Here is a 72089-nt window from a genome sequence, read left to right on the forward strand (position 1 = left end):
TGTATGCAAGTGAAATGGGATTTTTAGATGAAGCGGTATGAAGACATTCCTTTATATTTATAATATAAAAAGTTTATAGGCTAATTATGTTTCAATTAAATTTAAATGCAACTTGTTGACCTATGGGGAAGGCTTTTGAATGAGCGGAGACCGAAGGATGCTCGATGGACAATCATGACATCGTCATTTTTTGGTGGATTTGAGATGTTCCAGTGGGCAGGAAGTGCAACGGGAAATCCGTTTGACCCATTGGATGGATGTAAATCTTGGCTGGAAGTTGACCATGTAAGTAAAGAAATAATATATATTATCAGTGAATTTAATTGTAATTAATTGCAACGGTTGTGTGTTAAAACAGGTTTACATTCCAATACGCATCAACCCACATCATTAGGTACTTGGCGCGTTATGGATGGACATGCTGACATTGAATTTGTACGACAGCTTCCGATTATTTGGCGTCGTGAAGATCATTGATTTTGCTCGGTTTGAAAAGCTTATGAACCGCATTATGGTGGAAATTGAGTATTGGAACCACATGGGTTTGCCTGTTCAGAAAGCATCCATCACTGTTACGGATGTTACGGACGTACCCCAACAAGAAGGGATGTATGGAGAGTGCGGTGTGTTTATGCTGATGTTCATGGAGCAGCTTGTTTCAGGTCGACCGATTGGTATATCGATGGCACCTGGTGTTGCTGCTACTCAGTTTCGTTATAGGATGGCCATGATATATTATGGATCTTCTATACAGTCGATTTTGAGTTAGTCCGAGTTGTATGTTTTTAGTGACATTCAATGTGTACTGTTTGATGACGATTAGGTAACAAAATTTCCCCTAATTATTAAAATTAAACAAACTATAAAGAGAATACTACATATTATATATATATATATATATATATATATATATATATATATATTAATAATAATAATAAACAAGCAAATATAAAACTTATTACATAGATAAACTCATAAAAAATGCATAAACTTACTACTTGATTAATCAAGAATTATTAAATTCAAACATGTGGAAAATCATTTGGAAATTTTGTTTTTTCTTGAATCACTCAGTCGTATTTTTTTTGTATGTTTTTGTGAATATTTTTCATTTTAACCTCTTCTTTGTTGGCGTAATCAATTGCATCTCGTACCCAACCCCTTGCAGTTTTTATGTCGCGTTCTTTGTCTTGAACCGACCTCATTTTAGACCAAATATCGGCTTGTAATTTATCCAACCGTTTCCTTTCTTCTTCAATGCCTTTAATCTCGTTCTTGATCTCTTCTTCTTTTGTTAACATTTGCAAGCGCTTCTCTTGTGGCATCAACCACCATTTTTCTTGAGAGGTCGACATGATTGTATGTGTATGAGGGTTACAGATTAACCACTAATATATTATTTGTAAATCTCAGACACATACATTTAAGTGTCTATATATAATTGACAATTTAACTACTTTTTTATAGGCTTAGACTACTGTCAAATAGGTTTTGACTACTATATTAGGTGTTGTCATATCGTACCAAGACATTATTGTAATTTGACTAATTTTTTATTGGTTTTGACTACTTTATATTAGTCTTTGACTACTATTTTATTAGAGTGACTATTTTTCTATAGGTTTTGACTACTATCTTCTAGCCGTTGACTACTATTTAATGTAATATTTAATGTACATTTCTTATCAATTTAGAAATCAAAGAAATAATACAAAAAAATTGTAGTGTGAAAATGACAGAAAGATCAGAGGAGATGAAAATGATCCAGACAAAATTTAATTGGCCATCTACGTCCAACAATAAGCCTCATTTGGAGTCAAATTCCCATAACGTTTCAACAAATCCCCTTCCCCACGTCGATCATCCTATATTAGGGGAGAAGATGGATGAGGAAGTGAAAAAAGTGTTGTTAAAAAGAGAAGCTGATGTGGATAAGGCTTTTGAAGATTATCGTTTCCAACGAAACCTTCTAGACAACTATTGGGATGACATTGATCGTAAAAGGAATTGAATTATAAGAACTAGGAAAGAAATCCAATCTGCCGAGAGTTCGATCCGCTCTAGTGAAGAAATTTTTCGAAAGCGAAAGACTGAAATAGAACTTCGTGAGTACTATTTGGAGAAAAAAAACGGAAGTCATTGCTATGAAAAAAGAGTATCCTTACGAGTTTCCGATGTGGGAAGAAGATGATTAATATTTTAATAGTTTGCTTGTTTGTTGAAGTAATTTTAAGGTAGAATATATGTCTATGTATGTCTTTTAATTTTTATTTTTAGGTAATATATCTGTATCTTTGCTTTTTATTAGTGGTTGTTCAGCAAAATAAAAATCTGTAAGAGTATTTGGTTTACTTATGTTTAGTAATCTAATTATGTTACTGTCAAATAATTTTAATTGATTGAGTGTTGTATCGTAAACTAGATACCTATGATGTGTTTTAATGTCAAACAATGTATTTAACATAATAGGTCGTATTGGTTCTTTTGGGAGTCGCGTGTTTCACTTGTTTCATTATGAAATGGGTTGAGGTTATTACTAGACCAAAAAAGATGTAAATTTAAAAATGTTACAAGTGAAACGATATGTGACAAAATTGTATTTGATATTCCATAAATCATGTTTGTTTTATTTTGATATTCCATGTTAGAACTACCCTTCCTTAAGTCTAAATTGTATATGAAGAAATAAATATTTGATATTCCATAAATCATGTTTGTTTTATTTTTAAACAACATGTAGATTACAACTAGTAGAAAACAATATTAAAAGGATAGCATAACAAGTTATCATAGATGGAAACACAAACCATTATAAATAATAACATACATTACATTTTACATTTTACAACTTGTAGGCAACTACACCAAAAAAGAAAATCCAACTAAATAGTAATGATATCTTCAAATGCAGTATTTTGCTTTGAAGCTTCTTCTTCGATCGAGCTAAGTTAGAAATTATCATCGAATTACTGTCTTTTGCCTCATCCACCCAAAAAATAAACCCAGTCTGTGGTGGCTGATAAATAAATATAAAAAAAAATATGTATATTGTTTAAATATTCGGTAAAAAATTATAATATAAATAATTACAGTACAGTCCAAATACCTCTTTAGGACAAGCGTAAAACAACCGTCCAGGATTGTTGGTAGTTCTTGAGGTCCTTATAATACCTTGAGCTCCACAATTGCAAATTGTCATTTCTTTGGTTTGTGAGAAGTAAATTTTTGTTAGTTTTGATAGGTAAATATATATCATCAAGGGATTATATACTGCCATTCGACTACTATTGTATAGGTGTTGACTACTATCTAATAGCGTTTGACTACTACTACTTTATGTGTTGTCTTATCGTACAGTGAAATTCAGACATATGATTGTAATTTGACTACCGTGTTACAGGTGTTGACTACTATCCGCTAGCGTTTGACTACTATTACTTTATGTGTTGTCTTATCGTACAGTAAAATTCAGACATATGATTGTAATTTGAATATCGTGTTACAGGTGTTGACTACTATCCACTAGCGTTTGACTACTACTACTTTATGTGTTGTCTTATCGTACAGTGAAATTCAGACATATGATTGTAATTTGACTACCGTGTTACAGGTGTTGACTACTATCCACTAGCGTTTGACTACTACTTTATGTGTTGTCTTATCGTACAGTGAAATTCAGACATATTATTGTAATTTGACTACCGTGTTACAGGTGTTGACTACTATCCACTAGCGTTTGACTACTACTTTATGTGTTGTCTTATCGTATAATGAAATTCAGACATATGATTGTAATTTGACTACCGTGTTACAGGTGTTGACTACTATCCACTAACGTTTGACTACTACTTTATGTGTTGTCTTATCGTATAGTGAAATACGGACATATGATTGTAATTTGATTACCGTGTTATAGGTGTTGACTACTATCCACTAGCGTTTGACTACTATTTTATGTGTTGTCTTGTCGTACAGTGAAATTCAGACATATGATTGTAATTTGACTACTGTGTTATATGTGTTGACAACTATCCTTTAGCGTTTGATTACTACTTACTAGCGTTTGACTACTACTTTCTAGGTGTTGACTACCCCATTATTTTATAGGTATTGATTTAAATCATCCTTATCGTTAAATTTGTGTTTAACTCGTCAACACTAAACATGAGTTTCTCATACAATGACTATGAAGAAAGCTTTACCAACTTGCCTGTTTACCTACATAACATTCAACGTATAAATCCCGATGGTTACACGTACATCAAAATCGATATTTTGGATCGGTTCCAACTATGTTTTGTCGTTATTCGATGTGTGGTAATGTACTTGCGATTTGTTTATTTTTTGTGATACAAAGATTTATATTACTTAAAAAACTATTAATTGTGTTGTAAAAAATATGAAATAGATCAACGCATTCTTAGGATGCATGCTTCCAGTCATTTTTATAGGAAATGTTCGAATTCGAGGGGAGTATCTTAATTCAATGTTCGTAGCAGTTGCTATGGATGGCAACAACAACACTACGCCAACAACATTTGGTATTGGGGTGGCAAATAATGTTAACTCTTGTACTTGGTTCCTTATGAGGCTGAAGGATGCTATCGGGGAGGGTAGGGAAGTTGCGTTCATAACAGATAGAGTTGTTCTGGATGTTGATAAGCCAGACTGACTTTTGATTCTTCGGGAAGACTCATCTTGCACTTCACCAAATGAACAAATTTGGTGTATATGGTGGTTTCATAAAATTCAACACCGAAACAAAACATTCTCGGATTGTATCCCGGTGGCCAAACATATGATAATTGGGAATTAACAAACTCCCATCTTCCATCCGTAATGAGCAATACAAAATACTCTTTACAACTCATTATCTTAATTTTGAGAATAAAAAAGCTAGAGTGAAGAAACTCTACAAAACATGAAATATTTCAAAATAATATAAAATACTTAATATATATAGTAGGTTGAAAACGGTAATCAACTTTGACGAAAATGTAGTCAACTCTGACGAAAAAGTAGTCAAATTTAACAAAACAGTAGTCAAATTTAAAAAAAAATAGTCAAATTAACAACAAAGTAGTCAAGTTTACCGAAAAAGTAGTCAAATTCAAACCAAATAATTGTTAGAATTTAAACACAATAGTTGTCAAAGTTATATATAGACACTCTTTTTTATTCTTTGTATTTAAAAAAAATAAAATAAAAAAAATTCAAAAAAAAGAAAAACCAAAACGTAGTTTTTGGACAAAATAGTAGATAAAACCCCAAAAATAGTAGATAAAAAAACAGTAGTTTTTTGGATAAAATAGTAGATAAACCCCCCAAAATAGTAGATAAAAAAAACCGTAACTTTTTTTTTTCCCAAAACCGTAGCCAACGGTTTGGGAAACCGTACTTATTAGAGAGAAAACCGTAGATTATATAATACCTACGGTTTTGTATGTGAAAAATGATTTTTTTATACAAAACACGAAACAGTAGACGAAATAACGAAACAGTAGGCGAATCTCGAAACCTACGGTTTGGTGGACTATTTTTGGCCATCTATTAATTTTTGGCTAAAAATTGCTAATTACCCCCTTAATTTGGCTAGATTAGTAATTAGTCCCTATGTTAATCATTACCATAATATATATATACAAAATCATAGTTTTTTCGGTTTTTTTTTTTTAATTTTTAAGGAGCTGTTTTTATCGAAAAATGGTTTTAAATATATCAAAATTCATAATTTTTTATTTTCTATAAATAGACATCCATATTGATATAGTTTTAAGATAAATTAAAATTTTTATTTTTTTATCGTTTCAGATGTTGTTATTCATTATTGAATAAAAATCCATTTGATTTTTACTACAGTACATTCGTTATTCACTTATAAATAAAAAAACATGATTAATTTTTTTATAGTTTAAGTATCATTTATACTACTTATTCATATATGAATATCAAATTAACTGTAACAAAAATCTGATAAATGTTTTATTCATATATGAGTATAAAATATAACGATAACTAATACACGTTTTATTCATATATAAATACAATATATGACGAAAGATGATGTAAAAATATATTTAAGTAAGAAAACTTTATTACGTGTTATATTCATATATGAACGATACTCAAACTATAAAAAAAGTTAAGCATACGTTTTATTCATGAGTGAATAACGAATGTATTTTAATCAGATTTTTATTCACTTATGAATAACGATAGCTGAAACTCTAAAAAAAATTATTTTATCTTAAAACTATATCAATATGGATGCCTATTTATAGAGAATAAAAAATTATGAATTTTGATATATTTAAAATAATTTTTCGACAAAAATAGCTTTCTAAAAATTAAAAAAACAAACAAAAAAAATATGTTTTTGTGTATATTAAGGTAATGATTAGCATAGTTTAAGAAAACTTGTTTGGTTGAAAAACACATGTTTATCCGTTATCCATTTCCGTTGGCACGCCTAAGTGTATTGTGGCAAAATAAATGTGTGACTGAATATTCTCCACCAATCATTTCGTCAAGAGCACAAACATCAAACTCATTACTTGGTCGTGACGCGTTCGCATTCAGCGCACGTGCATGGAACGTAATACAGATTCGAGAGAATAATCATGCGTGACGAACGTCCATGAAACGTCATTTAAATGAGTTTTCCTTTTCTTTTTCATTTATTAAGTTTTTCTTTTTCGTTTTTTTATTAATTTTTATTTTTCGTTATAAAATATTAATTTTTTTTCTTAAATAAATATATGTTCGGTTTTTATGTTTTTATATTTTTTCATTTTTTTATATTTTTTTGTTTTTTATTTTTAATTTTTTTGATATCTTTACTATATACTTGAAGACAATAGAGTTTTTTATTTTATTTTATTTATTTTCAAACAAAATTTCGGTTTGAATTTTTAATGTTTAATAATTATAAATTTTTAAATAAGAAGAATATTAAAGATCATAATATTTTTCAATCATATTTTTTTTGAATCATATTATTTTTTTATCATAAAATTTTGAATCATAACAATATTATGCATCATATATTTTTTGATCATATTAATCTGGATCATTTTAGTTTGGATCATAATATATTGAATGAAATAAAGTTTTTGTTCAATACAACATTTGGATTGTTATAATTTTTGAAGTATTTAATTTTGAATCATAAAAAATAAAATAATTAAAGATCATTAAATATTTGAATCAAAATATTTTTAGATCATAACAAGTTAAGAATCATAAACATATTGAATCAAAATATTTTTGAATCATAAATATTTTGAATCATCTCTATTTGCATCATATTATGTTCAAATTTTTTTTGAAAACTTTTAATATTTTAAAATCAAGTTTGGTATCTAAAACACCTTATTTTAAAAATATATATATATATATATATATATATATATATATATATATATATATATATATATATATATATATATATATATATATATATATATATTTACAAAGTTATTAGAATAGTGAGTAGAAGTATTCCTTAAATTTTTATAATTATTGGAGAATTTTTTTTTTGGGTTTTTTTATAAATATAAAAAATAAAAAAATATATATTTTTTCAAATTTTCATGATTGTGTTCATTTTGTAGAAAATTAAATTTTAAAAACTCTGATTTTCAGATTTTGTTTTCAAAGAAAAAAAAGCTATGACCGAAAAACTAAACAGGTGACAAAAAAACTCATCAACTAATAAGGGCTGAACACTTGTCATGCTGGGGGTGGGGGTACGTGTCAGCTGCTGGAGAGGCCACATAGCCGAATTTTCCTTTTCTTTTTTCTTCTTTTTTTTTGTCATTTGTACCTTTAAAACAATCAACCTTCACCGGAAATTATCAAAATCTCGCAGTTAATTACGAAAATGTCATATCATCTTGCGAGATTTTGACGATAAATAAAATTAAATCCTAGTAATTTAGTTTTTCAATCTTAAGACCAAAAATTGTTCTCGCGGTTCTTACAATTATTTGACTTCTTACCCGATCGTGTGTATATATATATATATATATATATATATATATATATATATATATATATATATATATATATATATATATATATATATATATATATATATATATATATATATAATTCTTGACCTTCAAAGATTAATTATCATAAGTTGTCAACATGAGTTTTTCAATTAAAAATATACTTTAACTTTAATTAGAAAAATTAATATAAAAATTGATTGAAAGTATATTCATTGTGTAATTTATCCATAATTTTCTTGACGATTAACATTTATAAAAAAATTGATTGATTTTTTCAAATCTAAATATCTAATCTCAGATCAAAATTAATAACAAACTTTTACCTTTTTATGAACTAGCAAATAACATACTTTTAAATTAACGGTTAGTAGCATCTATATTCATCACGAAACTTGAACCATCGATTTCAAAAAGAGATTACAACGTATGATGCTGATGGGCTACAAACTTTTTGATACAAACTTTTACTAACATCCATAAATTAATTATTGTTATTTTTAGTGTTTTGAGAATTTATACACGCTTCCAGATAGTTAATGCATCTATACGTATTAGTTTTTATGAACGGTGAAAAGATTTTATTAAATTAATAAGCTGTACAAAATACAAAATATTTTATTAATACAAAAGAAAACACCAAAAAAAAAACAATGTAAAGCTACATAGATGTATTAGTTTGACTACTTGTTTGATAAATCTGATCAGTTTTCTTGAAGTCAAAATAATATGATTAGATAAGCATAAAACCGTTTTATTACAACTAATCATTTAATTTTGATTTTAATTATAATCGTTGAATATCAAAATAGCCTACTCTACGTGTAAACAGAAATAGGATTTTTATGGTTTATGTATTGAACTTAAGACCCTAATTTGAAAAATAATTTGAATAAGTCAAATATTAGTGATTGCTAGGGTACCACAATCCATAGCATGTGGTACAAGATTCCACAATGGTTGTCCTAATAACTTTGCTATTAATAATGGGTAAAAATGGTCAAAAAAAATTGTTGAGCTTATTAAACAACAAGGGCAAAAACGTAAATTAAAAAATAAATCCAAGGGTGAAAATGTAAATAAAAATGAAGCGTGAGGGCAATTGTGGAATATGGCAAATGGATTCTTTATAAACCTTGGGTTTGCTACTCTCTCTCTTTCTCACTTGTGTGGAGGAAAACAGAACTGAAAAACTGTGCGACTGCGAGAGCACACAGGAACACCAAAAAGGAGGAAGACGAAGGAAGAAGAAGAAAAAGAAGATCATCAAGATGGCTCTTCGGATCACTCCGGTGAACTTGCAATCTGAAGGATATCGTTCTTTTGGCTTTCCTCAAACGGCTAATCTCAGATCTCCCAAATTCGCCATGGCTTCCACCCTCGGATCCTCCACCCCGAAGTGAGTATCATTTCCTTCCGTTTTAATCCAATCGGTTTGTTTATTTCACGTTTCGATGGATTCGATTGCGTGAAATGAGTTATTTGTATATTAATTCGTTTTGAATACGGAACTAATGGCGTTGCTTTCGTGATAATACGATTTGAAATGCAATTTGCGAGTAGTAGATTTAAAGTGGCAAATACGACAATAACGTTCCGTGATTTCGATGTTATCTATGCACATTTTTTATTGATGACGCTGCGGAGTTGTTATGTTTTTTTCCAGTCATTTTCGTCAGTGGATTTCTCGCATTGGATTATTTGTTTGTATATATTCATCTATCACCATTTCCATCTCTCGATTTCTTGCATTTGCATGTGGATTATATGTCTGTAGCTTACAGTTATTCATACGTCTGAGATTTTTCTCAATTTTATACTCCCTCACTCCCAAAAATCGCAAATTGATTTCCAAATTCCAATTCGCTCAGATGTTTCCAATTTTCCATTTCCCAAAACTCTTATATTTCAGTATAATCTTATGAATTAAAGATTTATCCCTGAAAGATGACAAATTTGTAGGGTTCTTGATTTACTTTACTTGTGCTACACAGGATTGAGACGAAAAAGCCCTTTACCCCACCAAGAGAGGTTCATGTCCAAGTGACACACTCAATGCCACCACAAAAGATAGAAATTTTCAAATCCATTGAAGGATGGGCTGAGCAAAACATACTAACTCACCTAAAACCAGTTGAAAAATGCTGGCAAGCACAGGATTTCCTACCAGATCCTGCATCTGAAGGATTTGAAGAACAAGTGAAGGAACTTAGAGCAAGGGCAAGAGAAATCCCTGATGAATACTTTGTTGTTCTTGTTGGAGATATGATTACAGAAGAAGCTCTTCCTACTTACCAAACAATGCTTAATACTTTAGATGGTGTTAGGGATGAAACAGGGGCAAGTCTTACTCCTTGGGCTGTTTGGACTAGAGCTTGGACTGCTGAAGAGAATAGACATGGTGATCTTCTTCATACGTATCTTTACCTTTCTGGAAGGGTCGATATGAGGCAGATACAGAAAACTATTCAATATCTTATTGGCTCAGGAATGGTAAGTTATATTATATTATAACACATTTTTTTTATATAATCATTTAGTAAAAATATGTAAGAGGATAAAAATTTTAATTCAATTAACTTTTTATATAACTTATAGTTACAAACCACAAACAGAATTTAGAAAGTGTTTGTAGTTTGTAATTATAACTCTATAAGTTAATAATATTTTAGGCTTGTGAAAATTTGTCATGCTATTTATTAAATGATTACACAAAACATTCTTATAAAAATGAAAAAAAAAATTTGACCCGACTTGAAACTCATTTCAAAATGGGTTGGGCCCACGGTCATAAAAAGACTCGAGAAAACAAAATAAAACAAAACAATTGGACTGGGACTGAGACCGGAGACTGATCTGGTCTTAAAAGGACCGGTTTTCTTAGAAAACCGGACCACCTTTGGACAAGACTCTCTGTTTGTAATTAATATTCATATATATAAAATTTGTTACTACGAATATGTTTACCAAAAATCTATTATAAATAGATTTGGTCTAATTAATTAGACCGAAACCGGTTTCATGACTGAAACCGGTTTCAACTAGTCCTTGATTAGGTGAAGGACTATTCAAGGACTAGTAGGGCCATTAACAGTTTCATTTTTGAACTGTTCTGTAAATTCTCAAAAAAATTCGTACACAGGATCCTCGTACCGAAAACAGTCCCTACCTCGGGTTCATCTACACCTCTTTCCAAGAACGCGCGACCTTCGTCTCTCACGGCAACACTGCGCGCCACGCGAAAGAGCACGGCGACGTAAAACTCGCGCAAATCTGCGGCACAATCGCGTCCGACGAAAAACGACACGAGACCGCGTACACAAAAATCGTGGAAAAGCTCTTCGAAATCGACCCGGACGGCACTGTCCTCGCGTTCGCGGACATGATGCGCAAAAAAATCTCAATGCCGGCTCACCTAATGTACGACGGTCAAGACGACAATCTGTTTGACCATTTCTCAGCTGTTGCACAAAGACTTGGGGTTTATACTGCGAAAGATTACGCGGATATTTTGGAGTTTTTAGTCGGGCGGTGGAAGGTGGCGGATCTGATGGGATTATCCGGCGAAGGGCGGAAGGCTCAGGATTATGTTTGTGGATTGCCGCCAAGGATCAGGCGGTTGGAGGAGAGAGCTCAGGGGAGGGCGAAGGAGGGGCCGAAGATGAAGTTCAGTTGGATTTTTGATAGGGAAGTGAAGCTTTGAAAAAGATGTGGTATTTTTTTTTTTTTTTTTTTTTTTTTTGGGTTATGTTTGGTTGTTGGAATTTGTTATGGGTAGAGGTGGTGGTTGTTAAGTTAAGTTAAGTTAAGTTAAAAGAACTTGTTAGTGTTTTGTTTGATTTTGTGTTTTGTTGGAATCTGATATGTGTTTTGTTCGTGAGTTTGAGTTTGCGTGTTTGTAAACTTATGTGGTGGCTGTGGACATATTATAGAACCTTTTATGCCAATTTTGATGATGATGATGATGATGATGATGATGATGATGGTTGTCATCTGTTCCTAGCGGTTTTAATCGGATAAAGAATTTAAAAGTTTAAAATCAAATGTTTGAGAAAGTAATTTTGATTTGCTTGTCTTATGGTTTGAGATCATTTGTATCATGGCATGTTTATTCAAAGTGCTCGACTGTTAGATCACTTAAATATAAGGTAATGTCCATTTCCCTTTTATAATTGTAGTTTTTGTCGAGGTTGAATAATCATTGGAAGGAGGATGTTTGGGTTTTGATGTAACTAAGGTTGTAAGGAAGGAAGAGATTAATGATTATGAATGAATATGCTATCTATTAAAATGTGGATTGAGTAAACGGGTAAAAGATCCGTGGGATGTTGATAGAAGGGCAATTGCTCTTTATGCATGGATTTGGGGGAGTTTATAAGTTTATTTACTTAGGTGACTTCAATTCATCGAGGACTTGGATTTGGTTGATCTAATGCATGAAGGACAACGATTTACCTGGACTAATACGTGTGGTTCAAAAATGAGTAATTTGGATAGATTCCTTATTTCTTAATTCTTGGTTTAAGTTGTATTCTTGACTTGGATATTCAAAGACTTTAGATGTTGCGTGTGGTTTCCTATATTGTTTTTGTTAACAAGCCTTCCAAACCAATGTTCATGTATTTACTATAGATGAATTTAAAAATGGAATGAAGTTGGTGCGGAAAATGTGCTTTGTTTGATCATATGGGGCTAATTAATTGTATCTCTTCACAATGTGCATGAAAAGAATTTGACCATTTTGTTAAATGAGGCCTAAGAAAAGTACCACCACACAACATATAATCCAACAGATAATGGGTCCACAACCTCCTGGTTGGATTACCCCCGGCCCATAACCTTTTGGTAGGAATGTCCCGGCCCACAACCTTTTTGGCTTGCCCGATACATAACGGGTCCACAACCTCCTGGTTAGATTACCCCCAGCCCACAACCTCCTGGTTGGAAGCCCCTGACCCACAACCTTTCAGTTGGAATGCCCTCGTCTATTGACTGATAGCACAAAGCAATACAGTCATAACCCCACCATACCATGTCGACATATACATAACAAATAACATATATCCAGTAACAGATAATCATATAACCAATTAAAAGACTAGTAGACGAATCTACAAATCACTGTTGTATAACAACATTCTATATACCAGGATACATAACTAAAGGGGCCGACATTGGTACCTTCAACCTATAGGCACAGTAAGGAAAACTCTCCTTATAGTCTGACGAATAGTTGAACAATACACTGCTCCGAATATCGGATCTATAGGTCACCTATTCAACAAATAGATGTTGGATTAGTGTCTAAGTCCATAACTATTTTGGTATGTACTTGACCCGATGGTGCATGGTCCTTTTTGGTTGCCTTCACCAAAGCAACTTGATAGGATGAATTATGGAGAGAAAGGATTAAATATGATTTATTAATATATTATGAGAATAATATATTAAAGGAGAAATCATATTGTTTAATTAATATTAGTCAATAATTAATTGGTAATTAGTTTTGTGACTAAAAGAGATTAATTAAACTTAAGGGACTGGAATTGTAATTATAAGATAATTACAATTGGGCCATGGATTGCCTTATATTATAAGGTGGACGAATTCTATGGGGAAACCCATTAAGAAATCGTCCAAGGCCTTAAGGAATGGAGTCCATTGGTTGCTTAGGGCTTAAGCAACTAGTTTAGGGTTTCCTTGTTAGATAACCCTAATAGCTCCTATATATAGAGATCCCTTATGACTCAAAAACGTGGCTAAGACTTATTCTAGGGTTTCACACGTTTTGGGGTAGCCTCCATCCTCTCTCCTCCTCATCCTCTTGCTCTTGGTGTTTGTGAGCCATTAGAGGAGTGACACTTGTGACTCTCAGCTTTCTAAAGTCAATACAATAAGGAATTGGATTGTTATTGCTACATAACAATCAAGGTAATATCTTAAACCTAATTATATGTTAATATCGATTTCCATATGCTAGAATTAGGGTTTATAGTCTTGGATTCAAAGCATGTACAATAGAGAAACCTAGATCCAAGCTTTAGGGTTTTGCATGAGCACATAAGATGTTATTATGACCAAAACCCATCAGTGGTATCAGAGCCATGATTGGTTTCTATTGTATTGATGCCTTGTATGTTTGAAAAATTAATTTTTTGTGGTTCTGTCTCCTGAACTCGGCAAGTACCACAGTGTACTCGGCGAGTAGGCCTCAACTCGGCGAGTACAGTGTGGTACTCAGCGAGTTCGAGCGTCAGATGGAGCTATATCCGGAATTTTTTTTGCTGTTTTTGCTTAAGGATAGTTGCCATATCATAATAGATCAATATAAATCCGATTTTATGATATATTTGACTATATTCTTGATCTAATTAGATATTCATCAATTAATAAAATATTTATTTCCTTATGTGATAATTGATTAATTATTTTGATTAAATTGGTAAATTGTTTTGCAAGAAATCATTAAATAAATCAAATATGGATAATTATGTGATTAAATGTTAACTAAGATTATTTGTTATTTGATCCTTGTAGTTATGAAAAGTTTCATATTTTCCCCTTTAGGTTTCATAGTTTAAATTTGAACCCAAAAGTTTTGTTGTTTGGAAATTTAAATAGTTGAAACCCTAATGTTTTGAAAAAAGTTTCAAAACTTGCCCTTAAGTTTTGGAATTTAAATTTTGATTAATAGTTTAATTTTGATGTATACTTAAATTCTAAACCCTAATGTTTTGAAATGTTTCAAAACTTGCCCTCAAGTTTTGGAATTTAAAAGTTGATTAAAAGTTTAATTTAGGAATGTTAAATTCTAAAAACTTAGTATTGTTTTGAAAAGTTCAAATCACACCCTTATGTTTTATTAATTAATTACGGAGTATAATTAAAAAGAGGTTTAATAAATCCATAATAGTTTTGGTTTACAATTTAATTGAATTAAAGGTATAATTATTAAATTTGACCACCTAGTATTTTCAAAGTGTAAAATACACCCTATACTATATATAACATTAAAAGTCTAACATTATATATGTATGAGTAAAAGTCAATCTTACCGTTAGTAGGCCTCATTCACGAAGCTAGTCTATAAGGGGTGTTTAAGGAAATTGCCTATAAAATTAGGGATGTCAAAAAGTCCCGTGGGACCCCGATCCCGTGGGGGCCCCGTCCCATATGGGGGCATTTGTTGAAAAAAATCGGGGACGGGGACGGGGGCGGGGGCAAGGTTAACCCCCGTTTTAATTTCGGGGGCGGGGGCGGGGGTTGGTAGTCCCGTCCTGAAACCCCCGTGGGGGTCCCGTTAACAAATTATATAAATTGACATATATTAATTATATAAGTATAATAAATAATAAAATGATTTTTACGTATAAAAATTCAACAAAAACATGTTTTTAAGTTGTTTGTAACATGTAAAATTATGTTATAAATATCTATTTGTTACCCAAAAAATAGTTCCTTTTAGCCCAAACAAGAACTTATTTTAGCCCAAATAAGTTAGCCCAAAATCAATCGGGGGCGGGGGCGGGGGTCAGAAGAGGAATTCGGGGGCGGGGGCGGGGGAGGAAAGGATGGAGATTTCGGGGGCGGGGGAACGGGAAAATTTTGGGGGCAGGGGCGGGGGATGCAATCCCCATCCCGTTTGCCCCCGTTGACATCCCTATATAAAATGGCGATTGAATGGGTATCCACTCTTACCCACCGCACTCTTGACTAGTGGAGGGTCGTTAGCCGAACGGGTAGGATAGGACAAAACCTTCCATTATAAGTATAATGAAATATAAAAGTAACTAAATGTTTTCATAAAATTCCCAACCTTAGTTACTTAGGCAAAAGTGAATTGATGCAATTCCATGAAATTACACTTTGTGCCCTTGCGAAGACGTTAGTGGAGCGTGTGTGGTTTACCGGCACACTAATTGGTTCTAAGCAAAGGTAGCAAAGGGTGACTCAATGTTTGTCATAGTTCGGTGGAGCGTGTGTGGTTTACCGGCACATCGAATAGGTGACTGTAACATGTGAGGGCACCATGTAAGTTTACATGGTTATTCACATCCGCTTTGTGATCCTCGGCATCCCAGTCACAAAATAGAGGGGCATATCGAGATTTAAACATGTCGTTGAAAGTTCAATGAATCTCAAAGGATCTAGGAGTTTTCATAGATTTAAAACTTAAAATTTCTTTTTCGTTTTTGATGGTGGAAAATTAGTGAATCGTCATTCACTTACCTTCAAATGTTCTGCAATTAGGGTTACAGCATCCCTCTCCCGTTTTGTAGAATATTGTGTTGGGTCCTAGCCTTAGTATCTCATTTGGGTGATTTAGTAAGGACTCAATCTATCAACTAACTTGAATTTGTTTTCTCCCGTTTTGTAGATGTCAAAGTTCGACAACTATGGTCTTCCCAAATCCCGTGGAACAAGCATTCCACATGAAGATGGTATTCTACGATTCGATCGAGGAACGAGAAATCATGCTTCACTTCCTCCTCCTCCTCCTATTGTTCTCCCTAACCCACAAGATCGAAGAATTGAAAGGTTCGATATCACTAAAGCCCTATTAGAAATGAAACATGAAGATGGTAAACCCGTGTGTGCCCACGTTCTAGGAATGAAATCACACATTGGTAGGTTGATAATGTTGGGTGTGTCATTCCCAGATGAGTTGGCTGTGAATTGGGTTTTGCATTCACTTCCTGAATCATATAATGAGTTCAAAAGGAAGTATTATATGATGGATCGTGATGACAACCTCATTAACCTAACTTACATGCTCATTGCTGCTGAATCAGAAATGATTTGGCGAAGCAATGGAGCGTATTTGTTGGGAAAGTCAACCGACCATGCTTCTGAGGACGTTCTAGTAGAACCGACCTGCGTTTGCTGCCAAAAGAAAGGGCGTTGGATACAAGTCTGCCCAAAGAGCCTGAAGAGTCCAGAAGATGGGAGAGTCAAAGAGTATGGCTGCGCTTCAGGTAAAATCCACTATCTAACTCCGTTAAGTTCCTATTCATTGATTCTTAATACATAATGTGATAAGATTGCATTTGAATGTTTTGCAGGATCGGTGAAAAGAAAGGAAGCTTGGTGAAAGAGCAAGATGAATCTAATCACAAGGAATGGATCTTGATCGCATGGACTTGAAGATTAGATTTTGAGCTTAGATAGTTATGATAGAGTTGTTAGAAATTTTCCTTTTGAAATACATAGTTTTCAATGGATTTTGCATTGTAAGGACAAATGTTTTCCGTTGCTTTTATAAATAAAGTAAATTTTTGTTTGACTTATTTATTTGTTTATATCCTTGCAATGAAATCGTTATGAAAATTGGTGTTTGCATATTTCTACAACAAATGGATATGATTCTTATTTATGGTGTTTATGGAAAAGTCGAGAATTTACCAAATAGGGAAAATTTCTCATCACCCAAGTTTCAATTGGACAGAAACTTGGAATCATGCAACGTGGCTGCACGATAAATGAGAAATTTCATATTTGGAAATTAGACTAATTTGTTGACAAAGTATCAAGTGAAGGACTAGGAGATCGAGTACACAAAGTTGTGTGTTGATCAAGTCCACCACAAGGGTAACAAAGATATTCGTCATGATTTACTAAAGGATTAGTAAATATGATTATACTTATAAGATTAAGTGTAATTCTTAGTTGACTGAAAAAAAAAAGTTTAAGTCAATAGCAGAACGAATAAGAAGAATCAAGCAGACAGAAAGATAAAAGTTTCTCCATTCTAAGAAGAAGGGAGAGTACATTTTATGCTTTATGATAGGTCTTAATGATTAAGAACCATATCTCATTTGATCCTCTAAGTGAGTCTTAGTACAATTGTATGTCTAAGAAGAGGAATCAAGAATTGAAGAAATGGTTAAATCAAAAAGTCAATCATACTTCGTTCCAATAACAAGTCTTAAAGTTAAGATTGTGGCAATAAGTGACAAGTATTAAGAAGGTTTTTAACATTCATCAAATGTGGAAAGTTGTGATGTCTTGGATAAGACAAAAACCAACTAGGACCATTTTATGAAGTGTTATGTTTTGATAAAAACTACACTAACTCTTGAATATTTGGTTGTCAAGAAATGTTTATTGACAAGAGAATCTTATATGTCAAGGAGTCAGTGGGAGTCTTAATGGTCTTGAAAGGTTTCAAGAACAAATCAAATAAACCTTATCGATCATCACTAGCACACGAGTTGAGGTTTACAACCTATCGTGTTGACATTATTTTGGTTCTGTGCCATTCCAATTGAGTTAATTGTATATGAGTCCTATGAGTTCTCATTTTGAACGCATAAAAGGGAGGCACCTTGATCAATGAAAAGTACATTGATAGGAAAAGGTAAGCTGCTTAACTACTTGGAAGACATGGTGGGCAGCTGTACTACCATAAGGCAAGAAATCAACATTAAGAAAGTTCGGTCCATATGAGTTTGAATTCGTCGTTAACTTTGGTTTTGACAAATTCACATGGATAGGAACACATACACCATTAAAATCTAAGTGTCATAATTTTTTTTCCTTCATGAAAATGACTGTGAGAAAATGCTTTCACTAAGAAAGATTTTAAGAAGATAGCAGTTGTAAAATTGCATTCTCAAAATTTGATTATGGTTACGGCATCCCTCTCCATGATTCGAATTGTGAGATTTGGCAATTGTTTAAGACACATATGAGCTATCTTGGATAAAGGTGTATGAGACTAAGAAGCCTTGATAAAGGATTATCAAAGCACTAAGTATTAGAAACATGGACTTAAGAAATTCAATAAGTATTGTTTTTCTGAAAGGTAAGATGTTTATGAATACATGTCAAAGCTAGTAGGAGCATAAGTGTTATGTTTTATAATAATCATCATGATAGTGGGAGCATAAATGTTATGATTGTATGATTATTAAGGAAAGTATTGCAAGTTGGCAATATTAATTATAGAAAACAAGAGTCATTCTTTGCAAAGTTGTAAGGATGGAATAGTTGTTTTGCTATAATTAAGGGAGAGAATATTATGCTTCATTTCAAATCTAAAGGCTTAGGTTGTGGAATGTTAATAAATTTAGTCAAAAGTACATAGTGTGTTCTTAAAATTTTGATTATGATTACAACATTCCTCTACATATTTCGAATTATGAGAACGTAACACGTAAAATATTATGGCAGAAGATTGATAAAGTATTAAATCTTCATGTAAGACATTGTGCATCGTGTCCATACGCTTCAGGTATAGGATCAATTGCAAATGCTATAATATTTGACCATTCTAAAATTTTCCAAATGTCTAGCGCATTTAGAGGGAAAAAGGACAAGAATCGGTTTTGACTAAGATAATTAAACAACTATCAAAGGACAATCCAAGGTTCGCCGAGGATTGGTCGCTTGTGAGTAGTTGGATATTGGATGGAGCATATCGACATTATTATGAATAGATAAGATTCTATTAAGAATGAGTTGTCATATGGAAAATATGGAAACGTGTCCATATTGGGAATTGAATATTGAAAATCTTTGTCTAGATTAGAAACTTTTATGCAAAGGATGTTCAAAGGAATGTACCTTGAGTAATAGACATCATATCTAAGGAATTGTATTGTAACAATCTCCAATAGAGGACTTTGTGATTTAATTGGCAATAGTCTTGACATTACGAAAGGATCATTGCATAAAATGTTAGAATCTAGCATATTCTATAAGTAGCAAGAATTTGAAATTCTTTCACTTGTATAAAAGGATTTGGAGTTGTGAAATGAGAATGATTGGAAATGTGCTCAATTTGATCTATTTCACAAAGTAAGAACCATAAGTAAACATTGTGTGCATGATAAGAGCATGGGACAAGTGTAATAGTTCAAGTAAGAACTTGATTACCCGAAACAACAAATAATGAGTAATCGATATGGTGATAAATAAAAAGGTGTTTTATTTATACTCAAAGGTTTGAGGCCATATGGGATTAGTATTATTCTTGTGTTTCACTTTGCATGTTTTGACTTCCTGAATAATTTAATTGGTTAAGAACAGGCCACAGTCGTTCATATGTTGTAAGTAGATATGAATGAAGACTGTCGTGAATTGGTGTGTGGATTGTCTAAAGAGCATTAGACATAAGCAAATGTTTGTTGCAACGTTCATGAGTGCTTATGAATATGATTTGAGCATTGAATTAAACCCACGCTCACTTGGAACACTTCATCACGAGTGATTGGTGAGACGATAACATCTTATATTCTTGAAACTGAGATGTGTGAGTTGTATCTTACAAATCGGTTGCACATTGATAATATGTAAACGCACCAGTAACTTGGTGTCATAAAACATATTGTTGTGTGTGATTCGGTGAGTGAGTGCAAGCAAGCATTGAATCAAAGTTTATCCGTTCCTTTTATTCAAAGTAGGATAAAAACGATATCTTTGGGCCCCTCGATGATTTAGTGATGATAAACGTAAATGCTCGGCCAGGCTAGGGCTAATTTGATTTGTTCAATTGGTCAGTCGTCATAAATCGGAAGTCGAGATATAGTACAAAAGGAATGATTTGAAATCATGTCTTATACGATATCTAGAATGGAGGAATATATGATCCCTTATCTAAAGGACACGCGTATATGATAGGATTAGAGTTAACAACGGCTTTGGAAAGCTACGATTGCAGATCAGGATCTGAAGTCATACGCAGAATAGTTATTAGACTTATCCAAGTGGGAGACTGTTGGATTAGTGTCTAAGTCCATAACTATTTTGGTATGTACTTGACCCGATGGTGCATGGTCCTTTTGGGTTGCCTTCACCAAAGCAACTTGATAGGATGAATTATGGAGAGAAAGGATTAAATATGATTTATTAATATATTATGAGAATAATATATTAAAGGAGAAATCATATTGTTTAATTAATATTAGTCAATAATTAATTGGTAATTAGTTTTGTGACTAAAAGAGATTAATTAAACTTAAAGGACTGGAATTGTAATTATAAGATAATTACAATTGGGCCATGGATTGCCTTATATTATAAGGTGGACGAATTCTATGGGGAAACCCATTAAGAAATCGTCCAAGGCCTTAAGGAATGGAGTCCATGGGTTGCTTAGGGCTTAAGCAACAAGTTTAGGGTTTCCTTGTTAGATAACCCTAATAGCTCCTATATATAGAGATCCCTTATGACTCAAAAACGTGTCTAAGACTTATTCTAGGGTTTCACACATTTTGGGGTAGCCTGCATCCTCTCTCCTCCTCATCCTCTTGCTCTTGGTGTTTGTGAGCCATTAGAGGAGTGACACTTGTGACTCTCAGCTTTCTAAAGTCAATACAAGAAGGAATTGGATTGTTATTGCTACATAACAATCAAGGTAATATCTTAAACCTAATTATATGTTAATATCGATTTCCATATGCTAGAATTAGGGTTTATAGTCTTGGATTCAAAGCATGTACAATAGAGAAACCTAGATCCAAGCTTTAGGGTTTGCATGAGCACATAAGATGTTATTATGACCAAAACCCATCAATAGAGATCATGGCTTAATGTAACACCCGGATCCTAGTACGTATTTAAATTCAAGTAATGTTGTGATTTACTCTGGGACTCGGCGAGTTGGAGGCCCAACTCGTTGAGTAGACTCGACATTATGCAGGGATTTTTAGTGATCTACTCGACGAGTCGGGGGACCGACTTGGCGAGTAGGAGCTGTCTGGACAAAACCCTAATGGTTAGGGTTTGCACCCTATTTAAACACTTTATCTCGTCCCAAACCAGCCTCCATTACCCTCTCAACTCAGAGAAGCCCTAGATTGAAACCCTAAGCCCTCATTGTGTGTTCTTGAGCCTTTTGGTTCCTTTTGTGTGTGTTTGAAGTTGGAGAAGAAGAAGGAAGATTGGAAGTTCAAGTATAAGCAAGGAGATCCAGAAGTTTTACTCCATTCTCAACTCATTCAAGGTAAAAAGTTGTAACCTTGACCATCTATCTCTTAGATTTTGATTTGGGGCTATTTCTACCCTTTTTATGAGTATAGAGAAGCTAAAATCGGATTTTGTGGGTATGCTTGAAGTTGCACTTCGAATTTGGAGCTATTGTGGGTCTTTATGGCATAAAGGTGCCAACTTTGTTGCCATAAACATCTCATGCATCTTGTAGACCTCCTTTTATGGCTTTTTAAGCCTAAGGCCCCATGCATGTACATCAAGTTTGTAGCTTTACGTATAAAATGGACCCTAGGAGGCCAGATCTATGGTTTTGATGCGTTAAGACTCATTATAATCGACTGAATAGTTTTGGACAAAGATGGACTCGGCGAGTCGTTCTTGGGACTCGGCGAGTCGGGGTGTATTTTCCACCAAATCCTTTCTGTTTATGGACCAGATGTTAAGATCGAAGGTTCTCCAGTTGTTTAGGTTCACTAGGGACCTGGAAATCATAGGACTCAGCGAGTGGATTAACAAACTCGGCGAGTTCAAGGCAATGTCCCAACCACATGAAGACGGACTCGGCGAGTTCAAGGGGAACTCGACGAGTCATAGACTGAACACCTTCTTATGGATGATGATGGACTCGGCGGGTTCAAGGACGAACTCGGCGAGTCGATTGAAGATAGTCCGATGTGTTGTTGAAGGCGAACTTGTCAAGCTCTTGCTAGACTCGACGATTAGGGACGAGCTTATGGCATTATATGGATATGGGGACTCGGTGAGTTGGTGGACCAACTTGGTGAGTCGAGTCAACCAGATGTTGACTTTGATCGGATGATTGACCATTGACCAAGGTGTTAACCTTGACCTTGACCTTGTCTTGGACTTGAGTTGACCCTTGTAAGGGTTACGAGTACGAATTGATAAGTTAGAAAAGTTGTTGCATAGGGATTGAGGATTCGAGGAGAGTTGGTTTTCATACAGAGATCAGTGCAGACGCTACATGACTTGGAGGTGAGTTTCCTCCCAGTAGGAGTGGATCTAAGTCCACAATGCCGACCCACAAGTAAGAGTGTTGGATAGATGATTATCTTTGTGATAATTATATAGTGTTGATATGAGATATGATTATTATGCCTGATATGATTATTGTGCTTGATATGTTTATTGTGCTTGATATGTGTTAGCAGTATTAGGGGGTGAAATAGTCCCTGGTTACCGGTTGAAAGATACCGAAGGGGAGGGTAGCTCCCAGTTATCGGTTGAAAGATACCGAAGGAGAGGTTAGTTCCCGGTTACCGGTTGAAAGATACCGATGATGAGCCCAGCTCCTGACTATGCCGACGGATACCGGTTGAAAGATACCGAAGATTATGCATTATTTGGTATGAGTATGATGGGGGAACTCACTAAGCTTTTTGCTTACAGTTTTTAGTTTTGGTTTCAGGTACCTCTTCATCTAAGGGGAAGGAGTCGGTGGGGTAGCAGCGCATCACATATTCACACACGATATTCCGCATTTGAGAAACTTAGGATTGTACTCTGATATTATACTACTTACGAATATGGTTTTGAGACTTGTTATTTGTGACTTTATGTTTGAAAGGATTTTAAATGTTGTTTTTTGTTAATTATTTTACAAGTAATATACTTTAAAACAAAAATTTTTGGGTCTCGATTTGGGAGTTACACTTAACTATAACTCAAAATACCCAAAACACACTTAACTCAAACTTGGTCGACCCTTGTCAAAGTCAAAGTCAAAGTTAACGGTCATGGAGTCAACTTGGTCCACTCAACCGAGTACGTGGGGTGTACTCAGCTCCTACGCTGGGCATACTCAGTTCCTTTACTAGAGTCGAGCTGTTGACCCCGTACGAGCGGTGTATGCTAGGTTACACACAATATACGCTCAGAACCTTCTTTCCTCCATAAAAGCTTAATGCATTAAGCTCTCACATCCCGATTTCAGATCCAAGGACAAAATACCACTAAGAGTCATAAAGTTTCCAACTTTATGACTTTGCATGCCTATTAAGTGCTTAATACACAAAATCCCAACTTCTTAACACCTTAAGACCCTTTGGAGCATGCATGGGGAAAAAATAAGCATCAAGACCACATTTTTAGGACTCAAGGCCCCTCATTAGGTCTCAAAGGACGACTTATTTGGTTAAGAGCATGCCATGCTCAATAATCACCATATTTGGGACCAAAAATACCTTAAATGAAGAAATGTCTAGATCTACAAGATAGGGTGGTCACATTATGGGCTTTTTACCTCCTGGAGGTTGCTAGTAAGGAGAGAATCCCATATTTAAGTTGCTTAAAAGCTTCAAGGTCTTCCTACCACCTTCTTCTTCTTCAAGAGTACCATAAAACACAAAGATAAGCTCAAGATGCACTCTTCTCAATTAGTGTTAACTATGGGGAAATTTTCTCAGATGGAGGCTGATGAGGGAATGATAAATGAGATGATAATACACAACGTACTAGATCTTGGCCAAAATCACTAAAATGCCACTATTGGCCATTCTTGCAATCTTTCTCAAGCACAAGGGTCAAAATATAATATTTCTTCATACATAGGGTTAAAATTAAAATAGCTTAACATCGAGATGTTACATTCTCCCTTACTTGAGCTAGACTTTGTCCTCGAAGTCTGATGCTGCAAATAGCTCAGGATAATGCTCCCACATCTTTTCCTTGGGCTCACAGGTCCAGTCGAAGCCTTTCCGATGTTGCCATTGAACCTTTACCAAAGGTATCTCCTTGTTATGCAAAACCTTCATCTTTCTCTCCATTATTGCTACCGGCCTCTCAATATAATTCAGGCACTCATCGACCTAAATATCATCCAAATGGACTATTACCTCATTATCTAACACATACTTCTGCAACTATGATCCCCGACCTTGACCAATTGATACACGATGACCCAAATAGCATCAAAACCCTTGGTGGTCTTTGGTAGCTTGGTGATAAAATCCATGGTGATATGTTCCCACTTACACATGGGAACCTCCAAAGGTTGCAGCTTGCCATGGGGCCTAAGATGCTCGACCTTGACCATCCTAGAAGTCAAGCACCTCTCAACGTAGCAAGTTATCTCCCTCTTCATACACGACCACCAGTAACTTAGTCTCAAAGCTCGATTAATCTTGGTGGCTCCTGGGTGTATCGAAAAGCAAGACTTATGTGGCTCCTCTAAAACTATCTACTTGATCTCACCAGAAACTGGAACCCATACCCAACCATACTGGGTCAACAATCCCTGACTATTGGTGACAAATCTGTCGGTCTCGCATTTGATCCTCTCCTACTTCCAGTTCTCCTTCTTGATTCCTTCTACCCATGTCCCTCTGATCAAATCCAAAATTGGAAAATCAATGGATATCCTCATATACATATCCCATGCTGAGAATCCAGCCGACTTGCAGCTCAAAGCATCTACGACCACATTCGCTTTACCCGGATGGTAAAGGATCTCGCAGTCATAATCATTGACCACGTCAAACCACCTGCGCTGCCTCATCTTCAGTTTCATCTGGTCCATAAGATATCACAAACTCTTTTGATCTGTGTAAATGTGACATCCCCAATTTCTTCGGCCAGAAAAGACCGATTTGTTTATGCTTTGTTTTATAAAATCAGAGTAATCTTTTGATTAAAAGAGTTGCGGAATTTGTTCCAAAACAAAATATGATAAAATTTATCAAAACGTTTCTCAAGAGAATGTATTTTCATTAAATAATAAAACCTCGGGATGTCATGTTCCGATATAGACCAAAAGCATAAACAATATAAAATAGACCTTACAACAGTTATTTATAACTACTGATCTATAATCCAAAATCTCTCGTCAAGTCCACCAATACCCTTGTGTCATTACCTGTAATGCAAAGAAAACTGAGTGGGTCAGGCTTGGGAGCCTACTGAGCATATAGGGTTTTCAACCCACAATAATATAATTATTATATTTAATTATCAAACAATTAACCTAACTACCCATCCCCATTATCTTCTTTACTCTTAAGGTTTTACCCTAAGAATCAACTATCCTTCATTCACTCGTTCCTAAGGATTGACCTAAGGAATTGGCACGAAGTCCATTGCTGCCAAAGTTTATCTATCAGGTACTAAATCCATAGCTATCAGGCGCTAACGCCATAATCACCAAGGTTCACTTAACAAGCGCTAACTCCATAGTCGCTAAGGTTTACTCAACATGTGCTAACTCCATAGTCGCCAAGGTTTACTTTAACATGTGCTAACTCCATAGTCACCAAGGTTCACTTAACAAGCGCTAACTCCATAGTCGCCAAGGTTTACTCAACATGCGCTAACTCCATAGTCGCCAAGGTTTACTTTAACAGGCACTAACTCCATAGTCACCAGGGTTCACTCATACCATCTCTCATCACACACCAACTATTCCATCTACCCATGTTCTACCCAACATATTTGTAGATATAAATTACATATATAGTTTAAATTATATACAAACCTATATAAAACATTCATCCAACATCCATCTCAAATAAACAAACAATATATAAACACATAACACGTATTTCATATCAAATACTTCATATCTATGTGTTAGAAGAAAGTAACTACACACTCACACCAAACATATACTTAATACATTCAAACAATACTTGTATTAAAATCGTGTTTATGAAAGGGAATATACACTCACTTGATTAAAAGATGACCGGACAGCACTATGACTTGTAAAAGTAGTATTCTTCGGTAGATCTGGAAGATCTTCACAAAAACCGGCTTCTCGCAGGCAGAGCTTCGGCTCGGGAATTTCACTTCTCGGGATCTTTGGGATTTGGGACTCACTTCGGGTCTCGGGATGATATCGGGGCTTCGGGGGGTTAAAATAGGGCTTAGAGAGAGTATTGGGAGTGGGAGAGTAAGAGATGAGCAACCAAACTCAGCTAACCCTCAATTTCTATTCATATGGTTAATTTTCTGATTTCACCTCGTGAGCTCGATACATCATTCCGTTCGTCATGGCTACTTTCCCTGGAAGACGTCCATCATCTGTTCACCTCGTGAGTTCTGACAGTTTTGGGGTTTCGCGCCCCGAACTTCAGAAATTCATAACTTTCGCGTACGAACTCCGTTTTCGACGTTCCTTCATCTAAACTCCGTTTTCGTCTGTCTTTTTATCGTTGGACTACTATTGATGAGATCTTCAATTCTAATTTAGAAAGTTTTGGCTAAATATCACTCGACCTCAATCTTGAGTTTCAGGCTGCATATTGTTAATGCTGAAACTTCAAAAAATCATAACTTCCTCATACGAAGTCAGATTTAGACGTGCTTTTTATGCACGCTCTCGGTTTAACGTATTCTACGACTTTCATTTAGATCGATAAGGCCAAATATCTCTCTAACGTAAATTCACTATTTACATCACGCCGTGTCGTGTCGGTTCTGTTGCGAAACTTCGACAGGTCATAACTTCTTCGTTATAACTCGGATTTCAGCATTCTTTATATGTACGGAATCCTTGTAACATATACTATAACTTAGTTAAGATTAATCCTTCTAAATAATCTTCCATCAAAAAGTCATTTTTGATGCTTATCGTCTCTAAATTGACTAGCCCGGATCTATGGGCGTTACAGTAAACGGTACAACGGACCTAATATAAATAATGTCTCCAAATCTTGAGGGCAAACACCACTGCTTCCAAGTCCAGGCCATGAGTAGGATATCGTACCTCATGTGGATTCAGCTGCCAAGAAGCATACACAATCACTCGCCCCCTCTGTATAAGAACCGTCCCTAAACCAGTGATGGATGTATCACAAAAAACCATGAAATCCTCGACACCCTCCAGAAGGGTCAACATTATGACCTCACATAACCTCTTTCACAGCATCTCAAACACCGTCTGTTGCTCCGGGCCCCAACGGAAATCTACGCCTTTCCTCGTCAGACGAGTGAGGGATACAAAAATCTTGGATAAATCCCTGATAATATTCTTCTAATCCAAAGAAACTCCTGATCTCTGAGGGAGACTTGGGAACCTCCCACTGCATTACAGCCTCAATCTTGGCTGGATCGACCAAAATCCCATTTTAGTTAACGAGATGCCGCAGGAACTGGACCTCTCGTAATTAAAACTCACACTTTGAGAACTTGGCATACAGCCGTTCCCACCTCAGTACTTCCAAAATCTATCGAAGGTGCTCCTCATGATGTTCTCTGGTCTTGGAATATATCAAAATTTCATCAATAAAAATAATAACTGTTCGAACGAGCGTCGACCTACATACCCGATTCATCAAGTCCATAAACACCACATACGCATTGGTGACAGTCGTTACAATCAGTGCCTGCCTCTCCTCCCTCGTCTAGATCTCAATCTCAATTTTCTACCTCCATGTGACATCCTGAAGCTCGGAAAGGGTACTGTAATGTTGGGTAGATAAAAACTGTCGAATCTCCGTCTTAAGAATGCTAATTTGGGCCTGCTCTGAGGCAGAATAATCAGGACAGAAAAGGGCTCTATCAATAAACATCTTGGTGATCTCAATCACCAACTCTTACGTCTGCCTCAACGCCAAATACTCCTGGGCCAACCTCTTTCTCTAGAAAGGGAACATACTCCATGTGAAACATCTCCAGAAACTGCCCCCAAGTAATAACAACCCTTTGCTCCAGAGTATAAGAATCGGTCACCAGGTTCCACCAGTCCTTCGCACCCAGATAGAGAAGGTTCAGGGAGCACCTGACCTTCTAGTCCTCTAGACAAGAACAAGTGAAAAAGCAGCCATCTACATTAGAAATCCATCTTATGTCCATGATCGGGTAATTGACCCCGTCGAACTCCGGGGACTTCATGTTGCTGAAGTCCCGATACTGGAATGATCCACTCCCCTGAACCCCACAACAACAACAGTTACGGTAGCTACAGCAGCAGCAGCCTCAGCCACAGTGGCATATAACTCATCAAACGACTCAATCATCGCGATCTTGATAGACCCAAAAACCTCCAGGATGGCACCCCGAACAACCGCAGCTACCTCAGTGGCCATCAACTCGCGAATGTCATCATCTGTCAAACCTGGCCTCTCCGGGCCGCCAACTCCTGAACCAGAACCTCTCGCGAACACCATACTGAAAATGAACGAAAATATATAATAAATCTCATAATTCATGATATTACAACCATTACAAAAAAAAACTAAACCCTCGAGGTTTTGTGAGTTACTTGTTATGCGTACGGGTCATGTGCTTCTAGTAGTACGGGCCCATACTACCTTCCACATCTACCCGTATTTGTCTCAATGGATTGTCACAGACCAACCGGATATAAAACCCCATGACTAGGATACATATACTGATGGGTTTTGAGCAAAACAAACAATCATATGTGTGCATGCAACCCTAAATAATTTGATCTACGTTTTCTCTAATTGAACATACAACTTGAACAACAAAACATAAAACCCTATCATGCTTCTATAATTTCAAAATTCACAACTTAGGGCTAGATTAATCATACCTTGATCAATATATAGTAATAGCAATCCAAATCCTTATATTGTTGAAAACCTTGAGAGCAAGCGTCACAATTGTCACGCCTCTAGTAGATTACACCCAACACTAGCAAGGAAGAATGATTGAGAAATAGGAGGGAGGTTGCAAATTTCGGCTGAAACTCTTCAAGAATAAGTGGCAGAAAAGTCATAGGGTATCAACCCTATTTATAGTGCAGTCAGGAAACCCTAGGTAAGCCCAAATCCAAGATTATCTTAAACTGGGTAATTATCCACTTTCCTGATTATCCATTAAAGACTATTCTAGAAACCCTAAGGCATATGAAAATTGTCCATAGCCTATCGAGGGTTCTAGATTGCCTCTTGCTCAACTATTGAACACTTATAATTCAGTCCCTGTACTTTTTAATTAATTCTTTTAATCCCAAAATTAATTCAAATTAATTTCTAATTAAATATTACTATTTCTAATTAATATATTATTCTCATAATATATTAATAAATTACTTATTTCAATTTATTAATCAAATTAATAAATCGACCTTCTCTTTCCAAAAGTCATCCTGTCTATTTGCTAAGTTTGAGGGCAATCCAAAAGGACTGTGCTACCATCAATTCAAAGATAATGCTCGCCATAGCTACCTTTAATGATTATGAAATTTGGTAGATGGATGTCAAAACCGCTTTCCTCAATGGGAAGTTGGCTGAAGGTGTTTATATAGGTCAACCAGAGGGTTTTGTTGATGCAAAGTTTCCCAATAGAGTATGTAAGCTTGAGAAATCCATCTATGGATTGAAACAAGCATGTCGTAGCCATAATCTTTACTTCAATGAAAAAGTCAAAGTGTTTGGTTTTTATAGGAGTGAGGATGAGTCTTGTGTGTATGTTAAAGATAGTGGGAGTATAGTAACTTTTCAAGTGTTGTATGTTGATGGCATAGTACTCATTGGAAATGACATTCCAACCTTGCAAGAAGTGAAACCTTGACTTGGAAAGTGTTTTGATATGAAGGATCTAGGAAAGGCCGCCTATATTCTCGGGATAAGATTTTTGAGAGATAGAAAGAACAAGCTAATTGGACTTAGTTAAAGTACATACTTGGACAAGGTACTAAAACAATTTAGTATCGAAAATTATAAGAAATGAGAGCTACCTATTCAAAGCAATGCCAAATCAAGTAAGACTCAAATCCCAAGTACGAATGAAGAAATAGCTGGTATGAGTCGAGTCCTTTATCCTTTGGTTGTAGGATCGATCATGTACGCTATGGGATGTGTCCTTTTCTTTAAATATGGTTAGTCGTTATCAAGGAAATCCTGGCAGAGCTCATTGAACAATAGTTAAGAGCATACTTAAGTATTTGCAAAGGACAAAGGACATGGTTCTACTCCTTGGTCGCAATGATACGTTGTGAGTGATTGGGTATAGTGATGCCAACTTTCAAACAGATAGAGACAATTTTCGTTCTCAATTTGGATGAGTATTTACATTAAATGGAGGAGTAGTTACTTGGAAAAGTTCCAAGCAAGACACAATGTCTGATTCTATCTATGAATCAGAGTACATAGCGACAAGTGAAGCATCAAAGGAAACAACATGGTTGAAGAACTTCATTGGAGATCTTGGAGTAATCCCAACCATACGGGAACCAATGGAACTTTTCTACGATAATGAATGAACAGTTGCTTTAACAAAAAAAAACGAGAGATCATGGCAAATCAAGACATATCGACATAAAATCCCATTATATCATACATATAGTTGAAGAAAGTCATCAGAGTCTCTTCAAAAGATAACCATGCAGATGGATATGGTTTTGGAGCTTTTTGGGAAAAATATATTTTACGAGAAAGTCTCTTTTTTTGTGTGCATATCAAGCAGTCTTTCGGATTCATTCAACCGGAAAAATCTGTTTGAAGCTGGAAAGATGTCTATCAAACGAGATGAGGCTTAAAAAAGATATTAATAAAACATGGATATAACTTGAAACATCTATGCTACTTAGAAGCTAATAAAAGATCTACCCTAATAAATGAAAATGACTTTGCCACATGTCCTCTTCTCATTCATTTGGACACATGACATTTTCTAGAAATTTTAAAATTTTCTATTTTCCACTTGTCATTTTATTGTATTTTTGATTTTATTAAATTAAAATCCACATTTAATATATAAGGTAATATATATATGTAAGGTATTTATTAGAAAATAGTTTATATATGTAATGTATCTAATGCATTAAAGTCTCATTAATTTTAATAACTCAAAAAATTTCTTATTTTTCTTATAAATTTAAAGTTTTCAAATTGTTAAAATTTTATATTAATTTTTTTTTAAATAAACCCATGTAATATATGGGTCTCACACCTAGTACTAAAATAAACGATCAAATATAAATTGGATATCCATTCATTTATTATAATATGAATTTAAATTTGATTGTGGAGGTTATAATTTACATCAAATAGGTTAAATGGTTAATCAAAACAATTTTGGGTCCCATAAAACGGGTGCAGATGGAGGGTCAGCGCCGCTACCCCCATCGAAAGAAAAAGCATACTAAAACCCTCGATAAACCCTTGGTCGAATCCCCAAAATGGATCACATCGCCGCAGCGGAGGAACGAATTGTAACAGAGAAATTGAGGCAAAAGCTCAACGAGGTTAATTCCGCTGTTCAATCCCAGCTCAACGTTGTTCAGGACCATGTCAATTTCACCCTCCAGGTTTCAACTCTCTCTCTCTCTCTCTCTCTCTCTCTCTCAATATACTCGCAAATACACAGAAACGATTACACGAAACCTCTATACAAGCTTGATTTGAAATTTTTGAATTTGGGGATTTGCAGAAAGCGTACTTTAGATGTGCGTACGAGTGCTTTGACAGGAGGAGGAGGCAGGAAGACATAAGCATGTGCGTTGAGAATTGCAGCATGCCTGTTCTTCAAGCTCAGAATCTCGTTGAAGGAGAAATGGCCAAATTTCAGGTAGTTTCTCACTATCAATCTTCATATCTACATCGATTGTGAAAACCAGATCTGTGTTTTTCTGGTTATCATGTTTTGGATCATGAGTATTTTTTAGCATTATGCATCTTGATTTGTAGTGAATTCAGAGATCAGAAACATTTGTTTTGTGGAATACAGGAACGATTGAATAGGTCACTGATGGTATGCCAAGATAAATTTGAGTCTGCAAAGATGCAACAGATGAGGACTGATGCAACAAAGGATATGGAATCATGTGTTAATCAGACAGTTGAAGAACATGTCAAGGCATTGCCACATTTGGTTGCAAAATTGAAGGCTTCCCTCAACATCAATCCCATTAACGAGTGAAATGTCATTGCTATCTGCATTTTCTTGTAGCAAATCATAGAATATTATGCATGGAGAGGTAAAGAAGCATGTGCTAATATACATTTACATTTTGCTGATTGAACTTGAATAATTGGGCAAGTTTTGTTCTTGATTTACTAATACTGTGAAACTGAAGAGAAATGATGTTGAAGTTAGAGGTGTCAATTTGGGTTAGTGTGTCATGCTTTTATCTGACACAACACTAGTTTTTTATGACACGATGATTGTGTTTTTTCTACTAACCAAAAACGATCCAGAGTTAAAACATGACAAAATAAATGGAAAATAACCATTAGGCATCAGTTTCCTTGATTCATGAGTAATCATACAAAACACATGAAACGTGTGTTAGTATTGTGTCAGATTGTGTCGAATTTTGAACAGGCACATGATCTGATATGATGTGTTTTTTACACTAGACATGCGCGAATGCAATTTATAGTTTCGTCTCAATTTCGTTTCATGTTGTATCATGTCATGAATTGAATTTGTAGCATTTCATTTTTGGATTCGGATTAAATAGATTTGAAAAAGTAGGTAAGGAGTGGTAAGAAAATTACTTAAAATCTTGAATTTTAGGGTGATGATTTTATTCTTAAGATAACATAATCGTGTTTTGAGAAAGGAAATTTTCAGAAAAGTCTTTACGATTTCTATCTTTTAGATGAAAACTGTTTTATAAAAGACATTTAATAATTTAGATATTTTTATTTAAGTAGCTGTTTAGCTATTATTATCGTTTAGGTGTTACAAGTACAAATATAATCTTATCCGGATAAAAAGTGTTTAGGTGTTACAAGTACAAATATAATCTTATCCGGATAAAAAGTGTTTAATCTAAAATAGGCCCTTCCAAAATAAATTGATGTTCACTCCGAAACAGACCAATATTATATAGGCCTGACAAAACATGACATGACACGAAAACCCGACACGAAATTAGCGGGTTAGGGTCAGAGATTTTGACACGTTTATGTAAACGGGTTAACACGACACGATAATTAAACGGGTAGGGTTAGGGTCAAGATTTTCAACTCGAAGATGACTCGAATATGACCCGTTTAATTATATATTATTTATTATAAATTTTATATTGTTATAAATATATCATATGTTGTAGACTTATAGTTAGTCAAACTCCATGAATTAGAAATAATATTCAAATTTTCAAAGTTACTTAATTTTATTCATCCTCACCCCTTATCCCCTTTGCTCCCCAATTTCAACTCTTTTCATTTTGCCTTCTGAACTTACTATATTTTTTTTCATTCCATCTCCTAACTCTAATGTTTCACTTTTTCATTTTTGCATCCATAATTCCTACTTTCCAACCTTTTAAATATTTCAAGCAGACATGACACAACATATTTACAAGGTCTAGACCTTAACCCGAAACCTGACACGAAAATAAACGGGTTGACACAACACGACACGATAATTAAACGTGTCGGGTTAGGGTTAAGCCCTTTCAACCCGTTTAATGTCTTGACACGACACGACACGTTTGTCAGGTCTAATATTATATACTAGGTTTCATATGGCATGAGACTAAGCAGAAAAAATCAAGGCTCTAAGTTTTACAAGTTATGGTGTTGTCTAACGGCTTCAAAAGTTGCTGGAAACGTGTCACTCAACCAATATGTTGGAGGTTTAGGTCTTGCTTGGGACAATTATATAGACTGATGACTAAATTTAAGGGTGAGCAAGTTAGTCATTAAAAAAACATAATTACAGATTTATATCAAATATATTAAGTTTTCAGATTTGTTATATCAACAACTAATAACAAAAACACAATGATTTTCGAAAAAAAAAGTGTCTTATGAAAACCAAAACCGGTTTTTTCAATAAATTGGCCCATGTGCACATCTATAATCATCTACCAAACTTGGTCCCTTCAATGTTTTCCCAATTTTTAGAGTCACTTACAATTTTTTTTTTTCATCTTTATATTCAAAATGACATGTTTCAAAGTTGTATTGTAATGATAAAGTTGGTTAAATGGTTTTATTGTGTTGTAGTTTTGGTCTATATGTCATTAAATCTAGTTTCCGATCAACAATGTAAATTTAAATTTTGCAAAATACAGATACCGAAATCAAATTCAGGAAAAGGTTGTCATTTTTAGGATTTTGAGATTTTCTAAAACTGGTTTCTAACATATCTGAAATTGTTCATATAGGATTGGAAAATTTACCTTTAAACCCGGATAACTCCAAACCGATTTTTTTTAATAATTTGACCCATGTGCACATCTTTAATCATCTACCAAACTTGGTCCCTTCAATGTTTTCCCAATTTTTAGAGTCACTTACAATTTTTTTTTTCATCTTTATATTCAAAATGACATGTTTCAAAGTTGTATTGTAATGATAAAGTTGGTTAAATGGTTTTATTGTGTTGTAGTTTTGGTCTATATGTCATTAAATCTAGTTTTCGATCAACAATGTAAATTTAAATTTTGCAAAATACAGATACCGAAATCAAGTTCAGGAAAAGGTTGTCATTTTTTTGGATTTTGAGATTTTCTAAAACTGGTTTCTAACATATCTGAAATTGTTCATATAGGATTAGAAAATTTACCTTTAAACCCGGATAACTCCAAACCGATTTTTTTTAATAATTTGACCCATGTGCACATCTTTAATCATCTACCAAACTTGGTCCCTTCAATGTTTTCCCAATTTTTAGAGTTTGTAATTTTCCTCTTGAATATTTAAAATGTTTCAAGCTCTATTGTAATCACAAATTTGGTCAAATGGTTTTATTTTGTTGTAGTCTATATGTCGTTAAATATAGTTATAAAAGTTGGATCTAGCTCACTTGGCTAATAATAAGGTTTAGGTTCAAATGAGAACAATGATATAATTGAGAACGCGGGAACAAATCTGAGAAATATATTTTTTTGCCGCAAAACCCTTTCACGTACCGACATGAGTATATGCATATTTTCTAGTGATTATATATATATATATATATATATATATATATATATATATATATATATATATATATATATATATATATATATCATACATACTTATAAAGCTAGCATTTTTTCTTAAATTTCATGCATTTGAAACCCCTTTTTTAACTTCCTTTCACCACATTCATTTGAAACTCCCATGACTTTTCAATTTCTTTACAATAATATTATAGATAAGTTAAATAATGTTCTATAAACAAGAAAGTGTGTTTTATTACAATGTCTTCATCCTACATCGATGGTGAGAATAAACAAGAGAATGTTTCCTCTTCTATAAATAGAAAAGGTTGTGAAATGTTTCAAAGGGACCAAATGTGACAACCCGATATTTCAACTCTTTGTAATGACCTAAAAAGTCAAGTATTGTAACCACTTTTGAGTTAATGAAATTAACTTCGAAAATAAAATGTCCAAAAAGTTTCTATTTAATTACCTACTATGTTTGATGTCTTTAAACCGTGATCGTACGTAAAAAGAACGGCCAAATCCGACTTCGTATATTGAAGTTATGATTTTTCCAAGTCCGGCTTAGCAACAGACAGCTAAAAACTCGAATCGGAGATCGAGTGACTTTTGGCCGGAATGACCTAAACGAGAATCGAAGGTCTCGACAATGGTATTTCAGCGGTAAAAAGTCTGACAAAAATTGACGTCAGATTAAGAAGTTATGATTTTCTAACTAAATTTTCTTAAACGCGACATTTTAATAATAAATAATAAAAATAATTTCGAAATTTGCCGACGGAATCTAAACGAAAGTTGTAGAACATAGTCTCACCTACGCGTGGATATAAAGAACGTCGAAAACGGAGTTCGTATGAAGGAGATATGAATTTTTGAAGTTTGCTAAATAATTAATATATAAATTTAATTCAAAAATCGGTATTATCCGAAGGGTGAGTCACTGGGTCCATCCGAGTTACGCCCGGCGTACCCTCGTACGCCCAGCGTACTCAAGGACTAGGCTCCGGTTCGTCCACGTCGCCCCTATGCGAGGCTATGCCCCGTCCCGTCCCGTCCGAAGCCGAGGCAGTCGAGGACTCGGTCACGCATGACGCACGAGTACGCCCCGCGTACCGAGGCCTCTCAGCCCCTATAAAAGGGATGCGAGGGTTCCGGGGAAACTTGCTCATTTTCTCTCATTTTTCTTGCGTTTTGCCTCGTTTTCCGTGCCCGTGCTAACCCGAAGCCCCGATCACTTTGCTCAAGTCCCGAAGGTCGTTTGTGCTCCCGAGATTCCCGAGAATCCCGAGAAAATCCGCTTTCCCGAGAAGAATTTCTGCCCGGTTTTTCATCATGCTTTTTCCGATCTTTCAAGTGAGTTCATACCCTTATAATCTACACTTTTAAATGTTTTATAAATACTTTTATATGCTTTTAAGGGGGGAATACAAGTGAAACACACGATTATTATCGTGTGTTATATATAAAGTTTCATGATACACTTTTATCAACGGAAATCATATGTGATTTATAACTATTATAGGGAAACTTTCGTATGAAAAATATATCACGATAACATCATATTTTTGGAAATGAAAAATGTGGTTATATATGTATAGATAAAACACTCTGCTTGTACTGTATGTATATGTGTTCATCTGGGTACTATATAAATTATAACTTTTTCATAGCAAGTGAGCATTCTTACTAGGGATTACTATACAAACGAGACACACTTTTAGAAAATTATAATAGGTATAGTTTTACGAGAACATTTCAAACTTTTACATACTAGATACACTATTTCAGGAAGTTTACTTTCACATACAAGAACAAATGAACATTTTCATACGTAAATCAGTTTTATACTAAATTTTGTGAGACATTAACTTCACGTACGTTCGAGTATGCATTTCAAGTCTTGTATTATATACCAGAATCCCTTGGAGGGGGAGCATGGTGTTTGTGTATAGATCTATACGGGCTTGACAACCCGCGCCCTGACTGTTAGCTACAGTCCACCATTTGGGGTGACAAACGTCAGAACATTCCAACGCCTGAAGAACGTTGTGTATATGCATTTCTAGTCTATAGCATGGTTATAAAACTCACATGGAGTATTGAACACACATTGATTTACAGGGTTTTTCAGAAGTATTGGAAATTTATAATTACATACATTTTTAGAAACAAACATTGGTCTTGAGAGAAGGCTACTTTTATACTAGTAGAAAATATAGGATTTTCTAGAAAGAAACAAACAAGGACAAAACATTTCATTTCATACAAACATTGTCATTTGATACTTATGAAACTCACCAGCTTAAATGTTGATCTACTCTTTCAAAATTACTTGTATGTCCCAAGGATTTAGTAATTACAGGTATCAATATGCTTTTGAAGAAGCGACGCTGCGGCGCCAGTTTAAATTCATATTTTGACATCATGTTGTAATTGATTTTGAACATGTACCTTTTGACAATGTAAACTTTCAATTATATATATGATGAATGTATTGCTTTATTTACTATGTATTCATTTGTTACGTTACCACATGAAGTCATCCGCCCCCGAACGTTTCCGCCGTTCCGGTTTGGGGGTGTGACAGATTGGTATCAGAACAATGTTTATAGTGAACTAAGTATATCGAACCACATAAGATATACAAACTATAAATGCTTAAGGGACTAATGCTCTCTGACAAAACATTTTTCTTTTGTTTCACGCCTAAGCCGCGTTACGTTTAACTTAAAATGTTAGTTCATTCAAGTACAAATACATGCATACAACAAATTATTTTCATGATTATTAACTATACAACAAGTATTTAGACAAATTGGACACTACGATTAAGACTCGATATATGTAATCAGATTTGGGACAAATATAGCGTGATCAACTATATTTGCCCGAGATCGGACCAATGTATATCGTGGAACGCTCGTAGTGAGCAACAAGTCAAAACTTACCAAAAAACATCACGAGGATCAAACACAAGAATTTAAATACTATAGGAGTATTTGCTACATAAACTAGTTTAACTTACATGTTTAGTCTTACATGTTCCAACTTTATTCAATTCTTATAACCCTATTCTCGTACAGTCAAATGGATGGATTTCATCACCCCGGCGACCCCTACTATCCCAACCAAGGCAACGGAGGATGGATCGAAGATGATCCCGAGGAGGACGAAGAACCCATAGAATTGGATGAAGAGGATGACTCCGGTACCGACTCAGAGCCGGAAGTGATCAACCCACCACCCGCACAACCTCCCGCCTTCGTAAGGAACTTTCTAGGACCGACTCCCGTTTGGGGAAGTCACCTCCACCATTGGAGCCAACAACAAAGTCTACGCCCTCCCTATGGCATGTGCCGAGACTTCTACAATGTCCGCGGCGGAGGTTCAGCCGATCGGGCACTCCCAGTCATGGTGGGTAAACTCGCCAACCAGTCCTACCAATCCGGAGTTCAAGCTAGCTGGATTCGGGAAGTCAACGTGGAAGTACAGGTTCACACTTCCGACATCCGTAGGCTGGATAGAGCTCAGGACAATGCCCAACTCCAAACCGAGGCATTTCAGGCGGAAATGATTGCAGCCCTCGCCGAATTAAGGGAACAATAGGCCGCCTTCGATAGGCATCTTATGGAATCAAAGCAATCGGATGCGGAATCAAGCTCCAAGCGCAACCTACGTCGCAAGTAGTGCTTGCCAAAATCCCAAATTTTGTTATAAGTTAGTACCTCGGCTAAAAGTTTTTAATTTTCTTAAACTTTATAACCAGAGACCCTTTTAGGGGTCAAATTTTCGTGATCGTTGTATCAACTATTATATTAATATAAGTGGCACGCTATTATTACTACTTTGAGTATTTCGTTCAATATTTTAAAATATTATGGAGAAACCATACGCTTGTTTCATATATTCGGATTTACAAATAACTTTCATTCTTCTATTTTGAGACTCATACAATCATCTGTTGTTGAACTATAGCAATTTAGTTCATGAGACTCATACATTTTCTATTCTATGGAATTCTTATCTTTATCTTTTCAACCTATAGTTGAAGGATGCCTTCGCGTAGAAACCCGAGACGAAACAACGGTGAGGAAGCACCGATACCACCACCGCCTCCACCACTTCAATTTGATGCTGCCATGTTCCAAGCAGCAGTCACCGCAGCTGTAGCGGTTGCCATGTCACAACTTAGTACCCCTGTTGCTACTGGCTCGGGAATTGGCACACTTCCTTCCAACCATGGCGAGAGTCATGGACAACCCCGAGAATGCACCTATAAAGACTTTACGAATGCCAAACCCCGGATGTTTAATGGGACCGGTGGTGTGATGATTTTGAGGCAGTGGATTGAAAGGACAGAGTCAGTCTTCGAAATCTGCTCCTGTCCCGAACACAGCAAAGTTAAGTTTGCCACCTTCACACTCACCGATAGAGCTTTAACTTGGTGGAATGGCCACGTTAAGGTGCTTACTCTAATAGTGGCAAATTCCATAAGCTGGGAGAGCTTAAAAATCATGCTGATGAGAGAATATTGTCCACGAGGAGAGATTCAAAAACTCAAAAATGAACTCTGGACTCTAGGAATGGTTGGTACCGACATAGCAACTTATACCAACTGATTCTGCGACCTGGCAATCCTTTGCCCAGATATGATTGCTCCTGAGAGCAAGAAAATAGAGAGGTACATTTGGGGACTGACGCCCCAAATACGGTCGAGCATGTTAGCTTCAAAACCCGACACCTTTGAAAGTGCCAAGGAACTGGCACAATCTCTTGTTGACTACGGAGGTCATCAGAACTCAACAATTTCTGCACCAGAACCACAGAGGGGAAACAACAACAGGAAGAGAGTATGGAATAAAGGGAAGAGTGGGTCTTCCCAAGGATCCGCGAAGAAACAACTTGTTTCAGTGAATGTTGCTACTGTACCTACTACCGTTCCTACAAATGCCTACCCAACAAAGCCTTATGTAGGTAACCTTCCAAAGTGCACCAAATGCGCTTACCACCATCATGGACCTTGTCGAGAAATGTAGTGCTCCAACTGCAACAGAAAGGGACAAACTGTCCGTTTCTGCAAGGATCCCGCAAGGCCGATCACTCAAGTTCCCAACGCGGGTGTAGGCCAAACTTGCTACGGCTGTGGCGAGGCGGGCCACTACAAGAGGAATTGCCCAAAGGCAACAAGTACCAGCGGCGTGGGACGAGTTTTGGCTATAGGCCACGATGAAGCCGTAGCTGATCCTACAGTAGTTGCTGGTATGTTCCTTCTCGATAATTCATACGCATGCATACTATTTGATAGTGGAGCGGAGAGAAGCTTCGTGAGTCAAAACTTTATTCACTTACTTAAATGTGCACCTAGCAAGTTAGAAAAATCATTCACTATAGAAATGGAAAACGGATTAACGGAAAACACTAACTACATATACATGGGTTGTACATTAACTTTAGACGACCATTCTTTCCCAATCAACCTCATGCCAGTCCAAATTAAAAGCTTCGACGTTATAGTCGGCATGGATTGGTTAAGTCTTCTTCGCGCCGACATCATGTGCTTTGAAAAAGCAGTTCGTCTTAATCTCCCTAACGACGAAACATTAGTGATTTACGGCGACAAATCAAGTACAAACCTTCGCATCATTTCGTGCATCCAAGCTCGAAAGTGTTTACGGAAGGATTGTCAAGCATTCCTTGCACACATCGTCGATACGAGACAGGAACTGAAGGACATCAAGAACATTCCGGAAGTACGTGACTTTCCCGATATCTTTCCAGAAGAACTATCGGGATTACCACCACAACGCCAAGTCGAGTTCAGAATCAACTTAGTTCCAGGGGCTACCCCAGTAGCAAAATCGCCTTATCGTTTGGCACCAGCGGAGATGCAAGAACTTTCCAGTCAACTTAACGAACTCCATCAAAAAGGATTTATTAGACCAAGTTTCTCACCTTGGGGAGCACCAGTCTTGTTCGTAAAGAAGAAAGACAGATCGTTCCGTATGTGCATTGACTACAGAGAACTGAACAAACTTACTGTCAAAAATCGTTATCCTCTACCCCGCATTGACGACCTCTTTGATCAACTTCAAGGAGCAAACTATTTCTCAAAGATAGACCTACGATCCGGATATCACCAATTACGAGTACTAGAGGAGGATATTCCCAAGACAGCTTTCCGAACCCGTTACGGACACTATGAGTTTGTAGTGATGCCGTTTGGATTAACCAACGCACCAGCAATATTCATGGACCTAATGAATAGGGTGTGCCGTCCTTACTTGGATCAGTTCGTCATCGTCTTCATCAATGATATACTCATCTACTCCTGAAGTAAGGAAGAGCACAGTCAACACCTACGAAAAGTCTTAGAAACACTGCGATCGGAGAAACTCTATGTGAAGTTCTCTAAATGCGAATTTTGGATTCGAAGAGTCGAATTTTTGGGCCACGTTGTTAGAGAGAAGGGGATACACGTGGACCCCTCCAAAATTAAGGCCATTGAGAACTGGTCGGCACCAAAGACACCTACAGAGATTCGTCAATTTCTAGGTCTCGCTGGCTACTATCGCAAATTCATAAAGAACTTCTCTAGCATTGTGAAACCTCTTACTACATTAACCCAGAAAGGCATGGCCTTTGACTGGGAAGCAAAACAAGAGAAGGCGTTCCAAACACTGAAACAGGCCTTGTGCACCGCACCGATACTATCCCTCCCCGAAGGGATAGAAGATTTCGTAGTGTATTGCGATGCATCAAACCAAGGACTTGGTTGTGTTCTTATGCAGAGAGGGAAGGTTATTGCTTATGCCTCCCGACAGCTTAAGACACACGAAGTGAACTATACGACACACGATCTTGAGTTAGGAGCAGTGGTATTTGCTCTGAAGATCTGGAGACACTACTTATACGGAACAAAGAGTACTATTTTTACCGATCACAAGAGCCTTCAACACATTTTTTATCAGAAGGAACTCAACATGCGGCAACGACGATGAGTTGAGTTGCTCAATGACTACGAATGTGAAATTCGTTATCATCCTGGCAAGGCCAACGTGGTAGCTGACGCCCTCAGTCGAAAAGAATACACTGGTCGGAGAGTCAAATCTCTGACTATGACTATCCATTCCCACTTATCCACACAAATTAAGGAGGCGCAACTGGAAGCTTTACAACCTGAAAATGTAGTGGGTGAATCCCTGAGAGGAATGGAAAAGAATCTAGAAATCAAGAGTGGCGGAGCATATTACCTCATGGACCGAATCTGGACACCGAAACATGGTGGTTTCAGAGACGTAGTCATGACCGAAGCACACAACACGAGATATTCCGTTCACCCAGGTTCAGATAAAATGTATCTGGATCTTAAGAAACTTTACTGGTGGCCTAACATGAAAGCAGAAATTGCTACCTTCGTAAGTAAATGCCTTACTTGCGCTAAGGTTAAGGTCGAGTATAAGAAACCGTTAGGATTACTACAACAACCGGAGATACCAGAATGGAAATGGGAACATATTACTATGGACTTCATAACCAAGTTGCCTAAGACGACGGGTGGACTCGATACCATATGGGTCATCGTTGACAGATTGACCAAATCCGCGCATTTCCTACAAATCAAGGAGACTGACAAGATGGAAAAGCTTACAAGAACTTACATAAGGGAAATAATGCGACTGCATGGTGTTCCGATATCCATTATCTCTGATAGAGATAGTAGATTCACTTCAAGATTCTGGCAGTCACTACAAAGTTCCCTGGGGACTAGGCTAGACATGAGTACAGCCTACCACCCACAAACAGACGAGCAAAGTGAGAGAACGATACAAACTTTGGAAGATATGCTGAGAGCCTGTGTGATTGACTTTGGAAAGGCATGGGATATCCATTTACCCCTTGTCGAATTTTCATACAACAATAGTTATCATACAAGCATAAAGGCTGCTCCGTTTGAAGCCCTCTATGGTCGAAAGTGCAGGTCCCCTCTGTGCTGGGCTGAAGTTGGCGACACCTAGTTAGCTATAGGACGAGTTCCTGAAAGCACTCTCACTGGTCCGGAAATCATACGAGAAACGACAGAGAAGATCGTTCAAATTCGTGAACGATTGAAAGCCTCTAGAGACCGACAGAAAAGCTACACTGACCAAAAGAGGAAACCTTTGGAATTCCAGGTAGGAGACCACGTTTTATTGAAGGTCTCACCGTGGAAGGGTTTAATACGCTTTGAAAAGCGTGGGAAAATCAATCCAAGATACGTAGGGCCTTTCAAGATTCTTGCCAGAATCGGCCCTGTGGCTTACAAGCTTAATCTACCGCGTGAACTTAGTAACGTACATCCAACCTTCCATGTCTCGAATTTGAAAAAGTGTCTGTCCGATGAGACTCTTGTTATTCCACTCGACGAGATCGAGATCAACGAGAGCCTCAACTTTGTGGAAGAACCGGTAGAAATCATGGATCGAGAGGTCAAACAAACGAAACAAAGTCGCATACCCATCGTGAAGGTTCGCTGGAACGCCAAGCGAGGACCTGAATTCACATGGGAACGCGAAGATCAGATGAAACAAAAGTACCCTCATCTTTTTCTCTGATTCACTAGTATCTTTACTACTTTAAAATTTCGGGACGAAATTCCCTCTAACGGGGGGATGATGTGACAACCCGATATTTCAACTCTTTATAAGGACCTAAAAAGTCAAGTATTGTAACCACTTTTGAGTTAATGAAATTAACTTCGAAAATAAAATGTCCAAAAAGTTTCTATTTAATTACCTACTATGTTTGATGTCTTTAAACCGTGATCGTACGTAAAAAGAACGCCCAAATCCGACTTCGTATATTGAAGTTATGATTTTTCCAAGTCCGGCTTAGCAACAGACAGCTAAAAACTCGAATTGGAGATCGAGCGACTTTTGGCCGGAATGACCTAAACGAGAATCGAAGGTCTCGACAATGGTATTTCAGCGGTAAAAAGTCTGGCAAAAACTGACGTCAGATTAAGAAGTTATGATTTTCTAACGAAATTTTCTTAAACGCGACATTTTAATAATAAATAATAAAAATAATTTCGAAATTTGCCGACGGAATCTAAACGAAAGTTGTAGAACATAGTCTCACCTACGCGTAGATATAAAGAACGTCGAAAACGGAGTTCGTATGAAGGAGATATGAATTTTTGAAATTTGCTAAATAATTAATATATAAATTTAATTCAAAAATCGGTATTATCCGAAGGGTGAGTCACTGGGTCCATCCGAGTTACGCCCGGCGTACCCTCGTACGCCCAGCGTACTCAAGGACTAGGCTTCGGTTCGTCCACGTCGCCCCTATGCGAGGCTATGCCCCGTCCCGTCCCGTCCGAAGCCGAGGCAGTCGAGGACTCGGTCACGCATGACGCACGAGTACGCCCCGCGTACCGAGGCCTCTCAGCCCCTATAAAAGGGATGCGAGGGTTCCGGGGAAACTTGCTCATTTTCTCTCATTTTTCTTGCGTTTTGCCTCGTTTTCCGTGCCCGTGCTAACCTGAAGCCCCGATCACTTTGCTCAAGTCCCGAAGGTCATTTGTGCTCCCGAGATTCCCGAGAATCCCGAGAAAATCCGCTTTCCCGAGAAGAATTTCTACCCGGTTTTTCATCATGCTTTTTCCGATCTTTCAAGTGAGTTCATACCCTTATAATCTACACTTTTAAATGTTTTATAAATACTTTTATATGCTTTTAAGGGGGGAATACAAGTGAAACACACGATTATTATCGTGTGTTATATATAAAGTTTCATGATACACTTTTATCAACGAAAATCATATGTGATTTATAACTATTATAGGGAAACTTTCGTATGAAAAATATATCACGATAACATCATATTTTTGGAAATGAAAAATGTGGTTATATATGTATAGATCAAACACTCTGCTTGTACTGTATGTATATGTGTTCATCTGGGTACTAGATAAATTATAACTTTTCATAACAAGTAAGTGTTTTTACTAGGGATTTACTATATAAACGAGACACACTTTTAGAGAACTATAATAGGTATAGTTTTACGAGGACATTACGAACTTTTACATACTAGAAATACTATTTCAAGAAATTTACTTTCACATACAAGAACAAATGAACATTTTCGCACGTAAATCTGTTTTATACTAAGTTTTGTGAGACATTAACTTCAAGTACGTTCGAGTACACATTTCAAGTCCTGTATTATATACCAGAATCCCTTGGAGGGGGAGCATGAGGTTTGTGTATAGATCTATACGGGCTTGACAACCCGCGCCCTGACTGTTAGCTACAGTCCACCATTTGGGGTGACAAACGTCAGAACATTCCAACGCGTGAAGAACGTTGTGTATAGGCATTTCTAGTCAATAGCATGGTTATAAAACTCACATGGAGTATTAAAAACACATTGATTTACGGGGTTTTTCAGAAGTATTGGAAATGTTATACTTACATACATTTTTAGAAACAAACATTGGTCTTGAGAGAAGGCTACTTTTATACTAGTAGAAAATATAGGATTTTCTAGAAGCAAACAAACAAGAACGAAACATTTCATTTCATACAAACATTGTCATTTAATACTTATGAAACTCACCAGCTTAAATGTTGATCTACTCTTTTAAAACTACTTGTATGTCCCAGGGATTCAGTAATTACAGGTAACAAACCGCTTTTGAAGAAAGGACGCTGCGACGCCAGTTTAAGTTCATATTTTGACATCTTATTGTACTTGGTTTTGAACATGTACCTTTTGACAATGTAAACTTTCAATTATATATATGATGGTTGTATTGCTTTCTTTACTATGTATTCATTTGTTACGTTACCACTTGAAGTCATCCGCCCCCGAACGTTTCCGCCGTTCCGGTTTGGGGGTGTGACACCAAACCATGAAAACTTCCTCATGCCTACCTTTGTAGGAGTTTGAAGGTATTATTTGGTGAGATTGTCTATATTGACAAGTGTCCAGTTAACTTTTAGAATTTCAAAAATGGTTTTGAACCGAATTTTTTTTAGGTTTAAACCGTGTTTCAGTTAGAAAAAAAATTATGTAGTTGGGTATATTGAGTTGAACCGGAGCTGGATCAATTTGGACTGATAAATGAATCATTTCCCTTTCACAACAAACATTTGAAACTCCCATGATTTTTCAAATTATTTCTAATAATATTATAAATATGTTAACATAATTTTATATAAATATAAAAAAGCATCTACCTAAGCCTAAAATTATAGCTGTTTGAAAAATAACTTTGATTCAAAAGCACGAAATATATACAAACCGGGTTTCACTAGAAAAAAAATATGTAGTTTGGTATATATTTAGTTGAATCGGTCCGAGTTTGGTCTATTTGGATCATAAAAGAAGCATTTTCCTTTCACTACATACATTTGAAACTCCTATGATTTTTCAAATTGTTTCCAATGATATTTTAAAAAAGTTCCATAATGTTATATAAATATAAAAAAAACATCTACCTAAAAATAAAATTATAATTGTTTGAAAATTCGATTTGATCAAAAGCACGAAATATATGCAGATTATATTTTATAAATGAATTCTTTTTATAATGAACTTTTGAATCTTGAAGATACATATAAACAAGCTTTCTATAAGTACCTAATTGAATTTATGATTTTAGAATTGAACAAAAAGTTATTCAATAAGAACCTACTTTTTTGGATAGCAACTTACGAGATTATAGAAAAATGGAATTATTGAACAATAAAGAAAGGGTAAACAAGAGAAAGGGTGTTTTACTAAATAAGTTGAATAATATTTTATTAACAAGAAAACATGTTTTATTACAATGTCTTCATCCCACATCGATGGTGAGAGTAAACAAGAGAACGTTTCCTCTTCTATAAATAGGAAAGGTTGTGAATTGTTTCAAAGGGACCAAACCATGAGAACTTCCTTATGCCTACCTTTTTAGGATGTTGAGGGTATTCTTTGGTGAGATTGTCTTTATTGACAACTGTCCATTTAAGTTTTAGAATCCCGAAAATGGTTTTAAACAAGATTTTTTTAGGTTCAAATAGAGTTTCAGTTGAAAAACCGTTATGTAGTTTGATATATTGAGTTGAATCGGTCTGAGTTTGATCAATTTGGACCGATAAATGAAACATTTTCCTTTCAGCACATACATTTGAAATTCCCATGATTTTTTAAATTATTTCTAATAATATTATAAATAAGTTATCTAAACATAAAATTATAATTGTTTGAAAAATAATTTTGATTCAAAAACACAAAACATATACAAACCGGGTTTCAATAGAAAAAACGTTATGTAGTTTGGTATATTAAGCTGAATTGGTCCGAGTTTGATCAATTTGGACCGATAAATGAAGCATTTTCCTGTCACCACATACATTTGAAACTCCCATTGTTATTCAAATTGTTTATAATAATATTATAAGTTACATAATGTTATATAAATATAAAAAAATCTACCTAAACATAAAATTATAATTGTTTGAAAAATCACTTTGATTCAAAAGCACGAAATATATACTCGATTATATTTTATAAATGAATTCATTTTATAATGACATTTTGAATCATGAAAATACATATACACAAACTTTCTATATTAAGTACCTAACTAAATTTATGATTTTAGGATTTAACAAAAAGTTATTCAATAAAAACTTGATTTTTCATAGCAACTTACGAGATTACTGAAAAATGGAACTATTGTACAATAAATTTTCTGGATAACATTTTATTTTTATTATTTAATATTTATTTAACAAAATGAAATTATTAGCAAATAAAGAAATGAGTTTAATTAAATGTATTCATCCCACATTGATCGTGAGAGTAATTAAGAGAATGTATTCTCCTTTATAAATAGGAAAGATTGTGAAATATTTTAAAGTGACTAAGCCAAGAGATCTTCCTTGCATCTAACTTTCTAGGACGTTGAGTGTATTCTTTGGTGAGATTGTCTTTGTCGACAAGTGACCAATTAAATTTCAGAATTGTTTTTGCGGTTAAAAAAGATTGTGGCCCAGATTTGTTTTTGCGTTCTCGATTTCATAATTATTCTCATTTGAACCTTCCCGTATATATATATATATATATATATATATATATATAGACACACACACACACACACTAGATGCGTGCCCGCGCAAAGCGGTAACGATAAGTAACTCTTTTGATGAATAGTTTCTTACAGGAAAATAATTATTAGATTTTATTATTAGTTATTATATAATAAAATTTTACCACTTTTATTAAAAATATTTGTGTTTATACCTTATATTTATATTGCATATTTATACTATTGATGTAAATCAATTAATATTGGTGTCTAGTTTATAAAATATAAATTAATTTATATATATGAATTTAATATTTTATAATTTTCATTTTGTTCCGAATTAAATTTCTTAATTACATTCTTTAATTCAAGTCTTCAAACTTTTGATAAGTATTAATGAATTATTTATGTATAATTGATTTGTATAAAAAAAACTTTGTAACTTATATCTCTTAAAATTCAAAATATAACTCATATATATATATATATATATATATATATATATATATATATATATATATATATATATACACACACACACACACACACACAAGTAAATTACACGGATGGTCCCTAATTCTTTTTTTTTTCACTCGAACCATGCTCAGAGTCAAAAGTTTTTAACCCGCCTGGTCCCTCTGTCTCATTTCCGTTTCTTTTCTCTGTTAGAGCCCTTCACGTGCCAGGAACTTATGGGTATTTTCGTCTTTTCCATTTGGTTTCTATGTACCCACGATTAGCGACGACACGAAGCGTCAAAACACCCACCCCATAATTTCTTCTTACTTCTTTTGAGAACCCTTCGCCTAATGATCAGTTCCAAAAGCCCTAGACTTAAAACCCTTCTTCTTCAAGATTATCGATGGTAAATTGGTTGATACATGCTGCTATGGATGAAATTGACATTGTATGTCGTTATGGTAAGCTTTAGTTCTGTATGGTGCTAGTTTCAATGAACTTGTCTTCTCACGTTAAGCATATATTGACGTTATTTTCTTTCACAACAGGACGTTCGAAAATTTTCTCGATTTTATTGTTTCATGGTGGAGAGTTTACATCTTTTCCAGGAAGAAAGTACGTTAAAAGGAATCAAACATACATGGAGTTATGCAACAATGATATATTCTCAGTCTAGGACATAGATAAAATAATGATTGAACTTGGGTATATTGAAGATGGTATTTCTATGTATTACCATTTTAGACGACCTCTATCTGATTTGGATTTCTGATTATTTACATTCGGTAGTGACCAGGATATTCTTCATTTAGGGTCTTATGTGTTTAAACATAAGCATATTGAAGTTTACATAGAGAATCAAAATACCAGTTTGCACACATATGAAATGGCCCTAATCACTCTAAAGTTAGAATTGTTGAGATTATTGAGCCTCCAGCTTGTTCTCAAAGATTTGTTTAGGCTGGAAGGGGGATGCCATATGGGAAGAAGATATCAAAAAAGGAGATTCTATGAATGATAACATAAAGGAAGACGGTGTGAACAAAGGAAATGATTATGGTAATAGTCATAATAATGAAGGTAGTGATTCTGATGATAGTGAGTATCTTATTGATAAAAACAATATGGTAGAGGACATCGATGTTGACATGTCAAAATTTTATTTAAACATTGACAAGGACGCAAAGTGGGTAGGGGGTAGCAACGAAAGTGTCGTGGAAGAAAACAGTGAAGAACCAGCAATTGGAGTTTTAGATAATGAAACTTTGTTGTCTAAAGATGAAGAATCGTCTAATCAACGCAATAAGTCAGTTCGGTGGTGGTGCTCGAATTTTGATGAGTAATTGGACGTGGGTTATGTTCTCTGGTGACGAAAACCACCAACTGAGTAGACATTCCTAATTTCTTAGGCTTTGTAAGCGATCATCAGTTATGTGTATGTGTGTATGTTTGAGTTGCATGTATCGATCAATAATTATGCATTTTTAGTTTTTAGTGTGTGTATTTATGTGATTTGATTTGTAGGGAAATAGGATGAAGAAGACAACCAACTAGGAGGGAGGGAGAGAGAGAGAGAGAGAGAGAGAGAGAGAGAGAGAGAGAGAAAATGTGTGTGTGTGTGTGGGGGGGGGGGGGGGGGGTACCAGTGGAGAGGGTTTGGGTAGGGTGGATTTTTTTTTCTCATTATTTAAAAGGATAATGACTTAAAAGGGTAATATACTTTTTCAATTTGTACACATTTGGTCACTGAGTTTTTTTTCATCCACATTTTCCCCTTCAACTTGTTTGACTGTACACATTCGGTCCTTATGACCGGCTATTCCAGGTAATAAAAAAATGACTTAATAGAATACTATATTTCTCATTTTGTACACATTTATTTCTTAATATTTTTTTGTTGCAAAATAAGTCATTGTAGTTTTTGTAAAGATTTAGTTCTTATGAACGATTTTCTTTAAGTTTTTCTGTTGAATCAAAAAAGTGACCCTCTTGAACTTTTGGTACCGCAGCGTCCAAGCCACTGCAGTCAAGCAATCTCATCATCAACTTGTCATCCGAAGTCTTCAACACCGCAGTCATTATCTTTACTTAGTTTATTTTGTCTTTTCTGTAAAACACTCTAATGTCCAGTATGCCTTTCATGGCTACTCTTAGAGTTGTAAGCTTGTCTCTATAAATAAAGATCATTTCTCATGTAATCAGTACTGATGTGAATCTCTTATCAAATTCTAATACACATCTTCAAGGTCTCATTCTATCTTACTTATCAAAACTTCTTACTCTCATAATCAATTATCATCTCTCTTCGGAGCAAGTCACTTGTGACTTAATCACTAAGCTAGATCTCACTTACTAACCTGGTTTGAATGCATTCCTTGTTATGAATCTGCTTTTGTGTATACTTGATATAACAATTGTTGTCATTTACATTTCTTTACTTTTCCGCATCTAACTCACTAACTTCTAACTCTTAATATTATTGTTGAGCTAACAGATCCTTCGAGATTAACTATTCCGCTATATACTTGTTCTAACATTTTGTTCAAGTGTGTCTCAAAGTTTTTCTCTCAAAAATTGGTATCAGAGCCATAGTGGTTGCTTTTTGAAAATCGGAACTCTGATTTTTCGAAGAGCTTTCTATACCACTGAAGCTTATTTCTAAAAAAAAAAATCTGCAAAATGGCACAATCGTTATCACTAAATGTCTCCAACAATGTTGGTGGTTCTAATAGATCCCCAGTATTGGTTGTGAATGAGTATCATCACTGGTCTCAAAGGATGGAAAGATATCTCAAACGACTTGGTAGAGATGTTTGGAGATCCATAGAAGAAGGACCCCATGTCCCAGTCCTTACACCAGTCCAAACTGATGGAGCCACAACAAGGCTAGGAGGAGGTCAACCAACTTTGAACCGTCCTACCAAAGATGATCTAGACAAGATGGAAAATGATGTTGTTGCCTTTTATGAAATCTCTTGTGGAGTTGCTCCTGACAACTTCGACATCATCATAAACTGCAAATCAGCAAAGGAGATTTGGGATGTTCTCAAAAACTTGTACGAAGGCTCAGAGCAGGCTCAAGACAAGAAGCTCACTACAGCACTTAATGAATTCAACAACTTCAAAGCCCACTCCTGTGAAAGTTTGGAAGACTCCTTTAAGAGATTCAACTTGATTGTCACAAAACAGTCCAATGCGGGCACCGTCCGCAGCAATCATGAAACAAACCTACAGTTCCTTAATGGCTTGCGAAGACACTGGACAACAGCTAAAATGATCGTACAAGGTGATAGGAAGATTCACTCGTTATCCCTCTATAAGCTCTATGGAGAGTTGCAAGCTCAAGAGTCCACTGTACTCAAGGACTGCTCAGACTTCGGAGGTCCACTTGCACTGGTAGCACAATCACCTCACACTCAAACCTATCCAACTTTGTATGACTCTCCACCGCAGTCATATGAAGCTGACTCAGAATATGACGATGAAGAAGAGTTTTAGAATGCCATCGCCCTTATCAGTCAAAAATTCAATCGCTTACCACCTTTATTTCGAAAAAACCAACAATACAATTGACCACCTTTCAACCGCAACCTTCAAAACAATCACTTTCGTTCCACCAAGAATCCTCTCCCTCCACCGCAGCCTCAGTAGACACAGTCTAAAGACGTACCACCGCAGTCTCAATCAACTGACTCCGGTACCTCTTTAGAAGAAAAAAGTGACATTGTTATATGTCATAAGTGCAACAAAGAAAACCATTTTGCCAAGGATTGCAAGGAAAACATAGTGAAAGACAGAGCCTTCTATCTCAGAATGGTTCAAGAACTGGAAGACAAAGAAAAGGGAAAAGCCTACGTTGCTCAAGTGAAAAGGAATCATCAAGTGTGGTCATCAGGAGATGAAGATGAAGACGATCTCAGTAAAGGAAAAGGCAAGATCTGTATGGTAGCAACTACTGATGAAGACGGCTCAACCAATCTAAAGAAGAACCATTGCTATATGGCAAGAGATGGAACTCTCAGCATTGTGGAACAGGTAACACTTATGATTCAATCTTTAAATTACAACATGCATGATTGTCAACCTTTCATAGATACACTCAATGACACATGTGTTGCCGTCCTTACAGACTACAATAAAGCCTTAGATGAGAAGAACATCACTTCGCAGGAGATGTTCCACGTTAGAGGACGTTTGGACAATAAGAGACTCAAAATGGAAATGTTAGAGAAGGAGTTGATGTTAGAAAAAGATGCTAGGATGTTAAGTGAAACATAACTAGAAATAGCTTTAAATCAGAGAGATTTAGCATAGAGTGAAATTGTACGCTTAAATCTTTTAATTGAAAAGCTTTTTAATGAAAATGAGGCCATTAAGAATCTTGTTAATAATGGGAATGTTGATAACACTTTTAATTGGGGTTGGTCCAATGGATACCGAACCGTAACAGACTCCTCACCTCGGTTCATACCGGAACGCCCTATGTCCCTCTAAACCGCAACTTCTTATTCCCAGTGAATGACAAAACATTTCCTGAGGATATCCAAGCTCATTTTGGTAAACTCCATGATCTGAGTAATAACTGTGTTATCGAGGAAATTCTCCCTGAATTTTATAATCATGTTGATAACATAATTCAGTCTGATTCTCAGACATCATCCATAGCCGATGAGGAAATTGTTGTAGAAAGTCCTGAAGTCTCATTAGACTTCCTATCTCTGCAGTCTGACCGCAGTGTTCCTAACCGCAGTCATGAACTACAATCCGTCACATTACCCAGTATCAAATGTCCCAGTGAAGTGTCCACCAAGACTTACTCTGCGGTAGTCCAAAGCACTACACCGCAGACCATAGTCAAAAGTTCTGTGACTATTGAATCAATTAATCATGAATTACATCGAAAATTTTGAATTTGGTCAATGTTCTCAAAGTCCTGACTTCTCCAGTTCGTACGAATCAAGTCCTTGTTTTTCAAAATCTTCAAAAGATTTAAGGAAACTGCAATTAAATGTCACTGACTGCGGTTCTCCTAAGACCGAGGCAAAAAGAGCTTTTAAAGAAGAATTTCGTTCCCATGGGAAGCAATGGGAAATTTATTCAAAACAAAAGAAATTTGTGAAATGTCCCAAATCAAAGAGTCTTGAAAAACTTGTTTTCTCAAATTATCATTTCAAGAAAACTGTTTCCAAGAAAACAAAAAGGAAGGAGTTCACTGTTTCTGACACTACTCAAAAATCATCTGACTCTAAGGACAAGTCTTTTCAATCAAATGGTTTTTAGGTCTATTCATTAGATAATCCAAAATGGAAAGGTATTCTACCTACTCCAATCCTTCCAAAGTCACTTTCAAAAACTCAAAAATGGAAAGGAATTTTACCAACTCCGGCACTCAAAAAGTCACCTCAAGAGTTTAAGAAATCACATCACAAAAGGCCTGCACGTGTCTACACACCTGCTAGACCTGCACAAAACACCTTTTCAAAACACAGAAACAAAAAGGTCAGATCTCACAATCCTCAGACTGGACAAAAGCATACTATCTCTTCAAAACCTCAGACTAAGTCAAATGTCAGGAGAAATGACAAAACGTTCACGTGTCAATGTCAGTGTCAAAAGATCTTCTCTCATGACAAATCTCATCGTTCTCAAAAGAGTCGTAACTATCCACAATCTCACAAAACTCCAAAAAATCTCAAACACCCAGGACTAGGCTTGAAAGTTGACTTAAAACCTGTCCCTGCCACCTCGCATCATGCATCAATTAATACATCGTCTGTGACTCCGGGCTCCAAACTCGCTTGGGTGCCCAAATTAACCACTTAATTTCTGTAGGCTTTGTGCAAGGAGGATCAAGAAGAAGAATGGTTGATCGACAGTGCCTGCTCCTTGCACATGACCAGAAGGTTAGAATACCTTCGGGATTTCAGGATTATATGCAATGGTGGAAATGTTACATTCAGCAACAATGCAAATGGTATTATCCGAGGTTACGGTGTACTCACTACGGGGAACTTCTCAATACAGAAGGTTGCCTATGTAGAAAGCCTTAAACACAATCTCATCAGTGTTGGTCAACTATGTAAGGCAGACCATCGAGTGGAGTTTGATGATCAATTCTGTTACATCATGACGAGTGATAGAAGCACTTGCTTAATCAAGTCACGATCCGAAGGCACCATGTATCCTCTGGATGTCTCTCTCATCATTAGTAAACCGCAGCTGTGTTTTCTCTCAAAAGTCATATCCGAAGTTAGCTGGTTATGGCACCGCAAGCTCGCTCATCTCAACTTCAAATACATCAACTCCTTAGTCACTGAAGAATTAGTCAGAGGTCTATCCATTCTCAAGTTCAGCAATGACACTCTATGTCCTGCTTGTGAATGTGGTAAGCAGTCAAAAGCAAGCCACCTTATGGTGATTCACTCCTCCATATCCGAACCAGTCGAACTTTTCCACATTGATCTCTGCGGTCCATCAACCGTAGCCAGTCTCCATCATAAAAAATATATACTGGTTATAGTTGATGACTTCACTCGATTCACTTGGGTATTCTTTCTTAGACTCAAATCCGAAACACCAAAGATTCTAATAAATTTCATCAAAGAAATAGAACTCCAGATCAAGTTTCCTGTAAGACGCATCCGCAGTGACAATGGCACTGAATTCACTAATCATCCTCTCAAAAAATTCTTGGTGTCAAAAGGTATCTCTCATAACTTTTCAGCTCCGTATAAACCTCAACAAAATGGTGTAGTAGAGCGAAGGAACCGCACCCTTGTTGAAGCAGCCAGATCCAGGCTCAACTTCGCACATCTTCCTCTTTACTTCTGGGCTGAAGCTGTAGCAACCGCATGCTTCACTCAGAACCGAAGCATTGTGTGCAAACGCCTCAACAAGACACCATATGAGGGTCTCAACAACCGAAAGCCAAATGTTCATTTCTTTCACATCTTTGAGTGTAGATATTTTGTGATCAACAACAAAGATCAGCTTAACAAATTTGCACCGAAGTTTGATGAGGGCATCTTTCTCGGTTACTCCACAAATAAGGTTGCGTATCGGGTTCTTATCAGACGTACAAGGCTAATCATTGAAAGTTTTGATGTGAAGTTCGATGACTCTTACATCCGCAACACCCCTCCATCTACTGAAACCACTGACATCATGGAAAGTGACATTCCTGCTTCTTCAGGTCCTCTAAACCTGGTTGAAGTAAATTATGATGATCTCTTCAACCCTGCTGAAACGGCAAAACTATCCGAAGTTCTTGTATCACCAAGTGCTCAACAACAACACGCTGATGTTTCTGATCCATCTCTATCTGAAGTAGCATCTCTTAATACTTCCACCTCTCTAGTTGAGGGGGAAAGCTCTACTCCGGTTCATACTACAACCATCGAGGTTCCAGTACTTGATGATGCTCAAGCTCCCATTCTCAGAAAATCACTTCCATCAAACGTATCTTCGGATTCGGATGATGAAATCATAGAGAATATTGACACTCGAACCGACTCAAGGATCATTTCTCTCCCATCAGCAGTCCAGGGGGAACCTTCTCAGGTTCCAGAGGAACTCCCTTCAGCAATCCAGGGGAAACCTCTCTCAACTACTCAAGAAAATGTCATTCTCGCTCCAATAAGTCAAGATGATTCCGCAGGCTGTTCACAAATCTAGGGGGAACATCCTTCCCCATCCGAAGCAACCTCTGATATTGAAAACATTCCTTCTACCGCAGCTGCTGATCATCTGTTACCTCGTCTACATGTATGGACGAAAGATCACCCACCAGGTCAAATTATTGGCAACCCATCTGCAGGTATCCAAACTTGATCTGCCAAAGATTTATCTGATCATTGTCCCTATGCAGCATTTATGTCCGCAGTCGAGCCTCGCTCTATCAACGAATCATTATTGGAACCAGATTGGATTTCTGCAATGTAAGAAGAACTAGAAGAATTTGAAAGAAACAAAGTGTGGAAACTTGTTCCCATTCCACAAGGTCATACTATTGTTGGTACAAGATGGGTGTTCAAAAACAAGCTAGATGAATCTGGTGCGGTTATCAGAAATAAGGCAAGACTAGTTGCTAAAGGCTATAGTCAACTGGAAGGCGTTGACTACGATGAAACACATGCTCCGGTGGGTAGAATGGAAGCAATCTGAATCTTCCTAGCATATGCTTCCCACAAAAACATCAAAGTACACCAAATGGATGTTAAGAGCGCTTTTCTCAATGGGGAATTGAAAGAAGAGGTTTATCTTCAACAACCTCCCAACTTTGAAAGTATCGAGTTCCTTGATCACTGCTACATGCTTCAAAAGGTAGCCTACGATTCTGAAGCAAGCCCCTAGAGCTTGGTATGAGACTCTTTCTGGATTCCTAGTCTCTTCAGGCTACAAAAGAGGAGTGATTGATCCCACGCTGTTTAGAAAAGCAAACGTTTCTCACCTTATGATTGTACAAATATATGTGGATGATATCATCTTTGGATCGTCTGATCAAGGAATGGTGGATGAATTTGCTAAGCTCATGACAAACAAATTTCAAATGAGCATGAATAGAGAGATTAACTTCTTTCTAGGTCTTCAAGTCAAACAAATTCAGCAAGGGATATTCATTCATCAAGAGAAATACACCACTGAACTTTTGAAGAAATACTCTATGGACAACTGCTCCTCGGCAAAGGTTCCTATGGCCTTTGGATATAAGATCTGCTGATCCGTCTGGTGAATCTGTGGATCACAAGACTTATAGAGGTATCATTGGCTCTTTAATGTATCTCACCGCAAGCCGACCGGACATTGTCTTTGCAACTGGTGTGTGTGCAAGGTATCAGGCTGACCCAAAAGTATATCACATGACCCCAACCAAAAAAATTCTACGGTACCTAAAAGGAAGCAAATCTCTTGGTCTATGGTACCCCGCAGGCAATGACTTCAGTCTTCAAGCGTTTACTGATGCGGATCATACCGGATGCAAACTTGATCGAAAAAGTACATCTGGTGGATGTCAATTTTTAGGAGGTAGACTTGTCAGCTGGTCCTCAAGAAAACAAAGTTGTGTTTCATTATCTACCGCAGAAGCAGAATATGTGGCCGCAGCCAGCTGCTGTTCCCAAGTCCTTTGGATGACGACACAACTGTTAGACTACAGATACAAAATGCTGCGGACACCAATCTATTGTGACTCTGAAAATGCCATAGCGATTTCTCATAATCCTATTCAGCACTCCAAGACTAAACATATTGAACTACGGTATCACTTCATCAAAGACCACATTCTGAAAGGTAATATTGAACTCATCTTTGTCCCTACTCATGAAGAGATTGCTGATGTATTTACAAAAGCACTTGACTCTACAAAACTCAATGTGTTCCTACAAATGTTGGGAATGATGAATCCGGACCCTAAATTCTTCTTGAATTGACAAGCACCGCAGACCTTCCTGGCCTCCATTGCGGTTCTAACTGAAAGTTATTGATAATAAATGGTTTTGGAACATTCTGTGTACCGCTGTCAATGTACCGCAACCATATATTATATCTATCTTTCATGGGTCCTTCTTGTTTGTTATTACTAACTTTTGTACAAGTGCTCTTCTCAGTTTCTCTCACTACAGTCATCCGTAATACCAAAGAAGTCATCCGCAATGATTTGTTCATCCGCAGTCACATTAGTTGCTTTACAGACGGTTCATTCTTTTTGAAAAACAAAAAAAACATAGTGTGCTATTTAATGATCCTTCATCAAATAAAACATTAAATAAAAAAACATTCCTTTGAGAAACTGTCACATTCTTCTCTCCCAAAACCTTGTGTCAGACCTATTTTAGGTATGATGACAGAATAAAAGATTTTCCAAATCAAATCCTCTAAATGTCTCTTCCTATTACCCAAACCATCCCATTCGTTACAACTTCTACTTTATCCAACGAATTTTTCTCACCCCCTCCACACGTTCTCAAGATGTGATTTTACATCTGACATTTCATTAAATGAAGAGTTCCTTTTTGGTAAATCCCAATTTCAATATTTATCCCTTTTTGTCAATATGTGGTTAAGATTAAAGATGCTTTTTCAAAGATAAACCTAATTTTTTTTACCCAATTTCACCTAGGTCAAAACCTAAACGTTTCCCGCTCCTACAAATCACTATAAAACCCTTTTTCTCTCCACAAAGAAACCTTTACACTCTCAAAACCCTCAATCCTTCTCTGCATTCTTCAAGCTCTTACAAACTCAACAATGGTGAAATCTGGTGCTTCCAAGAAACAATCCAAAGCTTCTGGATCAGTGAACCCAACTGGTTCAGACTCTCCCACGATTGCCTCGAGCAATTTTAGAGCAGTGTTCGACGGTGAACACACTTACAATGCACCAACCAAACTGATGATCAAGTTCTTGAAGAATCATCCCCTTTTTGGACCTTTTGATGCATTTACATACATTGTTCCACTATCCACTCTCTACAGGTGTGCCTTTTTTGCATATCGCCTAGTCGATAATCCTCAAGAAGTCCATCTTAACCTTTTTAATGATTCTTTGGTCATCCTGACCAATGAGAAGTTCCTTTCAGCCATCAATCTTCTGATTCATCCATCTGTTAAGTTCTTCACTCCATCAATGGCGGATGTCACCACTGCACTGTATCAAATGGGCTATTAGAAGAAGATAAAAGGCATTGGTGAGTTCAAGAAGAACCAATTGCCCGTGGTCTGGCAGTTTTTCTGTCACCTCATCATCCGCAGTCTGTCCGGCAGAACCGGAGGCACGAACAACATGGGATTAAAGCTTCTAGAACTGGTTTGGAGCATATTTACGGGCCGCGATGTGAACTACAGTAAGATTCCGTGAGACGATTTTCTCCAATACATTCCCAAGGAGAGCCCGAGGTAGAACCCATACGAGCTTACTTTTGCTCGATTCTGGTCTTTGTTCATATCTGACTTGCATGCAGATGCCAAGATTGACATGGGTGACGACATCAATTTCTTCGTCACCAAAGACTTAAAAAGGTACAACCCTTCCTCTGATCAAACTATTTTTGGTCCCATCCGCAGACTCCCTACCCATATTCTTACTTCACTTGGTCTCGAGAATGCTGATGTCTCAGACCACCTTGAGGCTACGGAAGGTATTGAACCATACCTTCCTACCCCGCCTCTTCCATCCGCAGCCTTAAACCCTGAAGGTACCGCAGTTCCTTCTTCTACCACTCTTTCTAACGTCTCTCAGAGACGCAAACATAAGGTTTCTTCTCTCCATGGTCCCCGCACCACAAAGAAATCTAGCACCTCCAAAAAGGATGCCCCCAAACCATCCAAACCATCAAAGAAGAGAAAATCACCACCAGTTATCATAACTGCTGAATCGAGTCGCCATGACTCCGATAGTGATTCTGAAGAGGATAACCAACCCATCTCTATCCTCAAGAAAAGGAAAGCTGATCCCACTAGCCAAATGCATGATCGGACCAATACCTTAGCCTCTCAACAGGCTCCGGTAGTCCTTGGGATGCCTGCACATCCATTTGATAACATCATCTTTTTCCTTTCAGACTCAGAAAGTGAGTCTGAATCACAAGAGAGAGGAGACTCCCCACTAGTACATTCCCAAAGGGATAATACTGGTTCTCGCCCTAAAGTCTCCAGGGTTTCCTGACTGCATATTTTTTCATCCGAGGAGTTGAACTCCATCCTGTTGAATGTCACCCATACACTCCAAACACAGTCCCATCCGCAAGGCACTTCTTCCGCCTTTGCCAGAACTGAGCCGAGGCCAAACTTGACCACGGGTCAAGGAGACCAAGGAAGCTCAGGAAATCCTACTCTGCTTACATTACATTCAGGTGGTTTAGGCACGATGAACACAAATGTGCATGGATCCGTGAACCCAAGGGACACCTTGGTGCATTTTTCAGGAATTGACGGAGAATACTCTAATGATTCTTAGAGCAGATATCAAACCTCTAACGAGGCTGAAGCCAGGAAATATGCTGCTTTTCGTAGGGCATTTCAAGCCCGCAAGGATCAGCAGATCAAGCAACAACAGCTCAAGGAACAAGAGATTCAAGCCGTGGCAAAGTACTGGGCAGATGCCATCAACAATGCCAATACCGTAGCCACTATCCTAAAAGTTCAAGAATGGATGTCCGCAATGGCAGCCAAAGTTCAACAAGCTCAACAAACTGCTGTTGATCAGCATGTTCATCAAACCCCCCCTCTCCCACTGCTGCAAGTTCATAAGATGAAGAACCTGAAATCGAAGTGAGCTCTGCTCCCATTTTTGGCTTCGATGATGATGAACCACAAGAGGTAAACAAACCCTCTCCTTCAAATGACGACTTAATGATGTTTGATGAAGACGAAGAATCTATTGGTTCTCATCACTCCACAACTAAGCCAAAGGAAAAAAAAGAAGAGAAAGCACGCAGTCACAAGAAAAGAATTCCTGAGTCTTAAAGCTAAGGTTGATCAAATCTTAGCTACGGTCAAGCCTAATCAACTGCAACCAGAAGACAGCCCGGGACCGCAGTCCCTGATGGAAAGAATCAAAAGATTGGAAACAAGAGAGAGAATGGCTGCGGAGCGCATCTCTCTAAAGGTTGAAATGGGAATCAGATCACTTAACAACAATCGTTATGCTGATCATAAGGAGTTTATGGCTGCTACGGAACGCCTCATCTCTGAGGTTACCGCAATCAAAACAGACCTTCAAACAACAATTACGGATCAGGCTTCACATTCTGAGAAGTTGATTGCTGAAACTCATACTGCTTATGAGTCAGCAATCTCCGTTCTCCAAACTACTATCAACAGAATGCAACGATCTCTATCGACCAACTTCCATGGTCCGGAAATTCTTCAGCTCACCAAGGAGATTCATAAACTGCTCTTCAACCCCTCCATTCCCAATAACCAACAGTTGGCAGAAGAGCTCAAAGCTCAATTTCATACCGTGTTTGACAAGGTTGATGGCCTTCGTCAATGGCTTGAGCAGACTCCGGGTCTGAACTCCTCAAGAGGGGGATGTGAAGAAGTCCATCACTCCGACCAATCCCTTTCACATCACCAAACTCCCCCAGTCTCTACTGAAAAAATCCTCACACTGCAACCATCACCGCAACATGAAAAACAACTCTCACCGCAACCATCTCATCACAACTCCCCTCTCCATAATACTCCTGAAAAACCAAAAACTGCCCCACACTTCAAGAATCTGGAGGAGTATATGTCGTCTCCAAGCTCAAGTGACTCTCCTGTCACTACTCAGAGAAAAAGAGACTGGAAGGCAGCCAAGCTGGCCGAAGAAGTATGGAGACTCTGCGGATTCGACATAGTTATGGATGAATCCTTGATAAATTCTTGGATCAATCCACATAGAAGACTTCTTGATGATGACTATTTCCCTCATCTCACCTATGCGGAACCCCCCTCAGACGGATACTAGGATGTCCCAATCTCACCGAATGCCAGATACTTCACTGTATTTGAGCAGTTCGACCGGAGCCTTCCTGACGACAAAAGACTTCCTATGGAGTTCAAGAGACTTAGCCAATTTTATGCTAAGCATGCCTCTCCAGTTGAACACATATGGTCTAACGATAGACCATCCACAGTGAAGAATTACAAGATCCGGAAGTTCATGAAGGCTGAGTTCATCCAGTACACCCTGACCAGGAGGGAGCACGACAACATCCGCACCCAGGCTGATTTTCCGTGTATAAACCCGGAAGAAGTGTTTCTCATCGCCAAGGTCTTTCAGCACAAGTCTGAGAAGCATCCGAAGATGAAGATCGTTCTTGAAAGGGCCATCACCTTTCTTAAGGAAACAGTCTGTGACTTCGCAAAAATAGATGCGGACATTCATCCTATCATCTCCAAGATTGCTGACTTGCCACCGCTTGACCCCGCACCCATGCCTACCGAAGGCTATGAAGAAAGATCCTTAGGTGCAACCAATTATCCTGAGCTGGGAGTCATTTTCAAGAGGAAGACTGACAACGTCAAATATTTCATTTCTATGACTGCCAAGCATCACCAAAAAACAACTTGAGATCTGCCGCAACGCAGTTGAAAAATCTAAGCATACCACCGCAGAGGTCAAGTTTGAAATACTAAGAAGAATCAACTGGTTAGAGAACATCAGGAAGTTTTGGTGGATCCTGATCAAGTTCCTTAAACTTGATAGGTGATCAAAGTTAAAGAGGTCACTTAGAGGGAAATTGTTGAATCAAAAAAGTGACCCTCTTGAACTTTTGGTACCGCAACGTCCAAGCCACTGCAGTCAAGCAATCTCATCATCAACTTGTCATCCGAAGTCTTCAACACCGCAGTCATTATCTTTACTTAGTTTATTTTGTCTTTTCTGTAAAACACTCTAATGTCCAGTATGCCTTTCATGGCTACTCTTAGAGTTGTAAGCTTGTCTCTATAAATAAAGATCATTTCTCATGTAATCAGTACTGATGTGAATCTCTTATCAAATTCTAATACACATCTTCAAGGTCTCATTCTATCTTACTTATCAAAACTTCTTACTCTCATAATCAATTATCATCTCTCTTCGGAGCAAGTCACTTGTGACTTAATCACTAAGCTAGATCTCACTTACTAACTTGGTTTGAATGCATTCCTTGTTATGAATATGCTTTTGTGTATACTTGATATAACAATTGTTGTCATTTACATTTCTTTACTTTTCCGCATCTAACTCACTAACTTCTAACTCTTAATATTATTGTTGAGCTAACAGATCCTTCGAGATTAACTATTCCGCTATATACTTGTTCTAACATTTTGTTCAAGTCTGTCTCAAAGTTTTTCTCTCAACGTTTTCTCACGACATCCTACATAGGACAATCATTAATGATTTGTTCGGGGTTGATTATGCTTATGGCCATTGTGGCCTCAATTAACCAATTTTAGAGTTTATTCTTAATAAATTTAAAATGTTGTATGGTATGGACTTATGCCGTGTAGCTCACAATTTGTGTAGTATACAGTATTTAGAGAATTTAACAAAACAATTGCATTAATTGCTCTTAAATGGATTTTTAGTTTACTATATTTGGGATGTATAAATATTAGATTTTTTCTGTAACGATAAACTAATTTACTCATAAAATATCGTATATGTCACCAACGAAACTTGAACTCATGGCCTCTTAATTGAGAGGGTCACTCCTTACCACTAGATCAAAAGCCTTTTGATTTATAAATATTAGTTACCTTTTATATATAATAATAATAATTTTTGACTAATGAAGTATGAACATTTCAATCTAATGTTTGTGTATTTTAAATTTCAAGTCTTTGCTTATATATAAGTAAATAGCCAATTTTTATTTACTATATAATATAACCATATTTAACTATATATAATTTAGGCCATTATCTTATTATATTTGATAAAAATGTTATATTTTTAGATATATGGTACTTAATATGCTTGAAAATGTTCAATTACAGTTAAAAGGAGAGTTGAGATGCAAAAGGAGGAGAATGGAGCTTAAAAAGACGCAAAAAGGATGTTGATGGTAGCTTGACCCCTCGTCAGTGTTTTATCCATATCTCATGACTCGTAACTCCGATTGACGCGATTCAAAATGATTTCAAAACTAGACAAAATGGTGGACGACTCTCGTGTTTTAACAAAATGCTTATTCCCAACGACCACGACGTGGTGATCACCACAATGACGTAGTGATTGGAATCTTCATGATTCTTAATGCTGACTTGGAGAATACATGATAAACATGAGGACCACGACGTGGTAGCCAACAATTGGTAAGTATATATATTCCAGACATCAGGTGGATTCCAGAAGGTAGAGGCCTTAGGGTTGTGATTATTGACGAAGAAAAACCCTTCTAAGAACCCTTTGGGTTGGATTCAAAGCTATAGAGCTAACTGGAGCAAGGATTTAAAGATTCAAGTGCTATTGTATTGGGATTTCACTTCGGGCTTGCTTGATGATCGTGTCTTACATTCTTTTGGTGATGTTTTTCTACTTTAGTTTACTGAATATGGTGTAAAAACCTTTACTTTCACTAGATATTGATGAAACCTTATCGATATGATCATTCTATGTTGATGTACTTGAATCATATGAATCTATGATCATTAGGTTTGTATGACTAGGACTTTGATCATAAGCCTAGGGTTAGATAATATTGATCAGTGACTTTGATTGTGTTAGAGAGCATTAGATATTTGTGCTATGCTTAGATTCATTGTCATGATCATTGACAAGAAATCACTAGATCATATCGTTCATAGTTCGAATATATTTAATTAATTATGTGTCACTAATTGCATGATCATTGTGTTAGTTGTTCATTAATTACTAGTTTATAACCCGTATGAACCACAGGTTATAAAATTAATTAAACTTTCATAATAAAAATTTATAATTATTAATCAATTATTTTAAATAAATCATTTGAAATCAATTATTAATTAAGAGATATATCAAAATTTTAAAGTTATTTGTAACACCCCGACTCCTAGGTACAAGTTTTAAAGCATTATATACATATTAATGGACCTACTTGATGAGTTGGTTGCCCCCAACTCGTCGTGTAGAGGTGGGTTAGCCCGCGTGGATTATTGGATCTACTCGATGAGTCAGAGGACCCGGACTCGACGAGTAAGAGCTGGGAGATAAAACCCTAATTTTTAAGGTTTTCACCATATTTAAAGGACCTTAAGTCCCTTCCTCCAGTCCTTTACCACCCCCTTGACGGCTAAGAGAAACCCTAATCGCTATTAACCTTGTTCTTGAGTGATTGTGAGGCTTAAAGAGTGATTTTGGTGCTTTATGTGAAGACGGTGTGAAGTATAAGAAGCTTGGAGCAAAAAGGAGCTTGTGGATCTGACTCTACTTCATCTTGGCATCATTTTGAAGGTAACAAGTCGTTACCTTGGCTTATCTTTAGCTAAATCTCTTCATGTTTGGGTTTAGGGCTATCTTTATCACATTTGGGAGTCATTTCGAGTATTGGGGCAAGATCTGAAGTTGTAACTTCAGTTTTGGACTCCCCTTGGTCCCTATAGCTATAAAGTTATGAGATTTGGCAAGCTTGGGCCTTTCCCTTTGAGTTAACCTTTCCCTTAGTCTAGTTTTGGCATTTAGGACTATGCATGTACGTAAAATTTTCAACTTTACGTGGAAACCATCCCCTAAGAGGTTGGATCTACAATATGGAGCCGTAGGGTGGATTAAAAACATATGTATAAGTAATGGAGTGCATGAACTCGACAAGTCACTTAGCCGACTCGGCGAGTTGGATGAAGGTTGCCTGTATTTGATTATGCATGAACTCGGCGAGTCACTAAGAGGACTCGATGAGTCAGTTAGGGTTTTCCTCGACATCTAGACACGCAAGGACTCGATGAGTTGGTTGGAAACTCGGCGAGTCAATTAGGGTTTTGGTGATTTCTAAGTTCTTAAGAAACTCGACATTGCTAACTGCACTCGACAAGTCGGATCAACATGGACTGTTGACTTTGACCGTTGACTTTGACCTTGACAAAGGGTTGACCAGTTTGACTTCTGGGGGTATTTTGGTAATTTGGGAATTTATGGAAGTGAACCATTGGTGGATGTAGGTGTTGGACTTGGAGTTGCATTTAGTGGAGTTTGACTTTATCACTTCGAGCTACTTGTGGGGTAAGTTTTCCTCACTGTACTCAAGGGTCTAAGGCACCAAGGCCGACCCTTTTTGGATTGTTATCCTGATATGTTATGCTAGTATGATCTATTAGATCAGTATCCTGGTAGATAGGATGGTATTATGCTATTATGATTTGTTAGATCAGTATCCGGGTAGATAGGATGTTATTATGCTGTTATGATCCGTTAGATCGGCTTGTCTGTCTATAGACTGTTATGTGATTATCTGTTATATGTGCACATGTTTGATTGGTGGTTGAGGCTTATTTGCTTTGTGCGAGAGCCTACAGACCTAGGCATTCCAATCCGATGGTTGTGGGCCGTGAGTATTCCATCCCGATGATGATTGGACTCGTAGTATGTGGGCATTCTAACCCGATGGTTGTGGGCCTGAGGTATTCCATCCCGAGGATGACTGTACCCATATTATGTTGGCATTCCAACCTGATGGTTGAGGGCATGGGGTATTCCAACCCGATGGTTGACTGGACCCATAGTATGATGTTTATGATTATATCTATATTGTTGTGTGTATGGGTATTTTGGGGAAAGTCACTGAAACGACCCAAAAATACTACCCAAAAATTTCGACTTTTATTATATCAAAACCACGAAACTGAGTATCACATAATAAAACCATATGCTGCGTGTTTCAAAACCATAGTAAAATACTATGAGAATAACTGTATCACAACTGTATCCAAACATATCAAGAAACTAAATCAACTCCCAGGACAAGACTGAAGTTGTGGTGTGTGCGATGCCATCATCCCGAGCTCTTCCCTTTGCTTGCGGAAGTACCTGAAACCAAAACTGAAACTGTAAGCACGAAGCTTAGTGAGCTCCCCCAAACTACCACATACCATACAGAACATATAAAGCACATACTGGGCCTTGCCCACTGCATCGGACCGCAGTCCGGAACTAGCTGCATCGGACCGTAGTCCGGAACTAACTGCATCGGACCGAAGTCCGGAACTAACTGCATCGGACCGAAATCCGGAACTGACTGGGACCTTGTCCCCCTGCATCGGACCGAAGTCCGGAACTGACTGATCATAACATAGCACAACACATATCAACTAGCATGAGCACATATACTACATACTGCATTGGGCCGCAGCCCGGAATACATAACACATAGCACATATCACATAAACCCTGTCTGAGCCACGAAGGCATCAAACATACTAACTACTGCATCGGACCGAAGTCCGGAAACTACTGCATACTGAATGGGCCGACATTGTGGCCTTAGACCCGTCCCTACTGGAAGGAAACTCACCTCGTGAACTGGCTGCTGTGTGTATGGCTCTAGAAGCTAACTGTTGCTGCTCCGGTATCTCCCCGGCTACAAATCCATAACACACTCAATCAAATACTAAACACTGCACTGGGGTAAAATGACTCTTTTACCCTTGGATAAAGTCAACTCTCCTGGTCAAAGTCAACCTACAGTTGACCTGACTCGCCGAGTTGGGCCGCTAACTCGCCGAGTCCCGATTCTCACTTCTCAACCCTACTCGCTGCTACTCGTCGAGTATGGCATCAACTCGACGAGTCCCCTTTCGCATCTAAAACTTCAGGCAATCTGCATCAGACTCGCCGAGCCGTATGAACAACTCGACGAGTTGTTCTTCGAGCTAAGAAGATTGCCTTGGACTCGCCGAGTTGTATGAACAACTCGCCGAGTCCCTCCATTACTGAGTCTAACCTCAACTCGCTGAGTCCACTCCATCACTCACTGGTCCCACCCGGCATCACTCAAAAAGGGGGGAAAATCGGGGACTCGCGGCTCGACTCGCCGAGTCGTTCTTCCGACTCGCCGAGTCGCTTGCATGCAGCAACTCTAAACTCGATTCTGCTTGAATCCAGTGCATAAAACTTATAGATCTGGACTCCCTTAACTCGATTAGCACGTAAAGATTCTATCTTTACGTGCCTATATGCATCCATGAAGATAAAATGGCTCAAAAAGCATAATAAAGGCTAGATCTAGGGTTTCCATGCAAAGTATTTTCAAAAAGGCAATAGATCTGGGTTCTACAGCTCCTAAATGAACAGATCTAAGGATATCTCGACCTATTAGGGTATCCATACAATCATAAGGAAAAGCATCAACTAGATCTAGAAGAGTCCTAATGAAGGTTTAAAGCATAAAACAGGAGGGAATCCGAAGAATACCTCAAAGAACTCTGATTTGCCCTTGGATCTTTGCTCTACTCCTCTTCTCCTTGCTCCTTTCTTCTTCTCCTTCTTCAAGCCTTCACAATTTAACACAAGAACACTTAGATCACTCAAGGATGGATTAGGGTTTTCTCACAGCGTTCTGAGGGTGAAGGAGGCGAGAATGGGGGCTATAAGGTGGATTAAATAGTGAGCAAGCCAGGGATTTAGGGTTTCTACCAGGCAGGCAGACTCGCCGAGTCCCGAATATGGACTCGCCGAGTCGCCAACTAACACGTGCTCGAAATCCCGACCCTACTCGGCGAGTCAGGCCATGAACTCGCCGAGTCCCTCTTGCAAACTTCTAAATAAATACTATGGAATCATCATACCGAAGACGGGTCGTTACAGTCACTAAGCTCCGGGCTTACAGTTTCAGTTTTGGTTTCAGGTACATCAGATGACCGCGGGAAGGCGAAGGTGTGATCGTACAAATCCTCACATTTTATGATTTTGATTTCTGGGATACTCTGACATGAAAATATTTTGAAAACACTTTGTAACAATTAAGGTTTTTAATTGGTTGAAAAAGTTTAAAATTGGCTTAATTTTTATGGGTGTTACATTATTATAACTTCAAATTTAACATATAATTAGAAAATATAAATTTGAATTTTGATATGAGTTGCCTAATATATCGACATGACACATGACATAATATTAATGATGAGTTATATTAGAGTGACACTTGGCAAAAGGAAATTAAAACTATTCATTTATTAGAATATTGATTAGTACTAGGAAATTCAATCAAGATAACTAGGCATATTACAATTCGGCAATCAATTCATTAATCCATTGCACTGCTAATAATTCAAACATAAAAACTTAGGGGATTCATATTCTAGTGGAAGTACTTCTTATCTATTGCTTCCATTTAGTTATTTAGTTCCGTTGATTAATTGAGCATTAAAATTAGTTTAATTTAGCTTACACAAAAACCACCCTTTACTTTAGTGTTCTTAAATTAATTAACTTTGGAATTATTTGATTTAAACCATCATGTTCTTTGTGTTCAACACCCTTTCTTACCTTAAATTATTTACTTCACAACTAGGTACAGTGCCTATTTGTGTTTAAGACTAGTTGAGATTATATAAAAGTTTATAAATAAAAAAACTATTGCATAAAAAACACTTTCAAAGTTTTTGGCACCGTTGCCAGGGAACGGTTGCGTTTAGTTTGGATTATTTATTTGTTGATTAAATTTTGTTTATGGTTTAGTTTTTAGTTTTATTTTTTTTTAAATGGATACGATTGATGCTATTCTTGAGTGTGAGTTGCAGACACTAGATGATCTATTCGATAAAAAAAAAAGATTTGGAGGAGTTGGAGAGATTGCTAGCCGAGGGTTCAGAAGAAGAACAATTGTGAGCTCACGTCATGGTCTGATCATTACCACGACGTGGACCTCTGTTTCTCTGGTTTGTGTTTCGAAGCATGGGGTGACGATTCCAACTTTAGAGAAAGTTCTAATGTGTGATCGATTTCTGATGAGTGTCCAACCAATTCCAACCCTTGTCAACATTCTTGGATTTTATGGGTTCAAGCTCAACAGACCGATTTTAGAAATAAAATGTTAAATATTACGAATCGGTCCAAAAAGAGTATTAAGTGCAACAGATGGATTGACATCGATTTTTTTTAGAATTTTATTAAGTTGAGAGTCCAACTCAAGACTCGCACAAAAAAAAGCGTTTATTGGGAGGCAACTCGACTTTTAAATTAGTTTGCATTTTCTTTTCGTTTTAGTTTTTATTTTTAATTTTATTTTTAAATAAAATGTGCATTTGATGATTCTTATTTTGTTACAAGAGAATTTTTATGAAAGAAATTTATGATGGGCAAAAATGCAAGAATGGGGTGGAGTATTACGAGAAGAAAAGGAAGAAGCGTGACACACAAATAAGTGTGGGGTATAGATTCGACATGGAGCAAACCAAGAAGTCTCTTGAGCTTTCAATGTTACATATGGGAAGAAACTTATACGATGGACTGGTCAAGAAATTAGCTACTTCCATATTGGTCGATTTTTTTGCGATGAAGAATTTAGAGTTTTCATGAAGACTCGATGCGAGCCTAGCTACCTCGAGACATGAATTTTTATTCATCACGACTACTTTCGCAACATGAAGACCGCGATGCGCAAATTCTCACTGCTTTTCGTGGAAAATATTTTCTCGTGATTGAGGTTCTAGATTTTTACAGAGACCACGCCGTAGCCCTTTATTTACCACGACATGGCAAACTATTTGCTCGCGATTGAAGTTCCAGGACCACGTTGTGGCCAACAACTTCCCACGACCTGGCAACACCCCAGTCAAATTTTGGAGCTATGAAGATTAGTTGTCCGCCTAACTTTATGCCAAGAGTCTACCAATTTCAGCAAGGATGTTTAGTTCCAGGAGTGTTCCAACAGACAAATTCAAGCTAGTATCAACAACCAACCCATGACAGTCATCCAATCTCGCGACTACATAACCAAGATGAATTTGTTTATTTTCTCCCTCTTTAATTTTATGTTCTTTTATTGTTTAAGCATACAATAGGGACATTGCATCATTGAAGTGTGGGGTAGAGGGTTGAATATAGGAATGCAAGCTTGCTCATAAAAATTAAAAAAAATGACTTGGATTTTAAAAAATTATTAGAAAGATTTGAAATAATAATCTAAAATTTGAATCTAGTTAAAAAATTGTTATGTTGAAATCTAGGTTGCTAGTGTTGTGTGGGACGATCCGATGCGAGTTTTTGAGCCAGTAGATGTTATAGTGTATTTGTGGCTTCCCTATCCTAGTGAAATCATGGAACAAAAACACGTCCTTGCTTAGTTTGAGGGTCATAATACGTTTAGCATCGTGTACCAGAAATGTATCCATGAGAGCTTATGTAGTAATTGCACTTAGAG

The 72089-nt window shown here is 36.7% G+C and overlaps 2 protein-coding genes across 2 annotated transcripts; both read left to right on the forward strand.

The window, feature by feature from the left end:
• The first annotated feature begins 9159 nt into the window (after positions 1-9159).
• Positions 9160-11959, forward strand: LOC111885943 (stearoyl-[acyl-carrier-protein] 9-desaturase, chloroplastic). Its single transcript, XM_023882186.3, has 3 exons — positions 9160-9411; positions 10007-10505; positions 11155-11959. Exons 1-3 carry the CDS (start codon positions 9284-9286, stop codon positions 11713-11715), a joined length of 1188 nt encoding a protein of 395 aa, XP_023737954.1. The 5' UTR covers positions 9160-9283; the 3' UTR covers positions 11716-11959.
• Positions 11960-31967: 20008 nt separating this feature from the next.
• Positions 31968-32984, forward strand: LOC111885971 (uncharacterized). Its single transcript, XM_023882209.3, has 3 exons — positions 31968-32178; positions 32301-32438; positions 32598-32984. The coding sequence occupies exons 1-3, from the start codon at positions 32050-32052 to the stop codon at positions 32787-32789; spliced, it is 459 nt and encodes a 152-aa protein (XP_023737977.1). The 5' UTR covers positions 31968-32049; the 3' UTR covers positions 32790-32984.
• Positions 32985-72089: the final 39105 nt, after the last annotated feature.

This window comes from Lactuca sativa, chromosome 1 (assembly GCF_002870075.4).
Source record: "Lactuca sativa cultivar Salinas chromosome 1, Lsat_Salinas_v11, whole genome shotgun sequence".
In the NCBI taxonomy this organism is placed as follows: domain Eukaryota; kingdom Viridiplantae; phylum Streptophyta; class Magnoliopsida; order Asterales; family Asteraceae; genus Lactuca; species Lactuca sativa.

Bases quoted from the DNA above. Each gene is read 5' to 3' on its own strand.
- LOC111885971 (XM_023882209.3), top strand. From the start codon at position 32,050: ATGGATCACATCGCCGCAGCGGAGGAACGAATTGTAACAGAGAAATTG. The intron at 32,179-32,300 runs GTTTCAACTCTC...GGGGATTTGCAG, and splicing joins ATGTCAATTTCACCCTCCAG to AAAGCGTACTTTAGATGTGC. The intron at 32,439-32,597 runs GTAGTTTCTCAC...TGTGGAATACAG, and splicing joins GAGAAATGGCCAAATTTCAG to GAACGATTGAATAGGTCACT.
- LOC111885943 (XM_023882186.3), top strand. From the start codon at position 9,284: ATGGCTCTTCGGATCACTCCGGTGAACTTGCAATCTGAAGGATATCGT. The intron at 9,412-10,006 runs GTGAGTATCATT...TGTGCTACACAG, and splicing joins CTCGGATCCTCCACCCCGAA to GATTGAGACGAAAAAGCCCT. The intron at 10,506-11,154 runs GTAAGTTATATT...ATTCGTACACAG, and splicing joins ATCTTATTGGCTCAGGAATG to GATCCTCGTACCGAAAACAG.